We start from the raw sequence: 72,089 nt of genomic DNA on the forward strand, positions 1-72,089 counted from the left end.
ACCCCCAAATCAAAATAATAACCGGGTAGTCCCATTCTTTACGTAGTTGGGTCAAATTAACGTAAGAAGTATTTAGGTCAGGACAGAAATACTTATTAGGTTGTTTGCAAAAACAATACACAAAAATCCCTTCACAATATCACACTGTGCCCCCTTCAAAAATAATAATAATCAGTTTTCCTTGTATTAAACCGCCCCGTTTATCCTCCGTTAATTTTCATACCATTTATTTGCCCTTCTTTCCTCTGGCTCCTGACTGCGCCTCTCTTCGCCGAAAATGAGTGGCGTGATGACGCCATGCCCGACATTCAGTGCGAACAGAGCAGGTAGGAGTGCGTCATAGATGTAAGCTGTATTTTTGGGCCGGCTGGCGGACAAATGGGGGGAGAGTGGGGTTGTAGTTAGAGGGGAGGTGAGCTCAGGGAGTACAGAAACCTCACGTGGAGCAGGCTGTGGAATGCAAGCACCCAGTGGGCCACTTTTGGTAAGCAGAGCTGCCTTGCTTACTCTGCTCACCGCTCCCCCTGGCCGCGGCACCCCTGGGAGCCATGGCCAGTTTGGGAACTGCTACTTTAGTGAATCTAGCCCTTAGGGTGCGTACACAGAAATATCCCAATCTTACAACAGAAAAGAGTTCTACCAGTCAAGGCGATAGGAGGCCGCTGTGAATTTGACGCTTCATGTCACTGAAGGTAACTGTTGCCTGATGAGACAGATTTGCACTATTATGTATTTACATTAACTGTGTGTTAAAAGATTAGGGGGTAAATTTATCAAAAAGTGAAGGTGTAGTAGGGAATTCACTATGGGGAGCAGCACAGGAGAAGTCTTGTAGACTGGAGTGACAGGTGGTCATAGGAGAAGAGACCCTCAGACTTTTGCGAGGGTAGGCTCAGTGGAATAATGGAGGTGGAAACCAGATTATAGAGTAGAGATGGGAGTGAGAGGAGAGAAATTAAATTAGGTGGTTGAATACAAGCTGCTCAAGTACTTTGGAGGCAAAGGGGAGGATATGATAGGTGGTAATCCCAGAGAGAAAGAATGAAACTGGGACAAGAATTTAGAATGTTAGGATTGGTGGCTTGAGCACGTCTTTAAAGGACAATGGAATGTTGCAGTGAAGAGATGGGTTGACAAGGTGAGCTAGGGCCAGGCCTGCAGGTGGGGAGTGGGAGCAGAGATACATAGGGTATAGGAATAAGACAATGAGATGAGTGTTGCCTTCATCCTTGGTTATGGGGAAAGTAGAAATTAAGGATGGATTGGGTAGAGCAGGAGGTGGATGGGGCATGCAGGCCTGGCAGTAAGATATGCTATTGAATACAATCTGAAGTCAATTGCAAAGCCATGGGCTGTGAGGGAGGTGGAGGTGGGCAGAGAAGTGAGTTGCAGGTGGCAATGAGACTTCAGAAGACTGGGTGGATATTATTGAAGTAAAGCAGGTTTGCCAAGAGAAAGGGAGAGCTGTAATATAAAGGATGAATTTATAGTAATGGAAGTCAGCACTGGAGCGAGATGTCATCCAATGGTGCTCAGCTGCCAGCAGTGTCTGGAGCTGCCTCGTCTAGGGCTGATGGGGAAAGAGGCAGCCAGGTCAGGACAGAATAGTAGCTATAGGAGCGAGGTGTAGTCCTAGTGAAGGGGATCAGGTCTATAGCACTAATGTGTCACTGTGTGTGTGTGTGTGTGGATTAGGGTGCGGGGGGGGGGGGGTAATGGGTTGAAGGAGAGAACAGTAATGCCATGTCGGACAAGCTAGAGATGGAACAGAAGCCGGAGAAGGTGAGATCAAGGGAGAGTCCATCACAGTAATGGGTGGGAGATGAACGCTGTATTAATGAAGTGTTAGCCAGTCATGCTTTTTTGTAATATAAATCCGAAAAGAGAAGACAGCATTCAAGAGGAAACCACATGCTGCCTGATTATATCGCAAGTAGTTCAGATACCTGCAGAGAATACTCTGCAAACATGCAGCATGTACCTGAGTCCATCCAGTTTACATAAGGATGCACCCAATCAACTTAATAGGAGCCACTGACATCACAGAGGTCTATTATCATTCGGTTATTTGGCCAACAGCTAAATCACCTGTTCACTACAACCTGAGGGGATAGATTGACCACATAGAGGAAACAACCGGACCACAACCACGGCTTGTGTTAACAATGTATGTTTGGTGGCACTCCTACATATAGCATTGCAAAGGAGACAGTATAATATACATTGCAATACTGTGATTCAAGAGATAAAGTTAATATAATAATGATATTTATAACGCTATAAAGACCACGGAGTAAATGTATCATCCTCCGATTTTTTTCAACTCGCCGGAAATCGGCGACTTTGCAGGTAAAATTTAAAGAGGCGATGATACATCGGAGGATGATACATTTACCCCCACATGTATACAAGATATACTAACAAATTACTATATAATATAAATTGAATGGCTGGGAAGTCCCGTGTAAGGTCATTTACCCACTGGTGCCAAAATACTTGTTTTTAATGCTACGAAAGCATATCAATGTGTGGTTAGCACTTCTGCCTCACAGCACTGGGGTCATGAGTTCCATTCCTGACCGAGACCTTACCTGTGTGGAATTTGTATGTTCTCCCCATGTTTGCATGGGTTTCCTCTGCTTTTCTCCCACGCTCCTAAAACATACTAGTAGGTTAATTGGCTGCTATTAAATTGACCCTAGTCTGTGTCTGTTTGTGTGTTAGGGAATTTAGACTGTAAGCTCCAATGGGGCAGGGACTGATGTGAGTGAGTTTTCTGTACAGCGCTGCAGAATTAGTGGTGCTATATAAATAGATGATAATAGAACCCATTTGGTTCTACTTGAGATCAGCAGTCTACACTGTGGCACCTAGACCCCATTTGCTCCATTTACGTTCGCTCAGCACCAGTTAATGCATTGAAGTGTCCTCCACTGAACACCCCACCAGACTGCAAGGGCATGCGCTATCATGCATTATGGGTTACATTATACCATATCATATTCATTAAATAAATAAAAAAATATTTAAGTAGATTATATGTGCAAAATTATATCAAATGGAAACGAAACGAAAGTGCTTAAATCTTAGACAGTCACAGTCACCTGTATATCATGTAAACATGTTTAAGGTAATATGACAACACACAGCATGATTCAGTAAAGATGTGTGATGCATCTTAACCAACTGCACTGCAACCATGAAGCTTGGTTAGATTTAAGTTAGATGATAGCATTGTAGCAACCAAATGGCAAGGTGCATGTTAGCCAATATTGATTGAGGAATGAGAACAATATCCTACGTCTCTGTGTATAGGATAATGAATCCTCCAGTCTTCTTTGTACCGATTAACTGGGACTGAACTTTTAAATACTGCAAGTACATCTGCTATGGGTGTCAGACGAGATAAGACTATGGTCTTTACAGTCTGTCCCCCCCCCCCCTCCTCGTGGCTTCAGTCATTCTGCAGAAGTTGCTGGTATAACAGGATTGCGTGTGACAGTAACACTTCACAGATCGCCAAGTTCCATCTCCTCTGGAGCCTATGAGCAGAACTTGTCCCTTCCATCTACTGGTTTATTAATGAAGTACAGGCTCTTAAGCAGATGCATATTCATTAGCTTGCCAGCTGTTCTCTAGATCCCAGATGCCAACGAGAGATATGCTAACGCAAACTATTTCTTTTCTCCTGACACAGAAGTAATTGTGGTCAAATTACAAAAAAAAAGAAAAAAGTTAATTGCACACCTGACACCTTCACCAGTAATGGCTTCTTTACCAAACAAAAGAAATATTAACTCAGAGAGAACTTTCAGCAAGTGTTTCCTACAATAGATAGGTTAGGGTAATGGTGAATTTAAGTACAAAAATAACTAAAAGTACTCATAATAGGTGCATAGGAATATTAAACTGTTCCTTAAACAATGAGGGCAGATCTATATATTAATAAGCTCAATCTATCCATCTGCTAGGAGTCTATAACCTCACTGAGGCACATTATGAAACGTGACTCAGTAGTCGAGGGTTCCAAGTGATTTAATGTTGTAATCTTATTATTATTGGTTCACCAAATCACTGTGATGGGATTAGTGCTATTGGATTGCAAGTAAAATATGGCATTAGAAACATCTCACAAATCTGTAAATCTGTGTACACTGTCTTACAAACTTGTTAGTAAATGTTTGAACGTATTTCATAAGACAATCTTTCTTGCTAAGGTTCATAAGTCTGCAATACCAAAACCTGTCATAAGGTGTTGCTGTTGCCCCAGTACAGATAAAAGTGCCTCAGCGTATTGTGCATTCAGAAAATTAAATGCAAATTTACATTATGGTGCATCATCCAAGTGTGTTATTTCTGAATACGGCTAGCTGCACGTAACGAGAGCTGTGCAGTTACCTAAACTACTACTGGAGCTAAATACTTAACGGAGAGATTGTAGAGAAAGGCTAAGGCTGGGTACACACTACAGGGTTTTCAGAAGATGATTGGGCCAATCACACAATAAACGACTGTTTGGCCCAATATCACATTAGTGGGTACGCTCCAACGATGAACGATTATCGTTCCAAAGCACCTTGTATCATTTCATTTGATTTTTAAACTGAACTAGATATCTCGCTTAATTATGGACTGTTGTCGTTCCAATTCTGCAGTGTGCACACACTCGGGACCAGCAGTGTCCCTAGATCTCTATGGAGTGTGCAGAGTCACAACCTTTTCAGCTGCTGGATAGGGCAGATGAAGAGCACAGATCTGAAGGTAAATCTTGTAAAACGTGTATAGTGTGTACACATGGATCAGCATGATGATCGGGACTTTGTTTTTGTTTTTTGCTGTTGGTAAAATTGTTAATAATATCGCATCAGGTACATTTTCTGTAGTGTGAACCCAGCCTAGATTACAAGAATATGGATCATCATGCTTCTTCCTGCTTTGTCTGTTAAGTCTCACTATAGGATAAACTTATGAACAGAGCAGCTATTCCCCTATTGTAGCAATTTCAAACAAACAGCAACCACAAAGTTTTCATATTTTGCCCTCTGACCTCTCGGTCTGTACTACCCAGTATTGTTTTATTACTGTGTTTCTTCCCTATTGTAAAGCGCTACATAATTTGCTGGTGCTATATAAATAAATGCCAATGATGATGATTTTGAATATTATGTTTCAAATGAGGCTGGTTGCATTTAGCCAAATCATAAATTTGAATTTAACACATTTATCCAATCGGTGGATGTTGGTTGAAATATGCAACTCTTATATCTAAAGTATAAATGTAGACATTCACAGAAAACAGCAAATATAGGTCCCTTGTACCTCCCACCTCATACAAAGTTCATCGGGTTCAGTTGTTAACAGATTACCCCGACCATACTGCAAGTTAGAAGCCGATAACCTGCCCTTGACATATGAAGGTGCGTTTGATTCAAGTTCTTTTTTCTTGTTGCTATTTATTTACATTAGTGATGTGGTCCCTCCGAGCAGTCATCTTCAGCCCCCAGCTCCTTCCTGCTTTACGCTCATGTTTGTTTGTTACAGCTTGTAACACTTGTTTATAATACCTGCTGATGTGTTATTACAGTTAGGTGTCTCTTTCTTTGATTAAATGTGTTGTTTTAACGCATGACTGAGATTGCAGGCAATGAGCGGCCCTTTTGAGATCTGTTCATGTGGCCTCTGAAGTGTATGTGATCCATCGCTGGTTTACAGAAGGATCTATTGATGGGTGGGGTACGAAATTCCGAAGTTGAAAATTCCAGTAACAGTTAAATCGACAAAATGGTGAACGTGTTTATAGTGACATATACAAAACAGACTTACGTCAAAAGTGCCAGCTATGATTTCAGACATCCCTGGGATAAATAGCGACAGCAGAGAATGCAGGAAGTAGGACTTGCGACTCTTAAAACAGCGAGTTACTTACTAAAATATATGGGGGGGTGGGGGACACCACGTGGTAGACCCCACTATAAACACTATTAACCGTAGCACTGCCAAGATTAAGTGTTTATATCAAGCACACCCATACCTTTTTCTAATTTTTTCTAGTAAGGCTTGTAGATTAGACAGCCGCTGGGTCCTCTCATTGTCCCCTTAATGCCGCCAATGTAACTACTGCGGTTTTGAGTGTCGCGAGTCATACTGTCTGCATTTTCTACTGGCGCCATTTATCCCATAGATGTCGTAAATCATAGCTGTCACTTTTTATGCAAGTCTGTATTTTGTACATGTCGCTATAAACGCGTTCGCCATTTCATTGTCGATGTAACTGTTGTCGGAATGATGAGCATCGTAAATTTGACTACCACCGTTATTGGTTTTATATGAAACACAGCACTGGCAAAGGGGGTAGAAGTGCATTATACAAACTTCAGGGAAAGGAACGGGTCAGCAAAGCTTTAATCTGGGGGTTATCCATATAACCATTATTAAGTATTTAAACTAAAGCGTTAAGATCCTTTCCATAAAATCCACGGATAAGTTAAAAGTGCACAGAATGGATGGAGCCATTTGGAAAAAGCATCACTAGGAACTAAGACATTCTCAAAAAGATCTGCCTGCACGAGCAATGGATGCTTAAAATCATTTTATAATCTCTGCCCATGCCAGCTCCACCCACTAGGGGGCGAGGTGGCACACACAGGCTATTATTGAATCAACTGAGCGAAGCATCTTAATTGTTGTGCACATGGGATGATATAAAAGCGAGGAAGAAAAGACTATTAGGTGTGCAGAGAGCACCAGTTATATTAACATTATATTAATATTTCAATATAGAAAAGCACAGAACTTTAAATTATTTGGCCCACAACTTTTTTTTGTTAAACGTTATTAAACAAACAAAAAAAAAGTTTAAAACAGGTGTTTGATTGTTTTCATTTTAATCAGCAAATAAAATACATTTGAGTGAGCCTGCGAGGTGATCAGACTAAGTCATTAAACATCTTGTTTGTCATTTGGTTTTTCAGAAAATCTTCATCCACAGTCTTCACAATATGGACATCTCAGAATTCAGAGTTTACCAGCAAAATGGTTTTAGTGTGTTAAATGTGGTAAGAACATTGATTTAAAACTGAGGTGATGGCGCCTCTAAAGCCGTTTGATGTCCTTTTATTTGTCTATTAATGTTTTAAGGCTGAGGACATTAACCCCCACATTCCCAGCGAGGACCGCGCGGCACAAAGTCATACACCATGTTAAAGGTAAGTGGAGAAGCTGTTGATGTAACCATACATGAAAGGTCCTATTCTTTGAAGCCAATTTAAATACGGTGAATTGTTGAAAGATTAAAAACCACAGCCTGCTAATTACCCTCGGATCTCATCTCTTATTCAGGTCGTGAATCATGTTCCATCACCATTAAGCTGCAGCCCATGAATTTTGGTCTAATTAGAAGGGTTGGAGATGAAGCGTAGGTTGGCTGTGGCACCCTGCGCCCATCAGCACGAGTAGATGTCATTAAACAATCTTAAATTATTTATGAAAATTACTTTGCCCAAACTGTAATTATTTCCTCTCTGTGTGAATGCTGGTGTGAGACGGCGGAAGGAATGAGGCAGGCGGGAGGGAGCCTGGGTCAGAAGGTTTAATGGTGGAGAACATCTGGACTACTATGGTGACAGGTAAGTGATACAAGGGGAACACGGAGAAAAGGTACAGACTGATCAACGCGGATGCCGTCACTCTCCCTAACCTTACCATACACCTTTACCGTATGGTAGACCTGAAACCAGAGGAGGGTTGCACACTTGTGCCATCTCATGGAAAATAAAAACCAGGAACAATTTCTAACATGAAAATAAAACATAAAAAAATAAAAATCATGTTTAATGTGGTTTTTTTTTACATATTTTATTTATGTCAAGCCAATAAATTTCAAGGCAGCTACAGCTCACCTCAAGTAATAATATAGATCTGTATTTATTTCATAACTGATTCCCAACACCGGCTGCTGCCTTATTTACAAGGGAAGAAGTGGGGGAGGGGTGGGCAGATTAGGAAATGTTATATAAAATCTAAAATCAGTCTTCGGAGAGGAGCACAGCGGCTGAGAGAGGGGCCCATTCTCCACCTTTAGCAGATTGCTACATCTCCCAGAATGTTGGAATCAGGGATTCTGGGAGTTGTAGTTTAACAACTAAGGCTTGCCAATATGCCTGCTTTACACCAATGTGGTGCAAGTACTGCTTCTAACAAGAGACACTTCTAATGTCGGGGAGCAAGCAGCGTGATTGATGTACAACAGAACCTTGCAGCCAATAGATTAACAGGGATTGATGCAGAAAGCAAAAAAGCTAGAATGTTTTTGGGGCCAGAAATGTCATCAGATTGAATCCATTAACTTAGATGACAACGCACTGCAGATGACCATGCCTGATAGAGAGTAACAGCCAGGTAAATAGTTGCTTCGCTAGCACTGATAATTTAAAAGGGAGAGAGAGAGAAATAAAAAACACATTCCTTGCCGCACTGGGGGAGACATGACAAAATATTGCTGTGGTATTAGGCTCACCAAGAGTACACACTGATCTGCACACTGAAGTGATGGGGCCATTTAGAGCAGCAGTTTTACAAACCTATTCAGTGCTAAACATGTCTGACTTCAGTGCAAAGCACTGTGCCCTGAGCTGTTTACTGGTGCAGGAGGAAGCCTGGCTGTCAATCCACCCGTGCAGGAGGAAGCCTGGCTGTCAATCCACCCGTGCAGGAGGAAGCCTGGCTGTCAATCCACCCGTGCAGGAGGAAGCCTGGCTGTCAATCCACCCGTGCAGGAGGAAGCCTGGCTGTCAATCCACCCGTGCAGGAGGAAGCCTGGCTGTCAATCCACCCGTGCAGGAGGAAGCCTGGCTGTCAATCCACCCGTGCAGGAGGAAGCCTGGCTGTCAATCCACCCGTGCAGGAGGAAGCCTGGCTGTCAATCCACCCGTGCAGGAGGAAGCCTGGCTGTCAATCCACCCGTGCAGGAGGAAGCCTGGCTGTCAATCCACCCGTGCAGGAGGAAGCCTGGCTGTCAATCCACCCGTGCAGGAGGAAGCCTAGCTCTGTTAAACCACCGGTGCAGGAGGAAGCCTAGCTGTGAAATTACCGGTACAGGCACCAACTTGCCTCTCAAACAGTGACAAAGTGACTGCCTACCTGTCAAACAGTACAGACAGCAGACCAGGGTTAAACTGTAGAACATAAGTTGAAGCAGTAACATCTGAACAGCCAGTTACTTTGGAGAAAAATAGATACTTTCTTATACAATACATTAAAAAAAAAAACCTCTCTCTGTTGAGTGGAGGTGTGGAAGCTCACCGGTCATGAGGGCAGGAATGTGTCAAGTTAAATGCAGTTTGTGTGTATCTATTAAACCACAGCCAGATATCTCAAACCCAGAATTTTTTTATATAAAAAGGCGCCCTGTCACATATCCCGCTGGCAGACCATGTGTGTACCCCGCTTACACCTGCCTGGTACATAGAGGCAATAATGCTCACTATAGAGCAGTGTCTCTTCGGACTGTAGACCCATCTCCCCTCTATAAACCGCTCTCCTGTAAGTTCATTTTAATTCATTTATAAAAGATATTTTAATGGAGGATCAGGCACTGCTTTCCAGTCCTCCACGTAACCCCCCTCTCATTTGCCAACATGTGCGCAGCTGGAGATCCTTCATAAACCAGCACTGCGTGGGATGTGTTGCATAAAGATTCTATTTGCTGAAGTTGGCAAAGTTTGCGAAGGCATCCTGTTTGGGTGGCATGACTCCTGGGGCTAACCCCATAGGCATTCCCATGGTGTTAGGCATTGCCATCATGCCCTGGTTCATCATTGGAGGGATTCCTACTGCAGACATGCCCATAGTGCCAGTCATCATGTTGGGCATGCCCATGGCTCCTGGCATGGGTCCAGGTATAATAGGGTTAGCTTGAGGTCGGATAGGCATCATGCCCGGGCTTCCAGCGATGTTCATACTTGCAAAGCTCTGTGGCAATATCACCATGGGCTGCTGTATATCTATAGAACAAGAGGAGACATGTGTGAGGCCTGAGAAAGGTGCTCGACAGTCACACACCATGGAAATAGATGAGCCATAAAGTGTACTGGCCACCTACACACAGGAGATGGCCGTTCAGTGGGCTCAATCAATAGTCATCTCATCCATTCACTAGATATCAGTGTCACCAAGTCCTAGTGCATTGATGGGCTGCATTGTCATGAATATTGACTCCGCCCACAAAATGGCTGCCTCCACTGTATAGGCAATAGGTCCACGGCAAGTCTTATTTTTATCAACATGGTGCAACTCTCAAAACACATGGTGTAACCCACAGCACCCAATGAGATTACCCCTCATCACACTTCGTTGTCTCAAGACTAGTAAGAGCAGAAATCCAATCGGGTGCTGTGTCTTACGGCAACAAGTCTTTGTGTTACAGGGTAGGAACATATTTATTTGGTGTGAGGACAAGGAGTTCAGACATATAATTATAATAAAAAAAAATGTTAAATTGCTTATTTATACCCATTAATGGGACTACAATCCTATTTTTTATTTCCCCTTTGTGAGGTGGTGCAAGTGTACAGAGCTCACTATTTAGTACAGTTCCATTGATTGTCTTCTCTTCTCAACAAGCCCTTATCTCTGCCCAGAGCGCATGTTAAACGGAAGTGAGATTATCCTCGCACTAAACAATCGCTGGGACGTAGCTTAATAACATGGGGTAAGGGTGACATCACAGGGGTAGATGGGTGGAAGGCAAAACACTGAGTTTGTAGCCTGCACAGAGGAATAATATAAACTATATTTAGCATATAGAGCCCCCCTCTGATAGGCACAGTTAAGCACAGAACAGTTTTAAGGTTAGATACCCCTTTAAAAGAATCTCAAAAAACAGGAAACATCTGAATATATAATAAAAAGTATCAAAATTTACAAATGTGTTTCCACACCACACAGAACTGTATAATGGATTAGAATGCAGCAAATCAATTCACACTACAAGACCTCCCACCTCAGTGATGTCACTAGCTCCAAGCGAATGAGAGGCTGCATGATAATCAGCACTGTGTATGGGTGACAGGTACACTTAGGTACGTTTGGCACTAACGGGGGAATTCAATTGGCCAAATTACAGCCGAAAGTAACGCAGCCTGCGCACTATTACCGGTAATACTGCGCATTATTACAATTAGTACTGTAATGTTACCGCTGATTTTTCCTGGTTAAAGTTACTGTATTGATGGCAACACAATTAGCGCCACGTTATTCCTACACTAACGTGGCCGTACTGAATCGGCCCCTATATATAATTTGGTAGGCCAGCAAGTAATTGTTCATTGGCTGTTTTTATTTTAGACATGGATACGTTTCCTGCTGCCCCTCTTTAGACTTAGACAGGTAATCTAGAAAGTCTATAGGAAGATGTGCGACACCCCCCCAAAAAGCCTCATCGTAGCCACCCCAAATATCTCTAACAAGTTCTAGAAATGGTATGTATACTTGTGAATGCTAACATTGAGATGTTCTATGTAAGGTCAGTGGCATTTGAGGTTTTGTGGCCCTTTTAATTGAACTAAAGGGAAACGACGATTAGGACATACAGCAAACAGTAATAAAGCAGGTTATCTGTACAATTGATTACACCCCAGAAACCCGCCAATGACCACTGTCTGCACGTTACACTCACTCTGTTGTTGCATCATGGCATTTAGGGAGGGTTGAGAAGGTTTACAGGTCTGCATTCCTGGTATGAGACTGTCCAGTGAGATGTTGACACTTGGGTCAGACCAGGTCGATGGGAGAGATTTTCCTTGAACCTTGAGGTCTGCTCCGTGTGCAGGAAGCGTGTTTTGCTTCTGGAGGCCCATGTTCTGTAGGGGCTAAACAACAATGTATTAAACGGTAAACACATACTGAAAGCCAGGGCTGGACAAATCTCAAGAGCTACAAAGTCAATGGTCCTAGAAAATGTCAAACTTTTTTGGAGTCATTTCTAATGTTGTAGTATATGGCTGCTTATCTTCTCTAGCTCCTGAAAAGTTCCTGCTGGAATCTGGATTTCATTAACTGGCTCCTGAATTCTGTCTCTGCTGAAATGTCGTTCGTGCTACAGCATTCAGAAATTACTCCCACAAGTCACATGACTTCTAGATTCTACATATCACAATTAGACAACTGTCATTCATTGGTTTGTACAAGTCCTCATGCAGCCTCATCCAAGGACAGCAAGTATATTCGTTCATCTTTGTGTCTTCTTCTGAGAAACATTCAGGACAAACCCTAACTACTAATTAACCCTTAGTGAAACGAAGGCCCAGAGGATGGCCTGCTAGTGACCTACCTGAGATCTGGACATGGGAAGCGTCACTCCCATGGTGCTGGAGCTCATCATGGACAGGTTCATGCTCTGGGACGTGCTCATGGTGGAGTGCGTCTGTCCCATTATGTCAAAGAGGTCTGTTGTGTTAGATGCAGCAGGGGTGGGCTGAGGGGCAGCAAACACGTCTGTGGTAGGCTGGGGGGCCACAAACAGATCCGGTAAGGGTGCAGAGGTTTCTGGTGCTGGTTGGTTGAAGGCGCCCCAATCTCCAAATTCTCCATTGCCGGTTGGTGTTGAACCTGGGAAAACATGAAAGAAAAATAAACCACACCCACTACTAAACACCAAGTAACTAGCGGTCCGTAGAATATAGAAGTGCAAGTACCTCCGTCTTAAAGCACTTAGGATTGGGTTAGTAAAATGACTTGATCTAATCTCCGTGGCGTAGGGTGCCACGGTTACACAAGTGCAGGATATCACAGCCAAAGGAAAGATCATATAATGCATGGGTGATACATGTATACACTACAAATGACCTGTACAAACTCAGTTTCTGACGTCACCACATTAGGAAATAGTCTGCATTATAAGGTATAACAGACCCTACTGTAAAATATTAGAGGTAAAATTTCTGTGATGAGTGTAAAACAACTCAGTCTCCAGCCTTTATATAGTCAGATAACTTCTAGGTGACTTTAAAGATCACTATAACTTACAGTCGGTAGTACATTCTCTCATGTATAAGTTGTCACAGTGATCTTAATTGTCCTGGCTGCACTGCAAATGATTTTATGCACCTTGTTTTCACCAATGTCTAGTTTGTTTTTTGGTCAGACCCCATGTCTCAGGTGCTGCAAATATAGAGGGCTCAGGAAAGGTTTAATTTGTAACACCCTGAATATACAATGTCTCACAGGCCAGGGACTCACATACAGGAGACTCCTTGACGTTGGCAGGTGAGCTTATCCCAATATAGCTACATTGTGCACAAAGTTCTCCTAGTTATAGATATGCTGATTACATGTTATTTGTTTTAGAGGAGATTTATCTTTTGTTTTATATAACCAAACATTGTTTGTGCTAAATAAAGTCTAAACATTCTAATGTTAGAAACAGGCTAAGACCTAACAAATCACATAAACATAAAACAAACAACAACTGTCTGATACATATTAGCTGTACGCAGGACATGAGACACCCTCTTACAAGGGTAAGGGCTGTATGTATATTGCACGTCAATTCAACAGATGGGCTATCTCTATTCTTTACCTTGTGTTGCTGAAAAGATGGAAGACTGTGCAGCGTTTGATTTAAAATCTGCAAAATCACCAAATGGATCTGATGTGGTACCTATATACAAAATACAAGGGCAGAGATGAATAAATGGGGCACTACAGAAACGTAGCGGGTAGACCCAACAGCTGCTCACTGGAAAAGCACCCTGGCTATATTGGACTAGAAGGCACTATGTAAACCCACAGAACAACCTCTTTAGCAGCGTTAAACTGGTTTAATACATTTACATTTTAAACAGAAAGCATCAGAGCATCCTCGTGTTATTTAGTAATCAGGAACTTGGCTACACCGCTGAGTGTTTCTTGTGAATGCTGGAGATAACCTTGTTATTCAATAGGAGTAAATGACCCCTCCATGTAGATGAGCCAGTCAGCGTCCGTGGAATCGGGAGTTAGAAGAAAGCCAGGCTCCCTGCTCTGCTGATAACTGTGTACTGCTTTGTGCTGACTGATTATATGAATGTGTTCTATGCTCTTACAAGTCACATTTGTCCCCAGTCACAATTTCAAACAAGCGCATATAAAAGGGGAATGGACAGAGAATGCACCCTCTATGTACCGAATAAACAGAGCTGTCAAACTATCGGCCATATTAGACTGTATTTATGCTTCCATTTTCTTTAACTCCTTCATGAGCAAGACAATTCTCAATTTTGGATGCATTTTTTTGTCTGCTAAAATGCGACAGAGCGCGCTTTCATTTGATAATATATATTGTAACACACATCTTATTTTAAGCCTATTATAGAGGAAACAGACACATTAGGTAAAAATACAGTTTTGCAAAGTTCAGCTTTTTGTAATTTTTACACAAAAGGAGCCAATTAAATTTAACTAATGGTGTTAAACCAGGTAGGTACTACCCATTATGTGCTATTTATATTGCATTTGAAGATGGGGCTGCAGATTATGTGTACATACATTTTGTTTCCTTATCTCTCTTCTTTTTTAATTAGTTTTTATTATTATTATTAACTTGGGGAGACCCTGGTTTATTTGATGGGTGTCCCTTTTTGCCAGCATTAAAGGGGGGCAGCACAGTGGCTAAGTGGTTAGCACTTCTGCCTTACATCGCTGGGGTCATGAGCTCAATTCCCGCCCATGGCCTTATCTGTGAGGAGTTTGTATGTTCTCCCCGTGTTTGCGTGGGTTTCCTCCGGGTGCTCCGGTTTCCTCCCACACTCCAAAAACATACTGGTAGGTTAATTGGCCATCAAAATTGACGTCTGTCTGTCTGTCTGTCTGTGTTGGGGAATTTAGACTAAGCTCCAATGGGGCAGGGACTGATGTGAATGAGTTCTCTGTACAGCGCTGCGGAATTAGTGGCGCTATATAAATAAATGGTGATGATGATTCAGTGACTCTATTAGAGCTGCTTCTATTAGGTCCTGTCTGCATGGATCCAATGATACTAGTATGCAGCAGAGGTCTGACAAAGGTCTCTCCCATGCTGCCCTCTGGAGTCCTGGCGAGATCGCTGCACTGACATCACACGATTTCCTTTTCATCATCATTTATTTGATAACAGACAATTAACCTACAAGTATGTTTTTGGGGTATGGGAGAAAACAAGAGCACCTGGAGGAAACCCACGCAAAACACGGGGAGAACATACAAACTCCTCACAGATAAGGCCATGGTCTGGAATCAAACTCATGACCTCAGTGCAGTGAGGTAGGAGTGCTAACCACTAAGCCACCGTGCCGTCCTTTTAAACGAGTAAGCGGCACATAGCAATCACTTTGAGTGACATCTGCCGCGATCAGGGTTCCAGGAACCGTATCTCCCACATACTTTGTGACTTGTACTAGCAGATATCTAATTAGATGACTCTTCTCTTAAATATCTGCTGAGAGAAACCACTTTGTTGTTATAGCAACAGCCTTGCTCTCACCGTACCGATGCCCGGACTTTGCCATACACCCTCATGGCAGCTCACACAACACCCATGAGTGTGTACCTGGGTCATCTCTTTTCAAGGATTGAATACGTTTCCAATCACTATTTCTAATATATAGCAACTTGTTTATCTTCACTTTAAATAAGAAGCATTAGGTGAACTAAGTGAACGACACACGATCACCATAAGGAAACACACTAACATGTAAAACTTTCCCCTTCACATAAGACACAATAAGGGGAGCGGGGGTGCTCAGGTACTGACAAAGATGTCTACTCCGTGACCGTCCTCTCAGCACAGCTGGCAAGGCAGGTGGCGCCATAACATCTGCCCGGCACTCAAATCTCCCCAAAGACCACTTTTGACGCCTGGCATCATGCCCAGGCTGCCACAACTCTACAAGAAATTATAACCATCTGGCAGTGCCAACAGGACAGGACATAAAACTGTTCTGCTCGGGAGATCACTGGGGGCCAAATACCAAAGTACAAAAAAATTGAGATGCACACAAATAAGCTTTATGATCTCTGTAACACACATGAACAATGAGGACTGACAAGAGAATACGCTGCGTACTAAGCAGGAGCCTATTAACATCACTCCATTCTACAGCCGCATGTTACACATTTCACTCCTTATATCTGCATGTGGAATACCTGATTTCTGTCCTGAATTAAATAGTAGATCAACCAGGTCATTAGACGCCTTCTTATTTCCTTCACCACTAAGAGTCTGGAAGAAAAATGATAAAAGCCAAATGACATTACCAATCTTATAATTATAATTTACAACTAATTATTTGGTTATTTTTTTTTTTTTGCATACAATTTCAGGACACGGTTACTGTGCACAACTGGGTTTACTGTGGTGCTTGGGAGACAGGGAGATTAACCATGTTCACAATGTTGACAGACAATGCATTTAAGCACCAACCACTGGGCTGGTTGCACTGAAGGGGGAATTAACAGTACCATAAACAGGGGGCTGACCTTGGCTGTGGCAGGCTAACTAGCAGTTGAGATGAGCTCTGGACTGGTTGAACTGAGAAAGGGAGGGGGGTGATGTAGTACCATAAACAGGGGGCTGACCTTGGCTGTGGCAGGCCAACTAGAAGTTGAGGTGAAGCTCTGGGCTAGTTCCATTGAAGAAGGGAGGGGGGGCACAGTACCATAAACAGGGGGCTGACCTTGGCTGTGGCAGGCCAACTAGAAGTTGAGGTGAAGCTCTGGGCTAGTTCCATTGAGGAAGGGAGGGGGGGCACAGTACCATAAACAGGGGGCTGACCTTGGCTGTGGCAGGCCAACTAGAAGTTGAGGTGAAGCTCTGGGCTGGTTCCATTGAGGAAGGGGGGGACACAGTACCATAAACAGGGGGCTGACCTTGGCTGTGGCAGGCTAACTAGCAGCTGAGGTGAGCTCTGGACTGAGGAAGGGAGGGGGGTGATGTAGTACCATAAACAGGGGGCTGACCTTGGCTGTGGCAGGCTAACTAGCAGCTGAGGTGAGTTCTGGACTGAGGAAGGGAGGGGGGTGATGTAGTACCATAAACAGGGGGCTGACCTTGGCTGTGGCAGGCTAACTAGCAGCTGAGGTGAGTTCTGGACTGAGGAAGGGAGGGGGGTGATGTAGTACCATAAACAGGCTTACCTTGGCTGTGGCAGGGTGACTAGCAGCTGAGGTGAGCTCTGGGCTGGCCTGGTCTCCAGTGTAGTGTGCCGCTGCTCCAAGGTCGAGGGTTTTGGACTGGTTCGCTGTACGTTTTAGGCGGGTAGTCGTGGTCTGTGTCTCCTCTGTGATTTTGATATGCTTGGTGTTGACCGTCTCCTGCTCGTCTTTGAACTCTCCCGTTTGTTTTACTCTGTTGGCTCTCTTTTCTTCTTCACTGTCACTAGAAAGAGGTTGTCAAACCCATGAATCTATTAGAATGTGGCCTCTTAGCAGTGGACTTACTCTATAAAGAATGACCAGATGAGTCTCCCGACCACCACCCCTAATAATAATCTAAATACAATTTCTAACTATGGAGAATAATGAAGTTTGAAAATGAAAAAAGTTTAGGTTATTATAGTTATGGTTGTATTATGGTGTTGTCCACTTTCAGATGATTTTAAATTTATTGTCTGTACACGCCCTCTTGTAACTTTGATTAAATACATTGTTCTATCATTCGGACTCCATCCAGAACTTAGTATCCAACAATTATAACATCTTTTCTCTCCCGGGACATGAAAACTGCTGTGCTGTTAGCACTAGATATAACTATCACAGAGAGCAGCACATCTGCCAGATTACATAGATACTTGGCTAAAAAGCAAGGTATTTAGTAAATGGTGCGGGAGGGCACATAAAGTCAATACAGTCGTCTGAAGGTGGAAACCCACTTTAAGATCTGACATTTCTAGGCCACAGTTTCCTCTAATGTGACCATTACTATACTACTACCGGATGCAAAGTAAGATATCGCTATACATGCTACCAGTTATTGTTCTCATCCAGTTTATCGTGTGCTTTTTGGATTTACCCATTTGCTCACTTTTCACTTACATCCATTTAAATGAAAAATTAGACTATGTTGATGTAGTGTGGACTCAACATTATTTCTCAGTCAGTTCAGTAAATAATGCAAATAAAAAACATGTTAAAATAATAGTTGTCATGTTACGGTCACATTTTTTTGTAAGACATATTAAATTTTCCAGAAGTCCCAATGTTGTCCTGCCTCCAGTCTAACATACACAACACATGGACAGAGAACCTCTGCTGGCTGCTCTAACTGGAGGCGACATGACAGGAGATGAAGTGCCTTTGATGAGCAGTAACAATCCACTGAACAAGTTCTTCATCTCAAGGTGGCGGCCATTTTATGGCTTGATCCCCTATTCAGCCTATCATTTCACTAAAACAAGTGATATCACTGAGGGGTGAAGTGCCTCCATCCAATCAGTGTTATTACATCCAAACACACTGATCAGCTGCACCTTCGTGAACATTAGTATGGCTGACAAAATGGCTGCCGATACGGTGTGCAGGTGATAGAGGTCACTCACCTGCCTCTCTCAGGAGAGTCCTCTCTGTCTTTCCTCCTGAACTTGTTGATCGTGTCGTCTATGGTGCTGCCGATCTTGTCACTCAGCTCCCCGAGCTTGTCGCTGAATGGGAAGCCGGTCTTACTTTTATCCCACTCCTCATCCCATTTGGATCTAGGTTCTGTGTCATATCGCTCATCTGTAGGACATCCAGCACAGACAGGTTAACAGACGCATTACATTACAGTCCCTCAGGAGTCCTGTGACCATATAAAAGCACACTGTAAATGGTTTTATACAGGACACAGGAATCTGAGGTGATTATTCTTCATGACGCACAATGGGGAACAATATGAAAACTGTACAGGTAACCGTTACAAATGATAACCACATATTTCCTTTCATTTTCTAAATCAGATTGGTTGCTGTGAATTACAGCGTCTTTTGTGCACAGGTAACTGCACCAGTTTTCATAAATGTGCCCAAATGAATTCTGAAAGGACAAAACCATTAAGCACACGAGAGAAAGACCATCGCTGAGTAAATCACTGGGAAGAGAGAGCGCAAAGTCATTGATTCCAGGATTACAATGGATTCTTATTCAGCCAGAGGAAGGAAGCGGAATAGTGAGGAACAGATGCAGGGACCCATGTCTGTGCCGCGCAGACAGCGGGTCCAGTATGGACACAGCGAACTGAAATAGCGGAAGCTGGAGAGGCATACTGCAAGGAGAGACCAATACAGGCTTATAACACTAACTAACCCAGTAACTAAGGTTTTATTTACATTATAGTTGTAAAAGAAAAAAAAAAAAAAGTTACATATTTTTATTAAAGGAGATTATTTAAACTAAAGGAGATTAATCATAGCAGGCGGCTGCCATGGCAGACTGCATTCAGTTCTCTTAATGCTGGGTCTGTTACTGCCTATGGAAATAAATAATGCAGACGTCTACATATACGTTCCACTCTCTCTGATGTTATCACTCCAGAATTCAGGAGGAAAACTTGTGTATCCAAAGGAATGACGTACCCACTACTGCAAGCCTGGAGTACAGATAGCTGCCCAGGTGTGTGAAACTACAAGCTCCAGCATGCTTTGCCAGCAGAGAGCCAGCCGATAGCTGGCAGGGTACGCTGGGACTTGTAGTTTCACAATAGCTAGACAGCCATTGGTTGGCCAGGCCTGCACTACTGTAAACCATCATATATATTACATGTCACCATACATTTTATGTGGTCATCAAACTCCTCAATTATTTCTAATGCCCTATTATCCTGTATATAGGATATTATTTACATGCAGGTTTATTACATCTTATTATATTTTTGTGGAGGTTCCCAATTGCCAGGACATATGTCAGAGTTTGTGGCTAAACTATGATGAGCTCCCCAAACCTTATTAACAGCAGACCCTTAATAATCCAAAGTATGTTCCCAGGTATGCTAGGATGACCGAAGCTTCTGATAATAATGTTGTCATTGTCCATACAGAGTAATTACGTTAAACGCTTAACACTGTACAAACTTTCCTACCTATAGGAGTTCCTTACGCACTTGCAATAAAGAGTCATCTATAGTTAGTTACATAATGCTACAGGTAGAATAAATTGTTACGCTATATACCGATAACATCCTTAAATAGCGGAGCCCTGAGAGGTGATTGGCAGCAGCACAAAGGAAATTTGTTTCATTCAGCTGAAATAGTACAATACATTATCCTATTGGATACATTTTTTATTCTTATTTAGTTTTTTTTATAGCTAAATCATCTTTCTGGGATAAAGCACCAACCATGGTCACTTCTTTATGAGGTTTACAGAGTAAAGGGAAGGTCGTTGGTCTGTCATTGCAGTATGCCCATACAATTGCCAAGCCAGAAATCACTGGTTCCCACTGCCTATGGCCATTTGTGCAGCACAAGCACAGTACTCACTGTATCTGAACCCCCCAGCACTGTCAGACGACACCCCAATATATTTGTCCTTGTTCTTCTTGGCTTTCTTTCTCTCCTCTCGGAGGCGGTCGTCATCCTGGACAAACTCCACCATTTCCTTCACCTTCTGTCGGATGTTGATGCCTTGGTCTTTGCCGTTTTCATCTGGAAAATTGAATAGTTATTGAAAAACAACCAAATCCTGAAGAGTATCTATGTCATTCCAATATATCCGTTTCCCGCGTTTTACTAGTGTGCATCAGTAGCAATTGTATGCGACGCATGCTGGACAGCCACCTATATACAGTCATGCGATACTCGTCGGTTATCTGAGGCGCCACTGATTCCTCAGCGACTTAGTCAGTAATAAACAAAGGGAAGTGGCTGCAGCTAATGAGGCCCAATCTGCCACCAGTTTGTCACTGTATCACATAGGAATGCTGCTCTCTCTGTATCTTGCTGTGTAGAAATACACTGCATGGCTTAATATACAGGGGAAGGATCAGTGATGTCACAGTAGCTCAAATGACTGCAGTCTTAACTTGTCTAGATCAGATAACACTGTTCTGCCACAAGATGTGGGAGAAGCTTCAGCTGAAGAGGTCTGTAATGCCACATATGAAATGTGAAGTGGGAACTAGTCCTTGAAAGTTGTTAAAGGAGATTCTCTCATTGCAATAAGCAGTATAAGTGAATATTATGCACCACACATTGTACAATGAATGATTGGTCACATGCCCCACACTAAATAATAAAACAAAATGGATTTAAACCAGCAGGATGGAAAGTCAAGTTGGGTGTTGACCAGCGTGCGCGTGTAAACCTATTGCCCAGGTGCTACAGACAGCTGTTTGTACTTGTCACTCAGTTCTTGGAGCCCAACAGAGTCCTATTATAATAGAATAAACCATTGTTTCTCCTACTAGAACAGGCACTATGTGAGCACTACAGCCAGCAGTGTGTGTTAGACCACTGACCACCAGTCTGACCAGTCCTGGCAGGTGTGGGCAATAACCTCCAACATTTTTCAATATTATTGCAAAGTGTGTGTGTGTGTGTGTGTGTGTGTGTGTGTGTGTGTGTGTGTGTGTGTGTGTATAAATGTGTTGCATTGCATGCTAACCATTTTGGGGCATTTTAATCTGCATGGGCATGTACAGTCTGGCGCCCCATGTGTGTAGCCAGACTGCCCCAACTGAACCACAATGAGCCAAGTCTGCCCTGATCCTTTTCAGAACAGATCCAAGTGGTCCTATGAACCAATATGACCACTAAAGTATCGCTGTCACCTACACACAGAGCAGGCAGCCATTTTGTGGGCTGAACCAGTCAGCAGCCTATTATAGGTGCCAGAAACATCACTGGCCAACATGATATTGGCCAATTTATATTCATGAGGTTTTAGTTCCTAGAGAAGCGACGGCTGCCTTCTCATTACTAGTACAGCCCACAAGATGGCTACCTGCACGTCATGCACCTCACAGGTCAGCTTTAAAAAATACATTTCAAAAGATGTTTCTAGCTAACAGAACAATCCCATTAGTTTGAAAAACATTATTTCATTATTATTATAAAAGGGCAACAGCGAATCTGTAGCTAGAGAGCTGCGCCAAAAGGAGAACACTGGCTTCTAACAACATTTATACCACTTCAAAGCTCAGTGTATAAGTGTTTACATACAAGACGGAGAAAGCTGCAGAAACTACTTCACATAGGTACAAATCTCGTTTTAGAAGTTTAGTTCATTGAAATGCCTGAAAGTGAAGAATACAATAACTGTCTGTGAAAGAGTTAAATGTGCTGCGTGAATAAAACTATATCTATATTTCACAGCTCCCCCCCCCCCCCGTGCCTCCTCCTCATTAATACAACTTCACTCCTGTCCCCATTAAGGACTATGTGAAAGCGCGCACAAAGAGCCAATTTCAAGCAAATTAACACGTTTTACTGGACAGACTACACACAGTGCGCCTCAGCCTCTAATTGCAGATAACCTGGCTGTGAAAGACTCTTCTCTGGACTTGAATAACATTCAGTCTGCCGCCTCCGCTCTTCCCAACAAGCCTTTTTTTAATTTTAATGCATTCAAAACACACCCCGGCTTTCCTTTGCACTGTAAATATTACTTGGCGTAGGCTAGAGGGATAGTGAGGTAAAATAAACCCAGCTTCAAACAGCCGTTCTTGTGTGTTGGAGGGCCGACCTTTTTCCCGGTGTATAATTAAAGCGCTCCCTTTTCTTCCTGCCGCCACAGGGGACCTGCCGCTGGTGCATATATTAATATAAACCTAGGCCGCTTGTGTTGTGCTGCTTGTGTTGTTATTGGGCTTCTCCTCTCGGCAAAAGTTCTTCTCCTCGCTAATTAATACTCTAGGGCCCCGTGTCTTGGAATCTGTTCTTCACACAGCCTGCAGCGGCTCGGGCCCAATTAGGGCCTCTGCAGCCTGTGAAGACGTTCGGGTGACTGACAAGTCCAACAACTGCTTTAATTTGCTCCCTCCCAACGTTTTTTTTTTTCCCTGCTAATACTCACCTACAAAGTGGTAATTTTCCATGGATCGTAAGTCATAAATGTGCTCCCTGGCGCTTGTGACGACTCGCTCCGATCCGTTCCGTATGAGGTACGCCAGCAGCAGCATGGACTGGAGGAAGGGGAGAGAACGGAGAGGTGGAAATTAGTAATGTCACTCTGCAGAAGGAGCCGTCGTGATATAATGGTGATCTGTAACCCTTCGTCTGCCAGGACAAGGATAATGTCACATGAGGTTAGAACTGATAACGTCCATCACAATTACTTTGTTAAGTGGATCAAGAGTGACAACGTGCCTTATGGTATTTTGCTTTATTTCGCAAAATGTAACATGGTCAGTTATCTGGTAAGATCAAATAAGAAACCAAATTTGTTTCCCATATCCACAGGATCAAGCATCTCTATAGCCTGCGCCAGAAAGTTCCTTATACAATGTCGTCTGTCCTTCTAGATATGTTGATTAGTTCATCTTACAGTCTGCTGATGTCATGGCTACTATTGCCGTACACAGAAAGAAAACAGGAGGTGTCGCCCATAACCAGTCAGATTCATGCCATCATTAAATAGAATATACAAGATAAATGCTACAATCTGATTGGTTGCTGTTTACGTCTCCTTTACAGTAAATCTACCCGCTAAACAGGCCTGGCTAATCAGGTGCTGTGAAACTACGAACACCAGCATGCTTTGCCAGTAGATAGCCCGCCAATAGCTGGCAGAGCATGCTGGGACTTGTAGTTTCACAACAGATGGTGAGTCCTGGGTTGGCCAGGACTGTCCTAGACTTTCAGGGCAGCTGGCTCAGTCACCAACATACATTGTACAAGTTTATATAAATTTGATAAATCTGCCACTTTGATGCCTTCCGTATCCTCAAGATTATGTTGGTTCTTAGCTGCTTTGTAAATGACACAAAGGTCCAACGCTAAACCAGTCCTGTTATAAATGGCAGAATATGTTTTAAATGTAGACAGTACTACATTGGCTCTAGATAGGAATCCCACAAATAAATGGAGGCCATTCACACTTATCATGGAGTTTCTTAGCCGCTTTTGATGCTAGTGTGCATTATATAAACCATCTCCACCGTGTTCATCTGGATGCCTAGCCTTCAGAGGAGGGACATTTATATGGAAAATAATCTATTACATAATAAAGTGCCTCTAAAGCAAATGCCAACCACACATCCTGCAATATCGGGTAACTGGCCTGATATATATGTATATTTGGGCCAAAACAAGTGCGATACCAAACAGCGATCAGACAGGAAGTCTGGCGTGCGTAGATAATAGTGTGCTCTCTGGCGGGGAGAATTCTTATCTCAAATATCAATTCTGAAAAACTTATTTTGTGAATGTTATCACTCGTTCTCCGATACAAAGCAACTTGTGATTTTGGTTTAGTGAAGCATTAAAATGCACTGTTCCTCTACACACATTGGAAGCAGACATTTTTGAAGCTGAACCAAAACCGTGAGATTCTATACATTAGGAACAAATGATATTGAGACAACTACTATTGAAATATTCATGAGGTAAAAGTTCCCAGTGAACGGATAAGCTGCCCTCTCATGAATAGGGGTGACCGCACAAAATGTCTGCATAGATTGTGTGAGGTGACAGATGCAACTTAAAATATCTCTGCCTCCAAATGGACATGGTTATGGTGAGTGTGGCCGTGTTCTGTCTCAGTACACGTTCCAGTGGAGTCCTCATAGCTAGCTTCCATCATCTCCCTATCTTACACAGCGGAAAGCTATATTAGCGCTCTGTCAGTATAGAACACTAATAACACACCATTGCTTTTTAGATCTCATTTCGCTCGTCCAAAAACATTACAGTAATTGCACATTCTGCGGGATTCACCGGCGTTAAGCATATGGGGCAAAGACACAGAAGCTATTAAATGTGAATTATGGAGCAGGTCATGCTTCCAATTGACTCCTCTACGGGATGAAACTGCACATGACTGGAGACAAGTGTGTGGGATGTAAGTCAGAGCATGTGCTCAGATGTGCTTAATAATCAGGGTACAGATGGAATGGAAAATGGCTGAATTTTCACAGATGGCAAACTGTATTTAAGTATGCTCATAGTGCGGGAGAGGTCAAAGCAGCAACATCTACAGAGAGGTCTAAAACAAGGAGTGTCACCAATATAAGGAATCATTTATTATTCTTTTTTTTTTTTTTTAATATAAATAATTTCAGCACATGTTACCAATTTAACAAGCGTCTCTCCTAAGCTGTAAGGGATACTCTGCTATGATGAAGTGCACGGCTTTATAAGGTACACGATATTTCTTTATAAATGCAGTTGGCTGTGATGTTTCCCAGCTGGCCACACAGAATGTAAAGATAAATGTGATGGTTTCTTCACAGGCTCATAACTTACATTCAAATGTATATATGACAGATATGGGCAATGAAATGTATCCACTTCCTCTTCACAATGGGAGGCAACCAATCAAAATAGTGGGGACTAATGACATCAATGTGGTATGAGGCGTAGATAGGTTGTCACTACATGCACATTCCCACAAAATGGCTGCCTTCACCCTCTTCCAATGTTGCCTCCACAAAGCTCAGGCAGCCATTTTGTGGGCTGAACTAACAAGGTACCGACCAATCCTATAGGAACAAGTAACATCACTTAGTTCATTACTTCAGTTTACAGACCATCTGCCATGCCTCTGCTAGATTCACAGTGCTTACATATCAAACGTACTATGAGGTCTATATACATCTAGATAGAACCTTACAGAGTTTAGTGGAACCTGGATTATAAAAGGAAATTTAACCCAAAAAGTGATCATGAATTAAATATGATCTGAATGCTTACATATAGGAAAATATATTATTAAATAAGTGGGGGAAACAATTAAACACAAGTTTCCCAACTTAAAACAAGTTTGCTCTGTGTGTTAAGAAAGAGGAGCTGATGCAGATTGAATGCGGCAGAATGCAGAAGGCGAGTAAAGTTACCAGCATTCAAAGTCAGTTACTGTCAGCTCTCCTCCCCCTGTTTCTGAATGTTGGTAATAAAAGCAGAAAGCCTGGACGAGCCCGCCAGCTAATCCTCAGAAGAGAGGCTGGATGTATAACTAGTGTGTGTGGAAGCATTAAATATTAACGGGTACGGCTCTCCGGGGAGCGCAGGGAGAGATGCACTATGCACCCTGCAGGCTGCCATACTGAACCTCCTGCTTCCCGTCACCCTGCTGTGTAACATACATCACGTGTGTGTAAAACATACATGAACACACAAGTAGTGTAGAACGGTTTTATCTCCCTAGGTATAGAGAGAAAGGCCAATATTCTACATTATGTCCATTATACCGCTCTCACAATACAAGGATCCATCACCCAGCGAGACTGACATGATGCTTGTGGTTTAATACTGTAACTAGGGAGTATAAGGCGAAGAGTGAAGCCATCAGCTGGATCAATACAGCTTGTGGTATTAAAGTGCAATAAAAGGGCCAATAAACCTACACACTGGTCTATGTAAGAGCTACCAAGGACATGCTGAAGAATTTATGTAAAACATACAGGAGCCAATCAAAATGTTTCAGATAAAGTTTTGATTATGGGGGAAGATACACAACAGAATGATACTAATTCCACTGAAGGATGCTACTCACATTACATAATAATCGCTCGCACTGACCTGTACAACAAATGTTTCATTGTACATAAATAAAGCTTTGCCAACGGTATGGAACAATATTCATTTGTAAATGCTATTAGCGGTGTTTTAACATAAGGCAACTTGCATTTTAGGCTAGGCCTTGTGCATAAAGTTGAAAGCAAAAAAAATAAAGGTTTCCATTAATACATCTAACGTACCCAAGAGAGCATTTTATCCAGCGTGCTATGGTCACTCCCTGGCGCGCTTTCCCCCATCCTGGGAGCGAGCATAGTACAGGCTTCTAAACTAGAGTGCTAGCTCTCAGGCCAGGTTCTACTAAATATCACCATTCTACCACTGTGCAGGCTGGAGAAAGCCTCTACCTGCATATTGAGCTGGATAAAACTCTCATTGGTGAACCTTGGTCTTTGGTTTACTAGCTAGAGCACAAGGTACTGTGTAGTAAAGAAACAATAACGTAGGAGGACATGGTGACGGATGTCAGCACATGCACACGCTGACTGTAATTACTAGAAGTCCCTGGGGAGTTCTGTGACCTTATTAACACATGTGGCTGCACTTTGAGTGTTATTATACAAGGCACAGACCTCCAACCTCTCACTATCCTTATAATAAGCAACAGAGGATACATAAGTCGTCCTAATCAGTATTTTCGTGATGACAGCTCTAAGCACCTTTTATTCAACTATAATTAAAATGCTCTCAAACCTGTTGTATAAATGCAACTATCAATGACAAATCAGGCAGAAAATGCTGCTGAATGTTACCAACTGTTACAGACTTTTATATGATTAGCAGAAAAATAAAATGCACTTTAATCCACAGAGACAGAGGACACATGATGTTTTATTGTCATTAGTAAATAACTAGCCACATCTCTCATATAGATTTACAGACATTAGCTGGTCACTGTCTATTAGATCAATACCAGGTATACAGTCTGCTGGTATCACAGTGACAAATCACCTATTATCCATTACCTTGTAAACTCTGCGCCAGTTCTTCTTGTTGTCTTTCAGCATTCTGGTCCACAACATGTTCATTAGCTCTGGGAACTGCTCATACATGAATGTTGCCCTGAAACATACAATGGGCAGATAATGAAGGACATTATTCTTTTACCTGCCATTACTACTATGAACACTAGATGGCAGAAAAGATCTGAAGTATCCTCAGAAAACTTGGAAACATGGTTATGTGTTAAACAAATGATATGTCTTATTTTGTTTCAAAGGGATACATTTGTGATACATAGTCAGCTCAGCCCATGTAATTAAGAACCATGGACTGTAAATGTGTATATATATACAGCTCTTGCAAACATGCACCAGGAACATTGCCGAGAACTCCACAGAATATCTCTCTAAGCTTCCAACGCAGCCTCTTGTTTCCTGTTTCCTCCAGATTGGTGACACTATCAACATTACAGTTTTGTAAAACATATACCATACATATCTAATGCCAAGACCCAAAGTTGAGTCATTCCATTCTAACATTCAAAGATGTGAGCTGTAGAAAATATATCTGGTGTACAGGGAAAGTTTTATCCATGTATTCCTGACTTCCTGTACTGAACAGGAAACCTTGTGACAAGTGTATTGATGGAACCAGCAAGAAGCAACTAAAAGGACCTATTTAATAACCGGTTGTGGTGTGTACGTACTACATAAGCCTTGTAGCCCAAAGACACCATTTGGAAACATTACTGTAAGGGGCGTATTCAATTGTCAGCGTTAACGCTGCAAAACGAGCGCTCGAAAAATATTACCGTTTTTTTGAGCGCTCGTTTTGCAGCGTTAACGCTGACAATTGAATACGCCCCTAAAAGTCTGGTTGCTATGGGGGTCATAATATATATATATATATATATATATATATATATATATATATATATATATATACACTTTTCTTACTACTGTAGTGTTCTCTTGTGCAGTTCTCACAAGGCTACTGGTCATGTGTTGGGAACATAGATTGTACACAGGGGGCAGCACAATGCAGAACGCTAAACATTTTTCATGAAATCCCAACGAGCAGCCACAATGACAGTGTAGAGTACAATAGGAAGTAGAGGAAAGAAAAGCAAAAACTAAACTAAAATAAAGATGTAGTTACATATAGACTTTATGATATTATATTGTTGCTGTTGACCATTATATCTACTGTAATGTTAGTTACGACAAATGTTCCCAATTACCATCAGCTAACACACTAGAACCTATTAAGAAAACATTGGTGCATTTTCAGAGATCACTGAGCTGAAGTGATATTGTACCAAGGGGCAGTCCACTCATCGCCCAATCACACTCACTGTAATGGAGGACATTGTGTCCTCTTACTAGACAGGATGCCTGCAGGCTTTCAGGTATATGAAGCAATACTCAAAATAAGTGCGATAATAATGCAGTTATTTGCTGTATTACTATATCATAACCACAAAGCTTGAGCAATGCTGACCACACACTGGCCAATCCCACTGCGAGGCACGAGCTCCAAATAACAGGATCAGTGTCCACTTTGGCCCAACATGTAGGTGAGAGGATTAACCCATAGTAACCAGATTACAGGTTACTTTAAAAATGTAAGCGAGTGATTGGTTGCTGGGTCTAACAATACTTGTGTCTCCGTTCTCATTGGTGGCCTCAACCTATGTCAGCTAAAGTCACAGGGGTAAATAGTCTTAAATGAACGATTTAAATACGTGAATGCCAACTCTACAGCACACCAGAGGAAACGTTTTGCTTCTGGCTCAATCATGAAGTACTGTATTTTTAATATTTTGGACTGCTTTCAATGAATTTTATGCCATTAAAAGGACCGGCCATTTTTCACCTCCCTTGATTTGCTGGTCTGTACTGCACTGTATAAGACAGGACGCTAGGTGTGCAGAGGAATATTAGCGCCCCCTACTGCTGAAAAACGCTACATGTAGCGTCACATAAGTTTAAATTCTGCCTTTAGTCAGCTATAAATATTCACTAGAGGTTTATAGAGGTCATGTAATAGGTCAGACAATTAAACAGATACATCACTAAGAGCCACAGTTGTGAGCCCGAATTGTAACGATTCACAATGTTCTAGTTTTATACAGGTTATTGTAAAGAAATATTGATAGCGTTTAGTGCCATCCAATGAGGAGCTGTCTGACATCGTCACCTGTGCGGCACAACTAGAGTGAGCACACAAAGTGCACTGGCGGCCAGTAGGTCTAAAACTGACCCAATCACATCACTGCAGTGGTTTGGGGCATCTTAGCATTAAGCAAAACCCGCTGCAAAAGCAGACATGTGATTGGCTGACATGAGTTACACTAAATTAATGACATTTCCCTGGTGTTGTCACAAAACAAAGAGTTCAACTACAAGAGTGAATGCGGCAGGTATCTACATATTCATTGGTCAAAATAAATAGTAGAACACAAGACATGTATTTCTATTCTATGCACAGGAGGAATAAAGTTTCCTGCCCCTGCTCTCCAAACCTTCACAAGAACTTATAACTGGGAAAGAACTGTCTCTCTCCTCCCGGGAGAACCAGCCATTACTTACTTGGCTATCTCTCCCATGAGCTGCCCGGAAGGTCCCCAGGGGTCATCGTTGGTCGCCTCTCGAACCTTAGACTCTATCTCTGAATAATTCATCACCACATTGGTGCTGCAAAAAGAGAGAAAACATAGGTGATTAGCATTAGTCCTGAGCCGCACATAGAGACTTAATAATAACACCGCTGGGCTCCTTAATGAGCTGCCTCTACAGCACGGGGATGGACGGGGACTAAGGCTGCGGATACCCTGAGGACACCTTACAATGCATTTTACTTATCTGCGAGGACGGAGGTTGTATTCCATTAGGATCTGGAATACAAATGAGACCAGGGATCACATCACCCTTGGAATTAATCCAGCATAAATGGCTTGTGGTCAAAATAAAACGATCATACTGAGAGCGTAGAGATTTAGGGTGGCAAGATGCCCGCAGGGGAGCGATGCCTGCCTCTTACTAGCAAGGAAGGCTACACGGTAATGAACTGCTTACAACATATCTGCATTATGATTAGATAACAACCTGCCCAGTAATGTCACAGGGATACGTCTGATTAGGACCCACAGGGTTAAAATGAACTGCAGTTTATTAAGCACATTGTAAGATCGCTCAGCAGACGTTGAGTTAAGGAAACCAAACTATATGTGGCTTCAATCCAAAGCAATTAAATACAAAACACATCTTGGAAGGAGGGGACCCCAGGCCTTCTCTTCCTTTCCCATGTAAAGATCAGACCTCGTTCTGTGCCATACCCAGGGTCCCGGTGACCTCAGTGCAGAGAAGGAATTCACATCCAGATGTGGAGAACTTGTTGGGAGGAGGCAGGAGGACCTTGTTAGCATAAAACCTTCTGTGATTGATATGGATGTGATATTGGAGGATACACGGGTAAGTTGAAGGGAGGTGCTGTCCGTGTGGGTTAGTTAGGGCCTCTTGGAAGGGGGGTTATAAGGGAGCAGGCTGCGATGGCAGTTCCTTGGCACCTCTACAGCTCCAAGTCTCCAGGAATTAGGTCTGTATGACAGGATATAAATCAAGTTGCATACTAGAAAACCGGGCTCCTGAGCATATGGATTCTGACCCCGTTCTGGGAGAACAGTAAACCCTCCAACACCGTGGGAGACCCACAAAACTGTGGAGGTTTTCAGTGTGTAAGCACATTTCAGTGTATGAACCAAAGGAGGAGAATACCTTGCGGGAAACCTCTGACTGGAAGGATGATAAATTATTAGCAATACACCAGGCTTCATTACACTGGGCCATATCCGTTCAATATATTACAGTTTATCCCAACCAGAACAGAGACCTCCACAGCAACGTCTTTCCTAAGACACTGCCCTACATTACTAGATAATGCTACATGGGAAACACAAACTGTACATTCATAGCCGACACACATTGGCTGAAGCCGTATTAATTAACCAATATTCATGAGACTGAAGTCTATTATTTCATTATCATCATCAGGTACTTATATAGCGCTACTAATGCCGAAGCGCTGTACAGAGAACTCACTCACATCAGTCCCTGCCCCATTGGAGCTTACTACAAAGTAGTGATAACCGCATCACTAGGTAGCGCCTTTCTGTACCATTTTATATTTACTTTTATATTTCTCATTAAGTCTGATACTTAGTAATCAGTACCCAAAATTCTAAATCCCCCAAAATACTGACTGATCAGCTTTTATCATTGTTAAGCAAGAGGCAAAAATATTAATTAATGTAACGCTGCCTCTGCCCAGCAACTACCACAGAACATCAAATGTGCAAAATGCGTTCAACACCGAAGTAACTGTACTGACTTCTGACTGTGGACACCACTAAGGTTTATTAAAGCAAATCACTCAGCTACCTCTTATTGTGCTCTCAGTGCCTGAGGGCAGGGAGTTTATAGAATATTCTGATATCATGTTTCTGAATCATTTATACAATTGTTTTGTGATAACAGCACAATACAAAGCGCAGGAGACGTTGCTGCCACCAATCGATGGTCCCCATCTCTGGCACTTATGACTGACTAGGATTTCCTGGAGGGCTGAGGAGAGGAACCAGTTGCATCACTCTTTAAAGTGCCCTTAATGGCTTCCTATAAACATCATTCATTTATAATGCCCTGGTCCGAGCAGAGCAGCGGTATGTAAGCACAGTAATATAAATAGTTTAAGATCCATTTACACACAATAGAGCGTAGGTCTTCACTCCTGAAGCTGAGACATGGAACCGGCTTCATTCTTGATTAAAGTATGGAATATACTGAATGGGGAATGTTAAAGGAACATTCTAGATGAAAACCATAAGCTGATGCGACCTGCTACCATGCTTTGTAGCTATTATGTACGTGAAAAGTTCCACATGTGTACATGTAATTCTCCCCTCAGGAGAACCTGACCGTGTTGTCAGTGTCAATTTATTATCTATTCCTGGTATGGTAATCTCCATGTCACCCACTTACACGTCTCCAGAAGACTCATATCAATAAAGCGATGATGAGGATATCCATACATCCAGCTTACCCTACTGAATATGATACTCTTATATGTGCACAGCATTTAAAGTAAAGCACCATTCACCTCACTGTTCCCTCTGCAGAATAAGATGTATATCATAACATCCCATACCACAGTGCAGGCAGCCATTTTGTGACCTGAACCAAGATTCAGCAGAATGCAGTTTATGAAATCACTAGGACATCCCAGAAACAGAGGGCACAACGTGTTACCACGTGTCCTTAGAGTGCCTCGTGACATTCACATCAGTCCCTGCCCCAATGGAGGGTGGGAGAAAACTCACACAAACACAGAGAGACCACGCCAGCTCCACACAGATAAGGCTGTGACCGAATCAAAATCATAACCCCAGCACTGTGAGGCAGCAATGCTAACAACTGTGCCACAGTGCTGCCCCGCATATGCTTATAGCTGGTAAATGCATTGTGGAAGCCTACAGTCACCTCCAAATGCTGTTAAATCTCTAGTAACAAAAGCACATCAAACATAGCTCATATGCGTTTTCAGTAACATTTTTACTAGTGTTTTAAGACAAAAAGCCGCCAGTGGTTAGATGGCCCTAGTGAGGGAGATACAAGGGCTTATTAACCAACACTGCACAAAAGTGCTGTAACTAACAGAAACACATTAAAGTCTGTTTTCTAGAACAGTTTACATAGTGAAAGCAATCATCTGACTGCTAATGATATAGATATGTGCATATAGCACCTTATTAATGGAGATCAGCAAGCTGAAAAGCATGAAGCACACAGCACATTCAGCCACAGTATGTATATGAATGAGAAAGACCAGACTGGACTGTTCTCCTTACCAGGTATATGATGTTAATGCAACGAGACTCTCCTACCTGTTCGTGATCTATGAGGTCTTTCTTGTATGCCATCACTACACATAACAATTTAAAGACCCAATCTTTAGGCTTAGTATTTCTTTCCTCAGAAACATTTATATATAAATATATAAGTAGCTTTAGACGTTATTACAAAACGAAGTCCTCTTATTTTATTAATGTGCTTTATGTTAAAATGTTAAACATGAAGACATTCAATAGAGGTTTGTGTAATTACATAAGCATACACAAGAGGGCGCCACTAAGCACAATCCAATGATGTAAAGTAGTATAAATGTTCACATAATAGAAATGAATTATATTCTCAGGGGACAAAACAAAAACTGTGTTGAAGACTCCACTGTTAAAATAAGGTAACATGCTGTTTTGAGTTTGTCTGTGCCAGATTAGAGAACACATTAAATTTGGAGGGATTCAAAATGACAGTATTTGACACACTAGGGACAATTGTTGAGAGCAGCCAATTAACCTACCAGTATGTTTTTTTGGAATATGGGAGGAAACCCACGCAGACACAATAGGGGGGCGGCATACAAACACCACACAGATGAGGGCATGGATGGGAATTGAACTCATGACCCCAGCCCTGTGAGGCAGAAGTGCTAACCACTAAGCCACCATGCTAAAATACTTAATTGTCAGATTACAGGGTGTTAAACAGGTGTTCTAGAACACGTAAAGTCACAATGACGCTGATAACTAACTAAGGCTATGTATTACCGAGTTGAGTGATGTACTTGAAATAACTAGATTATTTACACTTGACTAAATATGACCATTATGCTCTCTTTTGTTCCACAATGCCACATTTGGAGGGATGGCTTTCTCTAACAAAGCAAACAGAGTGACTGACACCTTGGCAGATCTGCTTAGCAGAAATGCAGTGTGTAGATTGGTAGATGCACAGTCAGCAATCTTACAGCAACTGAGAGCAATTTCAGCTTTTTGACCTGCATCAAGTCACTGTCCTTTAGATATGTGAGGAGTTTCACCTGACTAATGGAGGGGGAGGTAATACTTTAATACTTAACAGAAAGCTGCAGTCCCGATTTCAGGGATCTGTCCCAGTATCCCGACCGTCGCAATATAGGGAGGTATGCCCCGTGCACCATGGCTCTGCAGAACAGCAGTGGACGTACCTGCCACTGGTGTGTGCAATATTGCATGTTAGATTTTAGGAGAGGAGAGATTAGGTTTAGGTGCAGCCTAGCACCTTCAGAAGCACTTGCCATGCCCCAAGGGTTTGGCCACACCCCTCCTGAGATGTGACCACGCCCCCATTCACACATTACACTCAGACTATTTGTAAATCTGGGAGGTGTGCAGCTGAATCAGTGCATTCAAATGTTACTACAATGCAAGACTTCATTCCTGTTCTATAACAGAGAGGGCCAGCTATGTCCCAGTGGGAAATTCCTCTCAAGGCCAAGCCTGAACGGGAGATTGGGATAATCTGAAAATTGGAACTTGACAAATAGTAATTATAGACTGCAATAATTTATGGGCTTTATGTGTTTTTATAATTATGAACGTTTACTTTTCAACTCACAAATCTTGAAAAACTTTTAAAATAATAATAAAAAAAAACACATTACATTTCTATTTCTTCAGCTGCAATAGGAAAATGCGTTTGCGTATATACACGGAGCACATTAAAAGTTTCGTCTGGTCTGCCAAATCTTTAATTACAACTCTAATTGCATAATAATTGCAGATCATTACTGCGCAGTCTGTGGTGTCAAACACCCGCATACTCCGGGCAATACGAAGCAATGATCAAACTGGTTACATATCGACTGTTCCCAAGTCCTTCCTTTGACCCGAATCTCTGTAATTTGGCTCACTGCAATATAAATAAATGGTGCACACTGCACAGACGTCTATCAAAGACAAAAGTAAACATTTACCTCTATTGCATTCAATATTCTGCTTAAATCCTTCCCATGGTAACTTCAGACCTAACAAGAGAAAGTCTATTGACCGACAGAGAATGGAAAGTGATAATTCCATAAAGAATATAATCCATCTAATCTTACATAAAACAAAAGCCCCAAGGCTTATTAGTCATGTATTAAAGTGTACCTTTTGCCTTCACACTGAGGAGGCGGCCATTTTGTGAGCTTGATACGTGAGAATGTAGGAAATAGTCACATCATGGAGGCATGAGGTACAAAGTCACACACAATGCCTCATACCTCTGTGATGTCACTAGTTTCTAGAGAACGGATAGACCGAATATTTTTTTTAGCCTGTCAAATGTGTGTGTGTAGGAAATGGGTATACTAAATGAGAGCCACAAACATCACTCGGACCTTCAGATGCCCACCTCCACTTTAGGTGCCAGTCGAGTTATTATTTAGTACCATCTTGGAGAAAAAATATTAACTATATAAAATCTTTCACAGTGCTTAAATAAATGAGGTGAAAACAGTGTGTTCCAGGTCAATGTTCACAGCAGGCACACCCTAGAGAGGAAACCATACAGGCAGAGTGCTCACACCCAGACCTCCTACGTACACATTTCAACCAATTCAAAACTCACACGGTTGTTTCGCCTGCAGAAAGTGCTGGAAGTTTCTCTCACAGAACAAGAAAGTGGATATTACGCAATCCTGTGAGAAATTTACTTTTTATTTACTCATCTCCTGCAAAACACTGCCTGCTGTCTGTCCTGCCAATGACATCAATCTCAGCAAACAACACAAAATGGCTTCTTATGAAGGACACCTGGGCAGCGATATAACTAAAGAGGTACAATATCTTTGACCACAAAACAAGTGCAATGTTTGAGAATAATATAAAATTAATTGGATCATTTGCGGACATGGCCATAAATCTGATAATTGTCTGTGTCTGCAGTAACCTGCTAACCACACTAAATTGCCCACATGTGATCCGCTTCTTGCCAGAGTGTGAGACGGCTTAATCCGGCTCCTGTGACTAGTCTGACTGGAAACAGATCCGAGTTAGATGGTCAGCTTTACCCTGCGGGTTGTAATGCAAACATGTGCTGAATAACAACGTAATCAATAATATCTTAATATTTTAAAAGTCTCACTTCCTAAGAGTTACAGGACATCACTTGGAGAGCTGCATACAACTAAATAACAAGCTAACTATATGAAATATCAAACATGTCACGGCGTGTATTAAAATGTGATGATCCATATTTTCATATTGGATGAACTTGTATTTTAAGCTTTAACAAAAAAAATCCAAATAAAAATGGTTCATGCAAATACTATTTCTTTACCAGAATCAGATTTCTCCCGGAAGCAGCAGGTGGTGTTGGCTTTACAAATATGACAATTCATCTCGATCAGATGTCACAGCAAGTTCTAGTAAGCCATGAAACATTGAAAACAATATTGTACTAGGATGGAGAGTGTCCAGTGTATGACAAAGAACACTTAACCCTGAAACGACAAAAGCAGCCTCGTGACACAGGCACAATGCTGAAATTATTATATGCTTACAGCCATGAGGTTCTGGAAGGGTCTTGTCACCCAAAGACTGGACACATTCCTCAAGAGCGGACTCTGGTGTAACATCTCCTATGTTATGTCATACATGTATTCATATGGTGGACTTCTACAAAGGTATATAAGACACAATGGGGGGGAATGTAATTAGCCGCAGGGTCCCCTGGGAACGGCCGTGAACGCACTCAGCAGCGATGTAACATTGCAGATTCCTTCCCATAGAAGCAGCCGCAATGTCTGACAGCACATTGTGCGCAACTCAATACCCTCCAATGACAGCACACAAATCCTAGCAGCAATGGTACCTAACTTCACAACAGGTCTCAATTATTATGGATGCTAAAAAGGAGCCAGTCTAACTGATGGATTTATCCAATTGAGCTGAAAATACTGCATCATTTGTCCAGTCCTAGAGGGAAACAGAGCAGTTGTACTTTGGCCAATTTCCAATATCACATTGTATGGAACCAACAAATGAGCTCTATGCCGATATTAATAAAGATCTCTTTACCAGTCATGAGAGCCTTAAGTGGCCAAGTGACAGGATCGGCAGGTGTACGTCTGGTATTAGTTTCTATAAACTATCCTGAGAAGCTTGGCTTTTAGTTACGTTAGTTGTACATAGCTGTGTAACAACTACAGCGAGCAGGTCTGGAAAATCCTGGTCACAAGGGTGACTAAAATACACTAACTGGAAAATCTGACGGATGAGCCGATCTCTCAGCCCCTTTTTATGAAAGATGGTAAATAACTCTGCAAGTCACCTGCCAGGAACCATGAGATTAGTGCTCTCAAGCACAACGTTATAGTATAATACACTGTTAGAGCCGCCATAGACACGTTTCGTTATTTGCCAGAAACCTCCGACACCATGACCAACACTCCACTATAGAAGTGCTTGTTGCTCTGGGCCCTGGAATACGTGTTATAAAGATGTGACTGAAAGCTCCAATCATCCCAAACCAGTTGTAAGGGTTCCAGAAAATACACTGCAGAGGGGGAGGTGGTAGAATCTATATTGAACGCAACTTGCTTGCTCCTAATTTTGGACCTCACCTCCTAACTTTTGGATATATTGGCATAATAACTAGAGAAACCAGGCGGTAACAGCCTTCCCATTAAACTGAAATGTAATGACTAAATTACTTTATTAACAGAATTCAATAACCGTTTTATACACTACATTACATGTAGAAATTTTAATGGAGTAAAATGAATAAATATATTATCAATCACTATATAAAAGGAATTAAAGAATTTATTTATACACTAACAATATATGTATAACTTCTTTCATCGAAGTTACATTGCTGGGCATGGTCCCTGCAAGATATATGTGGCTGCAAATAATGGTCACAGTTTCCAGACCACCCAGCAAGTCACATGTTCCAGGTCACCCAGCAGGTGCACAGGGATTGTCACAGTTGCACTGTCACAGTTTTCAGAGCAGCCAGCAGGGGCATAAGTATTGCCAACGGTCACATTTTCTAGAGGACAGTGGTAATGTATTGTTATAACTGAAGTTTTGCAAAATAACTCAGAACAACCAGATTACAACGCCAATAGTTTTCTGCAAATCTACAGACCTTTAATTTGGTATGCCCTGCTTAGACAATGGAATCGTAGAAATAAGTCACTTATAAAAGTCGTACTATTAATATATAGATAATATTATGAACTGTACACAAAGACAGTAGAGAAAATGCGCTTTTTTTTTTAGCAGTCATTAAGCTCATGACATCACTTTCATGACGTCACCGAGGCCTTCGGCACATGCCGTGTCATAGCTCGGTCACTGTGCCACGCAAACTCCTCAGCAGGAAGAGCAGTTTACTCTAGTTGACAAAAGTTCACTGTCTCACAAGATAGGACGTGAAGAACCGGTTAGTTGACTACATACCTTTCTGTAATGTAGATCAAGTTTCTGATGATGCAGTACAATTACTGGAAGGGAAGTGACAATCTCTGCATGCAATCATTAAATAGCTGGCTGCATTTTAAAACAAGATCTGAATTCCGTAGTCGTTTGTGGAGTCTGCGCTTTACCAGTGATGAACTGGTACCATTAATGATGAACCTCAATCCTGGTATTTGCGGAGAACTGTAGTTCACCAATAGCAGAAAAGAACTGTCTGCATGGGTGGACTGCTAAGAGCAAGGGGTCCTAGGAGCCCAAGACCCCCACAATTCTTCTATATTGGGTCAGGGGAATTGTACACATTTAAAAAGAATAAATGTAAGTGAAAGTTCCCCCTTTAACAGCTTAAATGACATGTGTCTGAAAAGAAGCGCTAGATGGCAACATTATGATCGCTGGCGAAGGAGCAGTCTGCAATTAAACAGTGGAGACCACAGATTCCTATAAAGTGTGTCTGTAAGACCTTTCAGTATATGTCAGGTCACTGTGACCCAAACAAGGCCTCACGTCCTCCTGACTCCGGGAATAATATCCTTTATTTAACTTACTTTTCCTTCTGGGACTCTTCAGCATTTTGGCAAATCTTCCATTACAAGCTTCCTAACTAAAACCAAGTAATAATGATCAGCTACAGCAGCATATACACGTTGCCTGCGGAAGCATAAGCGGTTTTCTTTGACATAGGAAAAACAAGTTTCGGAAATATTATCACTTGCTCCCACCCTCTAAATGTCTTGGCCGGTTATAAGGGCAGCGTTGTTTAAAGCAGGCCTTGTGTTCTGCAGCAGAATAAGCCTTTAATCAGACTATGCGACCTGCCTCTTAACTCCTGAGCTCAGTGTCACCTTAGCAGCATGCTGTCTGCACTGGAAGTATGCAGGACACTTACAGCTTATGTGATCAGGAAACATGTGACAGTATTATCAGAAAAGCTAATTGTGGTGCAAGCAAACAGCAACATAAAACAAATAAATTGCCATAACAAAACAGCAAAGCCCTCGTCTTCCCCCAAATCACAACTTGTGTATTCAAGTCTGATTTGTTTTGTTGGTTATTAAAGCTACTTAGTCTATTCTGCCTCAGATCCATTTCTGTATGTTTCCTACCGGATCATCTTATTCTTTCTGATGATATCAAATTTAAGAATACTAGATATTGTCTATATTATCTGTTTTACTGCGGAATTAGTGTCACTATATAAATAAATGATGATGATGATATGGTCTTGTCTCACCCATGTGCCAATTTACACTAGAATGGTCAACGTGAAATAGTTCCTATTGTAAATAAGCAGTACAGAAGAATGTTATTACTGCATAATTCAAAAGTGATGTTTATATGTGTATTTCAACATTCATTAGGAAGACTTGTATATAATATCCCATACTGTAAAGTAATACAGACATTAAGTCACCTTGGATTTAGGGGCCTGTGTAAAAGCACAATGCCTATAGCTTCATCCCTGTATAAGGTATTAGAACTCCCCTTAATATAGAATATACCAATAACATATCGCAGGAAGTGTGTCACCGCATACATAAAACATCATGTGCCAGCTTACAGTCTTCAAATGGCCACACACAGCAACATTGGCAAATTGACATTACCTAAAAATGATCTGTCCGATCATTTCCACATATTTCTGTCATTGTGTCTGCCAGAAGGAGACCATCTACCATTGTGCGGACATCTGTGCGTTGCCCAAGGGGATACAGGTCCTGCTGTTCAACGCTCAGGCTTAGTGACCGGATCAGTCCTTGTGTAGCCTGCACTATTCACACTAATACTACGGACGTAGTAGATAGTAACATGTGCCAAGGTATCTCACTGGGATCAATGACAGGCGTCCACCTCCTTTCCCAATGCAGATCATTGCCAGATGCACTAACCCATTCTCTTACACCCGGAACACCCACCAAAATGATATCAACTCATACAATAGTAATATCTGGTTCATGGACAAGATGCCATACAGTCATCCTTTTATGCGGACATACATATTTTGATTATGTCTACTGCACTATGTGTCCTCCCAGTCATATCTTGTACTTGTTGTGTACAAGCTGGCCACACATCACGTCCAGCGGGGGCACGAGCCTATTAGTGTGGACAGACGACTTCACTTGCAGGTCTATCTAGATCTGTCATCCTTTCCGTGCATTCTTCTTGTGCATCTGGTAAATGCACAACTAGGAACCAGACAGGTCCCCTTGCCATGGCAACTGGAACAAGCTCCCGGTGACTAGAACATGCGGCTCAGGGTGCAGCCCACCACCATCCATTAGTGTCAGCCTGCTCTTCCAGGCCACGAAGCATCAGAGCTGGCTCCCAACACGTAGAGTATTATATTACTGTACACAGAGCTGTTTCCACGAAACTTTACTGGGGTACAAGGCTGTTCTAATGTCTTTGTCAAATATAACTTGCCAAAAATAAATGAAGTAATTCTCAAAAGCTAAATCCACTATTATACTTTTGAGGGGTAAAATGTACTAAACAGACCCAAAGGGGCTACTGTGCAATTAAATCCTCTATACTATATATGATCATTTTATAAATGCGCTTTCTAAGAGTGTATCTAGCCCTTGCCTGTACTTCTCCATCTTTAACCATTTCATGCTACGCTGTTCCGTGAGACACCAGAGGAGTGGACTTATCACTCACATAGATTAATGTACTCTGCTAATGGGCATAGCCCACCACTAAATACTTTCTATACATTGGGTTAGAAATCTGCATTTTCCTAACATTCGGCCTTTGCTCCTAAATTTGGGAGAAATCTGACTATGCCTGGATTAAGCCATCAAATAAGGAATATTTTCCTTTCAGTGCACGAACCTATTCCACTACAAGAGCCTACTAAATCATAACATAAATACCGCAAAAATCAATACACCATGGAGAGAGACTGGCGGCCAATCCAAGTGACTAAATTAGCCTGAAGTTTACACTGGCATGGACTGTAGCATTGTGCTGCCAATAATGAATACCACAGTGACGAAATAAAGCGGGACAAAGATCAAGAGCTTGGCAAAACCTGGTCTGAAGAATGAGGCTCAGCTTTGTATGGCTGGATCACCTTGGCAGCAAAATATTTGTTTTCATAGATTGGCACCGCTAAATGTTCATGAGCTGAAAAACAATCGCTAAGGTTACCGGAAGACTTGTATGTAGTGATTTCTGCCAACATGTTTGGAAGCCACAAGAGAGGAAGTGGGGGTTCCCCCATCATCCTTTCACATAACCAATGGAAAAATCACAGCAGCACAAACACCGCTTACTTGATTGGGACAGAACCTCGGTAAATGTACGTTAAGCTGCTTTGCATTAAATAACCAAAGAGAAGGACACCATATAATGGACTGGGACATACTAGCCAAACTACTTGAGTCTGGATAAAGTGTTTTTCTGTAATTTGGAGCACTGTGACAAAATTCTAATAAATCATTTAAAATTACCCCAGTGTTACCCATGCTGCCTCTGACTTTCCTCTCTTCATAGAAGTGCTCCTCACAGTTCCCAGTGCAGCAGGAGCTTAGTGATCATTACCTTGTGTAGCAGCGCTAGTGTAGGAGGTATTCAGTAACCACGCCTGTGTGACATCCCACCCGATAATTCAGTGCTCTTCACAGTGACTGTCATATTTATATGTACGATAGTCTCCTCCTAATTAGCTTATGTAAAAGTGCTCCTCACAGTGACTGTAGAAAAATATTCCATACCCATATAGAAACTCTGACATCTACTAAATTAGAAGTAACTAGTTTTGAGCAATAAAAAAAAAAAAAAAAAAAGAGGAATTAAGACAAAATTGCAAGTGATAAAAACATTTGTTACAATATCAACTATTTCATCTTTTTATTACTCGCAATCATATTCTTATCTCTCAGTTTCTGAGAATTACCCCATTGCACTGACTCAAAAGGCCGGGATAAACATCACACACCATGATACGTTGTAACGCACGAGTTGTCCTAGAACACTGCTTACACGTATGTTCTACAACCAGCAAATCATCCATCTGCAGCTACTGATAAACCTGCGGGTGCTCATATTCATTTTGTGACAGCTTTTTCCCCTGGTTCTCACGCTATTTAGAAGATCATTAATAAACACTGGAAAATCGCTGCTTTGTGAACCTAGATTGTAAACTTGGACGCCCTATTTTCTAATTATGTCATAAATGTAACAAGTCTCTCAGGAATTATATGATACATACAGATACCTCCAACCTCATCACTTCGGATAATTAGCCATCTAAACCCCCCCAACTGTAACTAAACAATATGCACCCTGTTTGAATACCACGAATACCAAATATATTTTACATAAACATTTCTGAAACCATTCAATGAATCACAGGAGTTATTTACCTCTCTGTAGCTTGCAATATTCTCCAACTGAAGATTTCAATAGGTGAACATAAAATTAGGAGGCAATATACAGGTCACACAACAAGAAAAGTATAATCCTATGGCAATGCATTATATTGAGACTAGCCACCATAAACCCAGTCTATTAAGATTTACTGCACTTGAAAAGGTCAATCACCCACTAAGAGGAAGTAACTTTAACAAACTATTACTTCAACAATAAAATTACTGGATAAACACATTCGGTGCCTTGGCGAAATTATGGTATTAGCCTTGAATGTAAATGGAAAGCCTTCATATAAAACTTGTATTCAATATGAAATTAATTAGTATATGAGTAACACAATAAATAGAACAGTCACGTGATGCTAAGAACATGTGGTCCTTTGAAAACATCCTGATTGGCTGAAGCCGGTCAGCAGAGTTCAGTGTTTGTCTGGTCACTTTTTTTGAGCCATTTAAATGCGTATCATAAATGCTGAGTGTTATGTACAGCACTATATGGGATTAACTTTATGGGCACAAGCATGATACGCGGGTACTAATACCCTGATATAAACAGAAGTGGAGCTTGTGCATAGTTTTTCCACATAGTTTTTACTAAATGCATGACAGATCATGGACAATGGGGTGCCAATGGCCCGCTCTCAGTTAGTTATGACCCATTTGACAGCCTTCCATCGAAGCTTTGTTATCCAAGCTTTCAAATGACCGATCACAATGAAGCTTAGACAGTGCATACAATGTAAGTGTGTCCTGGCCCAAAAAAGCAAATACATTAAAATACCGTTCAGTCTATGAACTAGGACTGTTCGGCCTTCTCCAATATATAAAGGACTGCAAAACATGGGCAGCACAGTGGTTAGCACTTCTGCCTCACAGAACTTGGGTTAAGAGTTTGATTCCCAACTATGGCCTTATCTGTGTGGAGTTTGTATGTTCTCTCCATGTTTGCGTGGGTTTCCTCAGCGTGCTCCGGTTTCCTCCGGGTGCTCCAAAAACATACCAGTGGGTTAATTGGCTGCTATTAAATAGACCCTAGTCTTTGTGTATGTTAGGAAATTTAGACTGTAAGCTCCAATGGGGCAGGGACTGATGTGAGTGAGTTCTCTGTACAACGCTGCGGAATTAGTGGCGCTATATAAATAACTGATGATGAATATATAAATCTACATTATAGCATAGTTAACCTTTAAACCTTAAAATGATTTGACACTCTCCGTTCTATAAACGCAGATCCACAACTAATAAATACTAAATGCCCCCTTTCCTCTTTATGAAATTTTGTTGGTGCTGCCTGTCAATAGCAAGGATCAGAGTTTCCTACTTAAGGAGTTACAGACAGATTAGTCAATATGGGAAATGACTATTTCCCATATTTCCAAATCCTTCAAGTTTAAACACATAATATGCTTGTATTAAAACCCCATTTATTCAGGACTTGGAAAATAGATGATCACAGATTTACATTGGTTACAATTTATCTTTGGTGACAGAGCTGCAATGAAGATTTCTCTCACAATCGGACATATTAAAGTGCTATTTACGGATATTTAATGGAAATATACAATATGGGAAATGCTTTGCTGTAACTGCCTGTATAATATAGGTCCAGGGCTGTTGTGACATACATTTCTGCAGAAAGGACAGTTTATTGGTCAGTCAGTGACCTGACATGTGGGATTCTCACACCACAAAGGCTAGGGGATATTGATGCATGACCACAATGTTGATAAATGGAGTATTGCTATTTGTGTGCAGTTGTTTTTCAAACACACGAACACATATAGTCAAATTGGACAGTGACCCAATTACACGACCTTTGGGCTCAGTGGCAGGACTGTGGCTGCGTTGGCAGTTAAAAAAATATGGTCAACATCATCATCACCATTTATTTATATAGCACCCTGCCCCAGTCCCTGCCCCATTGGGGCTTACAGTCTAAATTCCCTAACACACACACACAGACACACAAACACACAGAATAGGGTCAATTTATTAGCAGCCAATTAACAGCCAATTAACCTACCAGTATGTTTTTGGAGTGTGGGAGGAAGCCGGAGCACCCGGAGGAAACCACGCAAACACGGGGAGAACATACAAACTCCTCACAGATAAGGCCATGGTCGGGAATTGAACTCATGACCACAGTGCTGAAAGGCAGAAGTGCTAACCACTGAGCCACTGTGCTGCCCCCATGATAATACACAGTAATCAGTTTGTAATCTATTTTCTGGGTACTTTACTGACATCCATGGAAAGATAAACGTGCAGACAAACCTCCTACACAACATGTTTTCTTTAGATTTTCTGGTCCACTTCAATATGACCTTTACTGGATTCTTGCCGAGAGGGTTGAGAAACTAGCTCTAGGGAGCCTGACAAATCTCAAGATTAGCAACAATGTCTTATTATTCTCCATGCATTTGCAATAAACACAGGTTGTGGCCTTGTACTACTAGTAACGTGGCAATGTGGACGTTTAATGGGAGAAATGGCTCAGCCAGTGACTCAGAAGCTTCCTACATAAGGGGCGGGACCAGTTATGTCACAGAAGCTCCAATCAATACAGTCTCAGATTTATGCCCTAAAGATGTGGGAGGAGCTTGAGAGTCTGTAACGTAGTATTGAGGTAATACTTTAAAAGTGCTGCAGGGGAACATCATGTTATCACTGAACAACACATTACTTTCTTGTCCGAACATTTCAATTCTGGGGCTTTAGGTGTCCTTTAACACATTATGTACAGTGTGGGACAGATGGTAGTCTTACCATTCCTGAGAACTGAACACTGCAAGGTGACGTGAGGTTATACACATACACTGCTCATTAACATTCCACGATAACAGAGGGAAAAAACTAAATCAGACATCAATTGTTATGGCAGCCACTCAGAAGAGTGACAGAAATCCATCTATGCCACAAATACAACTTCCATCACACCCGGGAAACTGGAAACGTATCCTACAAAACTGCTTCATTCAAGCCCCAAACATCACCAGTCATACACACACACACACACAATTAAATAGTAATGTCAAAAATACAAGTAGTGAATTAAAAAATGGAAACCAAACAAATTGAGGGACACCAAGCATACTGGAAGCAAGGGCTTATTCATTAATTATGCAAACAACATCCCAGCATGGTCACAATGATGTAGGAAAATGCTGGCCTGCCATGGTTGCCTATAATCCAGGCTAGCATGGCTGCGAGAGAACACTGCAGTCACTTTGAAGGAGGGTGATGGGTACATTGGACTAAGTGGCCAAGATTCAAGCAGTGAGAGCTCCACAGAACAGTACCTCACAGGTTGCATTGTATAAACTGCTCATCACACCTGGCATTGCACATTTGGGAGTTCAATGGTGCAGGGAGACTAAGAAGTAGTAGAGAAAAGAGATCAGGTGAATCATCCTTCTCCATGTGTACACGTGGTACCAGCCTAAAGAACTCTACAGCCCTGAGTGCTTGTTTCCAACAGTAATGGGTTCTGCAATGATTTGGGGGCTTCTCTTGGCATGGTTTGGGTACAGTCATTCCTTTGGCAAGGTCAATGCTAACTGTTACTTAATGGTACAGAGTGATCACTTCATCCCATGCGGCAGCATTTCTCCCCTGACAGGTGGGGTGAGTTCCTGTGTGGTCGCCATCCATACGTCACAGCATTCTCAGTCACTAATCCGGCATTTGTGGGACACTCGAGAACAATGTCTGGGACCACAGTTCAGTGAGGTGCTGCACCCCTCCAGACGTCATGGAACATACAGGCAGCACTGGGAGCACGTGGTGGCCTAGCACACTATTACGTGACTTTATATTGCTGCTTGTATTTGTCCACTACAGGTATATGGTAGGTGATGACTGACAATAGTCACTGATATGGTGATCACATGGACAATCTAAGCTAATCATTTACACTAAAAGAAAAATTGCTCATTAAACCTTTCAACGACGACATAGATAAGGAAATAAAGGCAAAAAGGCTGTGTCAGGCCTGTTAATGTTTTGCAGCAATGAAACCACCAGAATGCTGGGACACAATCATAGGCTGGACTATGTAGGGAAGGCTATGGTGGCAGAATTACTATTTATCTTAGTATGAATACAGCATATCTTCCCTGTTGTGCTGCAGCTCTCCCCCATCACTGTACTGCAGGGTAGACACCAGCCTCCTATAGAGGCAGACTGAGGAGGTGTCACTAATGCACTAACCAAAATGTTTTACTTGGTCCCCAGCTATTGTGATGGTGCATCAGAAACAGTAGGAAGCCAGCCCTCAAATCATACGCACAAAGTACAAGTGTAGGATATCTTATTCAGTGTTCAGACTAGACAAATAATCATTTCTGCTGCTTGGTGATTATATCATACACCAAAGGACTCTTCCTGCAGTGACTACATGGAGGATGCATGGGTGACCATGGGCAATTTGTAAACATATTTTAGGCATACAGCTCTAAATTTTAGGGAAAGTAAATCAATTCCTTCAAATTCCAGATAAAGAGATCCCATACCTCTATATTGTACATGGTTCAGAAAAGAGCAAAGGCCCATCATCTCAATGCATGCACTTCTCCTTTTGGAATACCTCCAAAGTGGAATTTACCTCATTATAAATCCTCCCATATAAGTGGGTGTGTCCCCTACTGTCCAATCACCTCTTGAGCCACCATTCTGTGAGCTGCTGGAGAGGAGAAGACATTGGGTAATGACACAAAAAGCGTCGCCTGAAGTGTGTCCTGAAACAAGGCTCCTGATTGGATAACTATTTTGCATGTTTACCCAGTAGCTCCTCCTCTACAGCATCAGAGAGCAGCTCCAGCCACCGTACAACGCTAGAGGATGTCCTGTGGACTGAACCTGGGATGCAGAATTCCAAATGGAGGGAGGAGACAGGGAAGTGGAGTCATGCAAACTTCAACTGTGGGAGGGAAAAACAGAAAGATACTTAATTTATTTTATTTATTTGTGTTAAACGATGGAGCCACACAGTTTTACAACATCTAAATAGCCAGATAAATACCACACTATACAAGACATAATGAGCAGCACAGGGAAAATAAGTATTTCTGAACTATAAAGCAAACTGTGCCATGAAATATGAGAGATGGCTGGAACTACACAGAAATGGCTTCTTGAGGTATAAATAGCTGATATTAATTTCTACAAACACATTCAAGAATTCTTAAAATATATGATGCCTCGTAAAAAGGACAAAGCGAGGCAGGCACTTAAAAAGCAAATTTATTCCCGCAAGATGAAAGTTGTGATCTCAATATGCAACATATTATGAATACCCTGAAATCTAGATAAACAGAGAAAACACACTGTGCTTCTTATTTGCTATCCATAAAAACTGGGCTTCACCGTTTAGAATAAAGCGCCCAGTGTGTCAGAGCCAAGCTGTGCCCCAGAGCTCACAGAGACATACGTAACATGGATTCATCATGTGGACCTGTGAGGGCAGCCATTTTGTGTGCTGGATAAATAGTCAGTTTATACATTTACTGAGGCAGTCTGTGGTGGGGCAGCGAACAAAATGGTTCCAGTGAATGGAGAAGACGGCTCCACTTTAAGGGAATACTCTGAATCTGATAAAGGGCATTTTTTTCTCTTCATTAAGGATTTTTCCATTGCAATATCCAAGTTTTGGTCCTGCAACCTAACCTTAAATGATACAATGTATATTTCACAATGCTAAAAAGGCTTAAAGGCTCAAGAGAGAAAATACTGCGATAATCAAGGCTAAGCCAAATAGCAGCAAACTGTTGATTTAACCACATTTTCTATAGCTACATAGAACAAACTACAAACAGTCTGGTAGATATCCATCTATGTAGGCCAGACTTGTCTACCTCATAAACACAAACAACAAAATAATATGAAGATTCAATTTTACCACAAATGTAGCCTGCGACCTACAGATAAACAAGTTTATCGAGACTGAGATAGAACATGATACATCTCTAGTAAGAACTACTGAATATGTGCATTAACAGTGGTGCCTGCTTCCGTTATTAGTGCATAATGGGTGCTGACCATTACATAACAAAAAGCCAGAAAATGCAATTCTTATGGACCAGGACTGTATAATATATACACAAATACAGGGTTGTACAGTAAGGTAAAAGATTGGACAACACTGACTAACAGTCATCAGAAGGCCCAATAAAAGATATCTATAAGTTTCAAATACAAATATCAAGCACTTGCAGTGAAAATTACCGGATTTCTGAGGTCTACCCCAATTCAGCCGCTGCATCATCGTCCTCATTTATTTATATAGGGTCACCAACTCTGCAGCGCTGTACAGAGAATATTTGTCAATCACATGAGTCCCTGCCCCATTACAGCTTTCAGTCTACATTCCCTGACACACAGACAGACTAGGTTTAATTGTGTCAGCAGCCAATTAACCTAGTTGCATGTTTTTGGAGTGTGGGAGGAAACCAGAGCACCCGGAAGAAATCTACGCAAACGCCACACACATAAGGCCATGATCAGGAATCGAACTCATGACTCCAGCGCTGTGAGGCTGAAGTGTCTGTGCCACCATGATGCCCAGTATCGGAGTAAGAACACAAAAGCACGTACATTAAAACAATAAAGAAACAAGCTCCTCGATACATTAATTAGAACAATGCAGAAAGCAGCAGAGTGCTGGATGCCATGGATCTCTGGCACTTGAGATCAAACCCATTACAAGCTACGACCAAAAGGTGTATTTTCTGCAAAGTCTGTCCCCGCGTTTGCGTGGGTTTCTCCAGGTGCTCCGGTTTCCTCCCACTCTCCAAAAACATACTGGTAGGTTAATTGGCTGCTAACAAATTGACCCTAGTCTGTGCATGTATGTTAGGGAATTTAGACTGTAAGCCCCAATGTTGCAGGGACTGATGTGAGTGAGTTCTCTGTACAGCACTGCGGAATTAGTGGCGTTATATAAATAAATGGTGATGATGATGAAAGTCAATGGCAACCATTAGGCATCAGTCTAGGAGTACCGCTGCCCTGCAGCAATAGTCCCAAGACATGATCTCATGGAGGCTGCAGGGTTTCTGTGGCACAAATAGATCAACGCAGCACAATGACAAAGTGCCATGGGATACTGTGTAACTAGATACAAGGAGGAAAGAGAAAAAGGGGACGCTGATAACCTAGTAATCCTGCTGTGCGCACTATGCTGCATAATCAGAGACGCACAATGGCAGCATTGTGACAGCCAACTCCTAAATGCAGAGGTCCCCAAGAATAGACCCAATACAAGACCTTGTTCACAACAGAACATAGAAAAATATTTTATCCAAACAGCTTTATTGCCAGGAACAAGTGACTTTTAGTGTTCTTTGCTTCCAACTATAAAGCAGTGTCCTATAACTATTGTTATAAAAATAAAATGTCAGGTTAATGTTTCTCTTTAGAGCCTTACACACCAGTCAGATTTTATTTGGAGATCTCTTGCTCTACCCACTGAAAGCGTCCCCTCAAGACTCAGAGCTATACAAAATACTACTATCTAGCAGGAACACATGTAACTATGGTTATGCAGTAGCGTGAGGGCAAAAACCGGTAGCAGCAGCTCCAGCATGAAGGGACATCTCAATTATGTTTATTGTTTGTTAAACTCTTTAATGTACTTGCTGTTTCCTTGTAAAATAAACAGCTGTCTGATTAATGGACTAAAACACAGCTCAAAGTATCTATAGAAAACAAGAAAAAGGAAAAACAATAAGAAAAGAAGTCACCTGATATTTTGTATATTATGCTGATCGAGCCATTTGAGCCTCCGGCACACACAATAACAAGCTACTTTCCCACCAAGGCCACTGTGTCAAGGAGGACACAATGCAGAGGAAGTATTGTCCTTTACACCAAACCTTCCGACAGCAGCCAAACAATATTTCAGCACTTTCTCATAAGTGATGCAACAGGCAGCAAACCATTACAGCAGTGACGGTATAAGTTACACAACGGACTTACAGGAGCAGCTTATTGCAGTAAATGTCTGTTGTACGGTCTTAGGGAAAAAAAATTGCTAATCTAAGTGGGAGAAGAGTGAGCCCCTTCATCCAAGGCCTTCTAATTAACAGCGGTAACATAGGACGCAAAAGGTGGAATGACAAGGACGGTACTGGCAAAACTGTACAACCCTCTACTGCAGAACTACCACACAGATTCAGCTGGGGTCTCTTCTTTATTACCCAACGTGGAAGTTTGTAAAACTAATTTGTACCGGCTCCTATTCACTGAGGAGGCAGCCATTTTGTGTGCTGAACCAATAGTCAGTATTTAGTAGGAAATGGTGACACCATTGAGGCATAAAGCACATTAATCAGAGCACTAAAAGTGCAGAGCCTTTTAAAGCAGAGCGCTCAGCAGTGGCTAAAGTGCATAAGAAGCACGGTTGTCTTAAGTGGATGCATTTTCTCCCCACAATCAGCCATTCCCACCCTGCATGACGTCACCCCATCAGCTTTCCAGAGCCTAAGTGCTGGAAACCATAGCCGAGTACGCTGTAAGGGCAGGATTTTGAATACTCAGTTCTGAGAAAGACAGCAAGTTCGGGTCACTCGCAGGGGTGCAGGTTTTGAAGAGAACGGCTCAAGCAGTTCTGTGTTCCGTTAGCAAGAGTGGAAAGGAGCACAAGACCATAATGCAAGAGGAAGCAAGACTAGATTCTCTAAGTGAGCTTGTCCGCATAAGCTTTAACACTAAGCAGATTTTGACAATTATGAAGGTGTGGTACAAGGGCGAATTCAATTATTTCTTCCTTCATATATTAGGCACCTATAGTAATAATACAGTTGGCCAATTTGGTCATTATCAAAGTAAAATTCAGGAAATGAAAGCTGCCTAGCTTTATTGAAATCATAGCACATGAACGACATACAATGTCACTGGATATGGGCAAACTTATTTGCATCCTAAGTGTAAAAAAACCCCAGTGCAGATGTAAATTGGACAATCACATTGCCGCTGATTGTTGCAGCTCGGTCATTCAAATAAAAGTGATTTCATTAATTATGCTTTAACATTTAAGACAATAAACATCAATTTATCAGATATGTTACATACGATCAGAGATGGAGAGTGCGGAGTACAATGTGCACCACATGCTCTCCTTCACTCCGGACTAAAATATTATAGGTGAGGGGCGCGGAGGGAGGCCCCGAGCGGCCAGGCGAGGGGCGCGCAGGGGGGCTCCCGAGCGGCCAGGCGAGGGGCGCGGAGGGGGGCCCCCGGGGGGCCAGGTGGTAGAATTTTGGAGCAAGTTAAGAGCATTTGAGGGCATTTCAGGATGAGTGATGTGAGGATCAGAGGTCATTTGAGGACCGAAATTTAATTCTGGAAAGAGCAATGTGTGGCACTTTTGAAGTATGTAGATTGCCCATCAATGTGTTAAAAAGAGTGAGGAAATTAATTCTCTGCTGAATAGTTTACTAAGTTTAATTTCCTGTCTAGGCTTGTCTCCTGATTGGCTTTACATACCTGATTTTATTCAGAAGTGTCTCACTTGTTACATTTCAGAAATAGTAACAGATATGCACGTCAAACTATAAACAAACATTTTGGAAATCAATGGATATTACACCCACATATGACGCGATACATCCAAAAAGTTTTCTTCACCCTTTAATGTGTGCACCCTTATTTTACTAAAGCTGGGTACACACTACAGAATTTTCCACCAACTTTTTATCCCGATTGATTTTACATCCTATCTATGGTCCGATCGCTCGGTCCATGGACTGCATACACACTAGCCTTGTTTTAGACGATAAAGGGAAGAGCGGCCGTCCCGTCAACTTTTTACAGTCATGTTGTCGTCAGCAATCATTTTAATTTCGTACACACTGAAACAACATCAGTTGGATCGGTCGGAAGTTTATACACACTACACAACTGAAAGGAGATTGGAATGAAAACATTGAACCAACCAAATGAGGCGACAATCGTCCATTTGGGCAGACTTTCGACCATCGTGTCACAACACACAATGACCCGACTTCCGAACGAGCGGTCGTATGTCGGCTGGTTGAGCCGATTATTGGACAAAAACCCTGTAGTGTGTACCCAGCTTAAGTCTAGAGCTGCACAATTTATGGATACAGTTCTTAAAATACCGGGTTCTCCCCAGAAAGTTTTGCCGGCCGGGTGGTATTAAGAATTAGCCGGGTGGGGGCAGCGTAATAGCTTGCAATAATAATAATAAAGAAAAAATATAGAGTTTAATGCCAACACTTATTTTATAAAGACTCCGGAGGTTATTGCCCACTTGCTGGCTGCAGTGCTCACATAGTGCTGATTATATTTGGATTAATAATGGTTTGTCCTATTATAACAGAACTCCTTTGGACTCCAGGAGCCAGGTGACAAGTATAAACAGCATAGGTCCTGGGGAGAACACTGAAATAGATGTGTGTTCAATACTACGTACCGTTAAAAATGGTTAGAGATTTGAAAGACGAGGGTAACGTATCAATGTCACTAGTCATTTCAGGAATATGGCAAAATGTAAGCAAGCAACATCCAACAAAATGCAGCATAAGGGCATAGTGACAACTGCCCAAATACTGGGGCGTACTCATGCCACAAGAAGATATTTCATTTTTTTTTTTTCCAGATTTAATTTTAATTAAAAACACATTCTCCCAGAAAGGATTAGTGTAGCACTGAGCAAATAGTGACAAGGTCTTGCTGCAGGTGGCATACTGTCACCTGTATACTGTCAACTGCAACCTGCGGTCGGACAAGATGTTATCATAATGTTTATTTCCTACATGGATTTCTGTCACAGGTGGCCAGACAGGGCGCCTCTCAGATACACAGGAAAAAGAGAAGGCAAATGTACAGTAATATATGCAGACACCGCATATTATGCAAAGTAAGACTCACACATTCATTGGAATACACAACCCAATATCCTTACACATCAAACATGAAAGATATGAGCAATACGGTGCGAGAGTTCCTACCACAAGAACCAACTCTTCAGGATAGGCTTCTAAATATCATTCAAAAACAAATGATAACCACTCAACTGCAATGTCCAAATATTAAAGGGAGTCTGTGCTGAAAAAAAGCTGAACAAGAAAACAATCTCCCATATTCTAGTCAAGACTTAATGGGCCACTAAAAGTTTAATTGCAAGCTGATACTATAAAACAGTATCTCGTTACATTGATAAAGACAGATAAGATATTATACCACAACAGATCATCACATGACATCTGACTGTTACTAGTAAGATTTGTAGATTGAGCTTGCGGTAGGTGTGAATCACATATCACACATGACATTTCATAGGCCTATTACCCAAGACACAGAGCTTCTCCCAGGCAAAAGGTGCAGGAGGATTTTTTTTTTCCCTACGGCCATTAGTTAACTGGTAGATAACAAGAGGCCCTGTCACGGAGGCAATAAAACCTCTTTAAAACAAAATATTTTAATTGTTCTTTAAATGGCACTCACAAATATATATGCAAAACGTTTACGTCCCATAACAGGAGTATTAACACACACATACGCTAAAACCGGTCTATTCCAATATGTGAAAAACACTACGGGCGCAATATTTCCTGCCAGATGATGATCACATAGACAGGTCAATATGGTTATTGGTTGGGCAGAATTTACCACACAGCCCGATCAATATACGACCCAGCTGAGCAATCATTTTAGTCGCATGTACGTGTCAATTCCCAAAATCACCAAATTGCCCATCAAAATTGTAGTGTATGTGGAGCAGTAAGATGTCTGACACGGTATGTAACCTTGTTATATGGCTCAAGTCAAGCCATTGTCATCTTATCAGACATACAATGCAGGATAATTAGACTACATGTGCGCAGGGCTAACAAGCTCAGATTGTTGGGAAGCCAGGATGAATGATTGGCTTACACTGGAAACTGGATATCCAAGCTCTCCTTCCATTTTCGAATCAAGACATCACAAGACACAATGATGGGAGTCCTCAGCCAAATGCTATTCCATTTAGTCAGAGCCGCACACTCTACAAGGGTCAGGCAGTTTAGTCAATTACAATAAAATGGTCCAACCAAGTCTACTGCCAGCAGTAGACACCAAAAGGTCCCCTGAAGTTCCTTATGCCTGGTTTACTGATAGGTACCGTATATACTCGAGTATAAGTCAAGTTTTTCAGCACATTTTTTGTGCTGAAAAAGCCCCCCCTCGGCTTATACTCGAGTGATGCCCCAGGACCACACTTTTTTTACTCTACATCCCCGAGTTTCACATACCGCGCATGCGTGGCCAGCAGCGCTCATCGGAAGCCGTCAGCAGGGAGGTCACACTACGCCCGGCGTCCAACCACGCAGCCTGACCAGAACACCAGCGCCCGCCTGACCCCATCATCGGCAGTCATCCACGGGCAGACTGGTTCACACCGCACACAGCGTCTACGGGACCCTACACAGCATCCAAGGCATCCCGCATGATGGTAGCTTTAACGCATTTACCACCATCTAAAGGTAATTGCACAATATCGCCACATCTGCAAGTCTGGAAGTCACTACCTTTTGAACATTATTCCACTGTGCACCTATAACGCCTACCTTGCAGACACAAGTACTGCAGATCCATCTGTTTATCGGCACATCCAATTACTATTTCAGAAGCAGTATTACTTTTTTGTTTTCACATACTGTTTGCTTGCTTTCACATACTGTTTTACTGTATACCACTGCATTTATCCAGTGTATTATCCATTTCCTTGCCCATCACCTTAACCCCCAATCCCGCTGCTTCTAATGAATGTGCTTCCACTGTAGTGGAAGCATGGGGTCTCAGCTGAATGTATAAAAGTAAAGTAAAAAAATGTACCAGTAGCTGCTGCATTTCCCACCCTAGGCTTATACTCGAGTCAATAAGTTTTCCCAGTTTTTTGTGGTAAAATTAGGTGCCTCGGCTTATATTCTGGTTGATTTATACGGTAATCTGAAGTGCATAGGTGGGGGAAAAAACTTTTTGGGAGCAAAACTTTATCTAAAATACCTTACGGATATGCCCCTGATCACATTCACAAATATGAAGACTATTTGTAGATCTTTTGCATGCATCCATTTGCATTTTGAGTGCAGCAGTCCTTTTAACAAATTGTTATTGGACAAAAAAAAAGTTTAACATCTGGGTAAATAAGGGAAACGAACATATTGAAATCAAGGGCTTCACCATGGTCAGGGTTATGTATAAAAATACTGGACTGCCCTGGTTGCCTCTAATTATGGGAGGCACAGCTAAAAGAGGATGCTTGTTTGGGTACGTGTGGCATGTGCTTCTGTGATCACAACAGCTCAACTTGATACTGCTTCACACGCAATGACTTGAAAGATATGTCAGCATGGAAGTACAAGATAGAATCTTCATCAAAGGACGGAAGTATATACTCCAGTATCATCATTATACCTGTGCATTAACTCTGAGTGCAAGGCAAAACAGACAAGCAATAGCAGATTGAAAATTGCAGTCATGTGACATGTACATCATGATTTGTTAGCAAAACCTCCACCTGTTGGCCATCACACCTGGCAATGTGCATTTTCAAGTTTGGTGGGTCAGAGAGCACAGGCAATGGACTATCAAGTAGTAGAGAGGGGCGATATGGTCACATGAATCATCCTTCACAAACTGATAAGTGAACGCGTGGTGCCAACATAAAGAACTGTACAGGCCGGAGTGCTTGTTTCCAACAGGGCACTGATGTCATCCATGTCATGATCTTCTCCGTCATCAGCTCTAAACCCACTCAAACATTTATGAGATACTCTGGAATAAGGACAAGACAACGACCATCATCATCAAACGGGCATCGGTTGAGCAACTTTCTTGTACAAATATGGTGTGCCATCTCTTCTGCAGGATTCCATCCACTGGTAGACAATACCACAGTCCATACAGGTATTATGCCCCTTACATAACTTGTTTACTTTTCTTTTTTTTGTCCACTACCTATATCTGAATTATTTAGAATCCGTAATTGAAATTTGTGGTCTCATGTAATCAGGTATAAGAAGAAAAGTTTAGTGAACAAACAAAGTCCCAAATTCAAGCTAGACAAAATATTCACATATATGTTTGTGGTTGTTACCAATAGACCCATAAAAAGCCATTTCTAAATGTTATCATAAATATATGTTTGTTTCACTATATATTTTTATGTACAGTCAGAGTTGTGTGTTTAGGTAAATGATCAAACTACTTTCTGGAGGGACTTCTGTGATATTTGCAAAAAATGTGATTCAAATGATAAGCCCTTTATATGCAGCCATCAATTTGATAACAAATACTTTTTACTATCTTATTTTCTAATCTGGTTTTCAAATAGCAAATTGTTTTCTAGACTTCAAAAACCAGCAGGCAATACCTCCACACACAAAAACAAACATTTAGTATTCAACACTTCCAATTCACCAACCTAAACAAACAGGTTCTGCCATAGGAGCCCACCTATGATTGAAAACAATTAGCTAAAACTTTATTTTCTAACCCTGACCAGTTTATAGGCGAACCGTTGAAATGCAAAATGACTTTTCTCATCAGCTATAGACCACTGTGGGAAGGGGGACATTGTTTATGGAAACAAAGAAATTAAAAGATAAAAATGAGTTTGTTAGTGCTAGACTTATAAGGTATATTTATTCTGAAACAAAAAGTGATTTAAATAAGGGAATTATAAAAATATCCTATACATTCAGCCAATAAAGGCATTATATTTAAACACTTGTTTTCTTATTTCAAAAGCGCACTTTACCTACTCTGGGATTAAGGAATCACATTCCAAGGTGATTAAGCATAGTTGCACGGGTAAAGGGGAATAAGTGACTAATTCCAGAAGCGCACAGAACTTGTGACATAGGAAGATGTGTAGAGGAACAAATTAACCATACCTATAATTTAAATCGGTCACGGGATGACACCATGACTGGAGAGATTGGTCGATATAGAGAACTACATACTAAAGCTGGGTACACACTTCCCAGTTTACATCCAATAATCTGCTAAATCAGCCAACATACGATCGCTCGTTCAAAAGTCGGGTCAGTGTGTGCAGTGACACGATGGTCGAAAGTCTGCCCAAATGGAAGATTGTCGCCTCATTTGGTTGGTCGTACCGTTTAATATTTTCGTTACAATCTCGTTTCCGCTGTGTAGTGTGTATAAACTTCCCACCAATCCACAACAATAAGTACGAAATTACAGTCATTGCTCACGACAACATGGCTGTAAAAAGTGGCTAAAGGGACGTCGCTCTTCCCTTTATGGTCCTAAACAAGGCCAGTGTGTATGCAGTCCACGGACCGAGCGATCGCATGTAAAATCGCTCGGCATAAAAAGTTGGTGGAAATTTCTGTAGTGTGTACCCAGCTTAAGCAGTTAAAATATTAGACACAAAGAAAATGACTATCATTATAGTCGGAGGTGCCATTGATAATACATACTATATTTATAAATGCCCCGAAGATTCCCCCCCCCCCCCCATCCCCTGTTTATACCTATCTCTGGACCACCTATTCCTTTATTGTATGTATAGAGGGTAAAAAGCAAGCATGAAAAACAATTAAAATGTATTTAGTATATAAAATAAAGTATTTTTAAGTAATAATAATAAAACCATTTCTGTGCTGACCATGAGCACTAATTTCCCTAAGCATATCCATAGCTGACCTATATAATGAACATACAGTCTGATAAGAGGTACATAATAGAGACGAGCCCTGTGTGTCTTTGAATGACACCTGACAGGCCCAGCTTGGAGCCGGAGCTCTGCAGTGGCCACCAGTCCCCAGGAGCTCCCTCTGCTCTCACTATAACTTACGCTTTGTCCACCAACTCCCGGACTTTCCACATGTTGAGCATCTTCGCTCCCCGATCCGTTCCTCCGGCCCTGAGGACTCGCACTCCTCTGCCTCAAGCTCACTCACCGGAGACCAGCCGATGTCACTCTGCGCAACCGCTACACCGCTCTACCTCGCAACCACCGATCACGTCACGTCGCGCATGCGCCTTGACAACCACCCTCGTCATCTGCCAACCACTTGACACATGCGCAGTGACACAATGCGGTGATTGCCAACCACAGCGCGCCTGCGCTCTTAAGGGATAGAGCCAACGGCCGGCCGCCTACCGCTTTCTCAGTCGGAGGAAACTCCCAGAGCGCATGCGCTTTGAGGTCGTTCAACCTGTGCCAGTCCGATATTCCACGCATGCAAGCCAGCTCCACCTTGGAAATGACGTCACGGGCAGGTAACTAGTGAGGCGCTTCATGGTAACAGAATAATAACTGCGTGCGTCACACGAAGTGGGCGTGTCCCATAAGCTGTAACAGTGGCTGAGAGCCATGATGGACACACACACACATATATATATATATATATATATATATATATATATATATATATATATATATATATATATGCTGATTCATGACACTTCCAAACGTTTCCTGCTTTGTATTTAGAATAAGGATGTGTTTACTTTCAGACCAGCTATCCTAACTTTATTACAGTGTGAACACATTGTGTAACTGGTATTTTACAACTAAAATAAAACCTGTATTGAAACAATAAATGAAGTAAATGGGTTTTTTGGTATTTTTTTAACATCAGTGAGTGAACCAGTTTGACTCTGTTTTTCCTGTCGGAAAATAAATGGGAAAAGCAGAAGAGATTTTAGGGCACAGTGGTAAGTCAGAGTGAGTTAGGTCCCACGGTGAGCTTCAATTTATGTAAGTCATACTTGCCAACTCTCCTGGAATGTCCGGGAGACTCCCGAAATTCGAGTAGATCTCCCGGACTCCCAGGAGAGCAGGCAAATATCCCGCAAACGGCTTCTTGCCGTCAAAATGACGTGATTCGCGGTGAATCGCGTCATTTTTGGCCCCGCCCCCGCTACAAAAACTGCATTTTGTTGCCCCTACCTGCCTGGGATCTCCCGGAAAGACCTCTTAAAAGGTTGGCAAGTACGATGTAAGTACGTCAACCAAAGCACATAGGTTTGACTCCTCTGGGTGCCCGTGAGCTGGGTGGTACACGCTCCAATGTTAGAGATCAGTCAGTACATAGATGGAGCTGAAAATCTGACGCGTTTTGACCCTCCTTGGGTCTTTATCAAGGCATCTTGAAAAATGTGGTGTTTTATTTAATATGTAAAGTTCAGTTTCTATTTTTCTAAAAAAAATAAAAATCAGAGTGTTTCTCTCACCAACCTTAATGTGTTGTCCGTGTAGAACTTGTATGATGGCCTCACAGGCATCAGGTATGATCAGACCCAAAGCTTGGGGTGATATAGATGTGCTGTACTTGAGATTAGTCAGTGTCCTTCCAGTGGCCAAAAATCGGAGGGTAGCAACCAGTCTATGTTCTGCAGATATAGGTCTCCTTAGATGGGTGTCCTCCTTATGTATGAGGGGGTGACAAGCTGAAGCAGCTCCTTGAATACAGAATCATTCATCTTGAAGTAATCAGGATTCTTGTCCTGTGTCTCCTGTAGCAGTGACATATGTGAAAAGGAATCTCTCCTCAGCATCCACTGCTTGGTCCAACAAGTCAGATTCTTTCCCTGTGGATAACTGTTTGCAGTGTTGTCGCAATGGCGACATTTAACAAGCCCGAGATTTTCAATGATTTGATAAATTCATTATACAACAAAAAATTGTTTCCTTTTGCACAGTTGTGATGTAATTTAACTGAAACAACATATACACAAAGCAAAACAAAGCAATGAACGGTGATGATGCTATATTCTGAGTGAATACAAGTCTTACTGCATCAAGAAATAAATATATATAATCAACATACATTATGATTCCTTGTTGTAATTTTAACCATGGCCTGGATATAACTGGTGATAATCATATTTCCTATACAAATAATACCGACACAAAGAATAATGACTCTAAAATGCCGACACTTAAAATACTGACAAGTAGGAAATAATAAACGCTGTAAACACAGACAGGCAATAAATACCGACAACCTATATACCTGCATGAAAGAAATCCTGACGCATATAAAATACAGACAGTGTGATTGCTGATAGTGAAACGGCTGACAATCACAATGCCGACATTAGGACGGCAATGCGAGCGGGTCCGGCGGCTGTATACGATTAAAAATAGAACAATTTAGGAAAAAAAAAGGTGTGGCCCCCACACTGTCGGTATTTTATATGTGTCGGGATTTATTACATACAGGTATTTAGGCTGTTGGGATTGCTTCCATGTCAGTGTTTACAACGTTAGATATTTCCTACTTGTCAGTATTTTAAGTGGCAACATTTTAGTGTCAGTGTTCTTTGTGTCTGTATTATTTGCATAAGAAATTTGTACCCAACCCAATATAACATCTTGTCCCCTCTTGGTAATCAGCCCAATCATACAACTTCACTCTGTCTCCTAAATTAATCATGTCAAACAAAAGAATGTCTGGGAAAGGGGGAGGCTCTTTGTTAGTATTAACAGAGCATGTTGGTCTATACCCAAGTAGATAATGTCAACAGTGTCTTATATGAAACAAAGTGCAAATTACATAATTGAATTAAGCCTATTGTGCCTGCATTGTCCTACCAAATACAGAATTCTTTTGTTATAACTACATTAATTTAGGCTGGGTACACACTACAACAAAATTCAAAGGATGCAATGGAAAAAAAAGCACGATCACCATGCCGATTCATGTGTACACACTATACCCGATTACCTTTAGATCTGTGCTCTTTATCTATCATACCCATTAGCTGAACAGTAGGAAATACTTCAGAGGTCAGATTTAACCCTTCATTGCTCACCTTCTTTGCGCAGGTCTCTGTGCTGATGCTGAGGGCCGGAGCCTATCTTGTGTGCATTCTGACAGCTACTCTCATACTCTGTAGCAATAATATGATCATAAAAAAGGTAGTTACAGCAAGGTTAGGGGGGATAAGAAATTGTGAATATCTGGGATGATCTTAGGTCAAAGCCATATTTGTAGAAATAAGTCAGTTGTTGTCTGGATGAATTTATGGGTGTATTAAAAGATAGGGAGTTCCAGAGCTAAGGCCAGGGCAGTGTTTCTGTATATTTGCCATCAATACAGTCCCACCATGCCACCTGTGGGTTTTGACCATGGCACGCAGTCACTTGGAGAGTGGAGCTCATCATAAAGGAATGTCACTATCAGGATAACTAATAGTGAGTGCCCAGCACTGTGATTGGGCGGAAGGCAGTGCTATTAAGCATTGACAGCATTGAGTGCTTCCTGTTTGTTGCCATGACAACACCCGGAGGTAGCAATGATGTAGTAGCAGTGGTGGGTTAAAGAAGAATTTCCCAAATAACCCTCAAAGCCCTACCGTAAGTAGAGTGCAGCCATTGGGTGGTTGTCTCTACAGAAGGCATCAATACGTGTAAAAAGTTCCTAAACCATACAGGTCCGTTTGCTGTTTGGCAGGCTAATTCCACTTGTAGATGGATTATTATTTACATGCTATCAGTAGGCAAATACATGTAATACCCCAGCTCACTTTCAGTTGCACCCATCACATGTAAATCGGCTACAATGCTTAATTTGTCGACTTGTCCCCAAATAAGCTTATTTACGAAGGGAGATGAAACATTTCTTTTGGAAAAGCGAATCCCCAAATTATAATCTGAACCAACTGACATGGCAGCCTGGATGGGCCTGTTCACCTGCAAGGAAAAATAGGTCTTCGATGAAGAAAGATCTCGTAGATCTTAGATCTTACCAGGCTGAAGTGAAGGTGTGATGAGAGAGTCATACCAGGCATAAGAAATAAAGTTAAAGCCTGCCTGTATCCCCCACCCTTCAGTGGCACTTATGCTGCGTTTTTTAAATTAAGCCTTCTGAAATTATTGTAATCTTTATCTTGATTGAACTTGTTACATGTATCCTAAAAGAGCCTTCCCCACCCTGGGTTATTCATCCCCTTAGTTATCAGTGGTATTCTCCACCTCCACACCCCCCTACCAACATATCAGGACTTCACACCACAAACACTCTGCACATTCTCAGAAACTGACCTTACACCATTTAATGCAATTTCAAGCAAACACAAACAACATTAATTACTGCCTACAACTTGAAGGGCGGAACAGGGGTGGGAAGGGGTAGACAAAGGTAGGCCATTTTCAGTAAGGGCGTGCCGACGCAGATGTGGCCAATTCAAGATTTGTTTTTTTTTAAGTATAATTGTTTCAGCCGTATCATTTGCACCAGTTACAGAGCAGGTGTAAGTGCCGACTGATAGTGATGACTGGTACAGCATCGTTTTTGTTTGGACAAGTATACATAGGCATGCTGCTAGCTAAAGCTGGGTACACAATACACAGTTTTCATCCAATAATCGGCTAAATCAGCCGACATACGACCGCTCGTTCAAAAGTCAGGTCAGTGTGTGTAGTGACACGATGGTCGAAAGTCTGCCCAAATGGACGATTGCCGCCTCATTTGGTTGGTCGTACCGTTTAATATTTTCTTTCCAATCTCGTTTCCGTTGTGTAGTGTGTATAAACTTCCCACCGATCCACAACAGTGAGTACGAAATTACAGTCATTGCTCACGACAACATGGCTGTAAAAAGTCGCTAAAGGGACATCTGCTCTTCCCTTTATCGTCCTAAACAAGCTAGTGTGTATGCAGTCCATGGACCGAGCGATCGGACCATCGATCGCATGTAAAATCGCTCGGCATAAAAAGTTGGTGGAAATTTCTGTAGTGTGTACCCAGCTTAACACAGAACCTGTGTATGTGAGATACAAAATCTCTCAGGTTGTTGAAATGAGGAGAGAGGGGGGCAGGTCACGGTAATTAGAGACACATCACTAAATATAAGCTATGTTCTAGCATGGAGTGGGGAACAAGAGTAACATAGATTATACAAGTGTATGAGAGCAGCCTAATGCATTAGGGCAAGAGGATGTGAGGATTGTGGTGTGTCGTGGAGTCTATACGAGAGCTGTAGGTGTCAGTGTCTTTAAACAGTATCCAGCGTAGCCGAGTAGCTGTAAATATGTCCTGGGATAAGGAAATCAGGTCCTCCATATCCATATAAAAGTCAGTTCAACTGAACCACTCAGATATGGAGGGAGGTCTTCCAATGAACAGGATTTACAGCCATGTTCGCATTATTTAAATGCTTCAATAACGAAACCTTATGACAAGGAACAGACTTAACCTTGATGCTAATTTTTGTTGTCAACTTGTTCTCCTTATTGGATCCTATCTCAGCACTTACCCCAGACTTGTTTCCCTAATCTTGAAAGATGGTTATTCAGTGTTTATGTTGTCAACAGATTACTTAAAGACAGATTTGTTCTCTTAATTGCAGACAATGGGTTTTCAGTGTATCTAGTGATAACAATATTGTTTCTGTACTCATTTGTATGACTCATACTATGTCCTAGACAAACCATGAAGTCATTTATAGCAAAGTATGCTTTTGTCATTTAATATTAAATCAAAGTATGGAATCCCACCTCGTTACTATCTCTTGCTTCAGTTGGGGGCATGGCGGGACATTTTTGATCTACATGCGGTCTCTGATTGCCGAAAAAGGCCAGAAATGTTCCGGGCCACAGAGAACTCCTGCACTGACCTCTCATTGGTAAAATCACTATGAAACATAGTGGCAGACCACTGAGTGATAGCATGGTTATTTTTGAAAAGAAAATAGATGGGTGGGCCTGGCCTAGAGGTGAAAGGGTGGGAGAAAGACCAGGGACACAATATTTTCAACTCTAGACAGCATGTGTTATGGAAAGTAAAGAGGCAGTAATTAGAGCTCATTAGATGGACAGCAGCATCATTACACATTTAGGCAAGTAGATAGACGAAGGTGGGCCTGACCCAGAAATGAAGTGGTGGGAGAAAGACCACAGACACAATATTTTCAATGTTAGACAACATGTGTCACCGAAAGTAAAGAGGCAGTAATCAGAGCTTATTAGATGGAGAGCAGCAACATCAGTAGACATTTTACACAATATTATAAACCAAGACTATAATGTAAAATAGTGCAAGATGGAATTATCCTTAGTCCCTGCCGAGACCCAGGTGTGATACATGTGTTTGACAGTTACATGATCAACATTTATTTGGTCAATATTATAATATAGACAGGGTTGGAAAGTTGACATTAATTACATCAACAGTATTATTAGGCCAATAATTTAAATGTAGGCAACATTATTAGGTCGACAATTCAAATGTAGACAGTATTATTAAGTCAATAATAATATCCCTAACACTAACCATATAATACTGTCAACATTTGAACTGTCGACCTAATAATACTTTCAATATTTGAATAGTTGACCGACTGAATGTCGACCAAATGAATGTCTAGCCGTTGACGCTTACCATACGACTCACCCACCCATATGTTAACAAGGATATGCATAGTTTAAAAAACAAAGCACTTCAGTGACAGGGACTGCCACCTTTGTGGCTGAAGTGCTTGATTTGTTTGGGCCCCAACAAAAGAGAACATTTTGGTTGGTGAACTGGAGAATAGATAGGGATTTTAACAACTTACTAATGGGCATATGGCTAACAGGGGTCATCTTCCTCTTTACTAGTTCATTCCCACTGGAATCTATTGTTACTGATTCTGTTTTCAATTGGTGGCAACCAGAGCCGCTGAGAGGGGGGGGGGGGGGGGGGAGCGGGTACTAATTACTTTTTTTTTTTGTAACTTTTATTTTTTTCAAATGTGTTTCTCCCCCCCCCCGCAGCCGGCTCACATGATCGCGCGCCGGCGTCCCTCTTCCCCTCTCTGTTTGCAATAAATGTCGGGCGTGACGTGATGACGTCACGCCCGATATTCAGTGAAGAGCTAAGCACAGAAGAAGACAGAAGACAGAAGAGAGAAGCAAAGAAGCAAAGAAAATAAAGATAAAAGAAAGCATATACAGAGGTAAGTGAAAGAGGAGAAACGCAGAGAGGCACAGGAGGTTAAAGAAAGGAGGGTCAAAAGCAGCATGGCACAGGGGGTTAAAGAAAGGAGGGACAAAAGTAGCATGGCACATGGGGATAAAGAAAAGAGGGACAAAGGCAGCATGGCACAGGGGGTTAAGGAAAGGAGGGACAAAAGCAGCATGGCACAGGGGGTTAAAGAAAGGAGGGACAAAAGCAGCATGGCACAGGGGGTTAAAGAAAGGAGGGACAAAAGCAGCATAGCACAGGGGGATAAAGAAAAGAGGGACAAAGGCAGCATGGCGCAGGGGGATAAAGAAAAGAGGGACAAAGGCAGCATGGCACAGGGGGATAAAGAAAAGAGGGACAAAGGCAGCATGGCACAGGGGGATAAAGAAAAGAGGGACAAAGGCAGCATGGCACAGGGGGAGGATGAAAGGAGGGGGCAAAGGCAGCATGGCACAGGGGGATGAAGAAAGGGGGGGACAAAGACAGCATGGCACAGGAGGTTGAAGAAAGGGGGGGTAAAGGCAGCATGGCACAGGGGGATGAAGAAAGTGGCAAAGGCAGCATGGAGGGCGCAGTATGATCATAAGGGGGCATAGCGTGGTGATGATGAAGGTGCACAGTAATGTGTGTATGAGGGCACAGGGAGCTTTTGGCAATGTAGTGTGTGTGAGGTAGATGGTGGCTAATTAATGGTTGCTATTTTGTTTGCGTGGTAATGGGAATACTATTTTAATGTTGGGGCTGGAGGAAGGCCTAATTATTAATCATGGGTACTATTGATTTAACGGTGGGGCTGGTTGTAATTTTCTAAATGAAGCCATTTTTTTCCAAATAGGGCCCCCAACATTCCAGGACCCAGACAAGCCGCAACTAAAGAAACCTGCGGTCACATGGGGTGAAAGTGAGAAGAACAGGTAGGAGAGAGCAGGAGTGTGTGTGAAATGTTGTGATTCTAGTGGGACAATGTCAATTTTTGGTGAGTGTTCTGCCCAATGTAAGGTAGAGGCCAAAACTGTGAACTCTCTGTGTACACACTGCATTCTTTCTGTACTACACTGTTGTGCTAGATGTCTTGAAAGTCAGGAGTGTTTGGACATATGTCACGCTCTGGTGAATTCAGGGCCTAGCGCTTTTCTCCCACCAGCCATGCACCAATGATGCATAGCCATGCCCCCAATTGTATGACCACACCCACCCATAACTTTGGGCAAAATTTTTCAACATGCGCACCTATAAGGGGGCCCCATGAAGTTGTTGTATCGGGGCCCTGAATTCCTCTTGGCAGCCCTGGTGGCAACAACGGTATTGCTCATACAATTTGTACTTCATTTTGATGGACATTGGTTTTTCTAAATTTTTGGGAAGTAGTTTTCTCCAACGATCACTCACAATGTTCCCGGCTCACTCTTTCAGAGTACACACTGGAGGGTGGCAGCTGAAGTACAACATAGTTTGTACACAGGGTTCCAAATTGCTTTCTTTTCCTTCCGGGATTCAAAGGGATTGTCTGAGATGCTAATTTGTAAATTATCATTAAAGTAATCCTCCACACTTCTAGTAATACAAGGTGTATCAGATTGAGACGTGGTAGAGGTGTCAATATATTTGCTCATTTCTTTTAAGCCTGACCAGATGTCATAATAATCTTTCACTTTGCTGTGCTGTGTTGACGGATCATTAGTGTGACTCTTAAAAAAAGTAAGTTTTTTTGAACATAAAATACATTTTTACTGTTGCTCATGATTTCAAACACATGTTATAGCATGCATTCAACACTGTCATCACTACTGATCAGGACTTAGACTAGCTCTTTAGCTGGAGCAATATATACGGCAGAAAAACAAGGAACTTTGAGACGCTCAGAGCTGGATTCAGACGTGGCTGCATACGCTTGAGTTTGGCGGAAGAGGAAGAAGATCATAGAAAGATAAGTAAAAACAGAGGGGACAGTGCAGTAATGAAGGGGGTAAAAGATTGCAGTAATGAAGGGGCAGAGTGAGTGCAGTAATAACAGGGGTGAAAGAGTGCAGTAATGAAGGGGATAAAAGAGTGCAGTAATGAAGGGGGTAAAAAAGTGCAGTAATGAAGGGGATGAGAGAGTGCAGTAATAAAGGGGGTGAAAGAGTGCAGTAATGAAGGGGGTGAAAGAGTGCAGTAATGAATGGGATGAGAGAGTGCAGTAATAAAGGGGGTGAAAGAGTGCAGTAATGAAGGGGATGAAAGAGTGCAGTAATGAAGGGGATGATAGAGTGCAGTAATGAAGAGTGTGAGAGAGTGCAATAATGAAGGGGGTGAGAGAGTGTGATAATGACGGGGGTGAAAGAGTGCAGTAATGAAGAGGGTGAGAGAGTGTAATAATGAAGGGGTTGAGAGAGTGCGATAATGAAGGCAGTTAGAGAGTGCGATAATGAAGAGGGTGAGAGAGTGTGATAATGAATGGGGTGAGAGAGTGTGATAATGACGGGGGTGAGAGTGCGATAATGAAGAGGGTGAGAGAGTGTGATAATGAATGGGGGTGAGAGAGTGTGATAATGAATGGGGTGAGAGAGTGTGATAATGAAGGGGGTGAGAGAGTGTGCTAATGAATGGGGTGAGAGAGTGTGATAATGACGGGGGTGAGAGAGTGTGATAACGACGGGGGTGAGAGAGTGCGATAACGAAGGCGGTGAGAGAGTGTGATAATGAAGAGGGTGAGAGAGTGTGATAATGAATAGTGTGAGAGAGTGTGATAATGAATGGGGTGAGAGAGTGTGATAATGACGGGGGTGAGAGTGCGATAACGAAGGCGTTGAGAGTGTGATAATGAAGAGGGTGAGAGAGTGCGATAATGAATGGGGTGAGAGTGTGATAATGAATGGGGTGAGAGAGTGTGATAATGACGGGGGTGAGAGAGTGTGATAATGAAGGCTGTGAGAGAGTGTGATAATGAAGAGGGTGAGAGAGTGCAATAATGAAGGGGGTGAGAGAGTGCGATAATGAATGGGGTGAGAGAGTGCGATAATGAAGGCGGTGAGAGAGTGCGATAATGAAGGGGTGAGAGAGTGTGATAATGAAGGGGGTGAGAGAGTGCGATAATGAAGGGGGTGAGAGAGTGTGATAATGACGGGGGTGAAAGAGTGCAGTAATGAAGAGGGTGAGAGAGTGTGATAATGAAGGGGGTGAGAGAGTGTGATAATGAAGGGGTTGAGAGAGTGCGATAATGAAGGCAGTTAGAGAGTGCGATAATGAAGAGGGTGAGAGAGTGTGATAATGAATGGGGTGAGAGAGTGTGATAATGACGGGGGTGAGAGTGCGATAATGAAGAGGGTGAGAGAGTGTGATAATGAATGGGGGTGAGAGAGTGTGATAATGAATGGGGTGAGAGAGTGCGATAATGAAGGGGGTGAGAGAGTGTGCTAATGAATGGGGTGAGAGAGTGTGATAATGACGGGGGTGAGAGAGTGTGATAACGACGGGGGTGAGAGAGTGCGATAACGAAGGCGGTGAGAGAGTGTGATAATGAAGAGGGTGAGAGAGTGTGATAATGAATAGTGTGAGAGAGTGTGATAATGAATGGGGTGAGAGAGTGTGATAATGACGGGGGTGAGAGTGCGATAACGAAGGCGTTGAGAGTGTGATAATGAAGAGGGTGAGAGAGTGCAATAATGAATGGGGTGAGAGAGTGTGATAATGAATGGGGTGAGAGAGTGTGATAATGAATGGGGTGAGAGAGTGTGATAATGACGGGGGTGAGAGAGTGTGATAACGACGGGGGTGAGAGAGTGCGATAACAAAGGCGGTGAGAGAGTGTGATAATGAAGAGGGTGAGAGAGTGTGATAATGAATAGTGTGAGAGAGTGTGATAATGAATGGGGTGAGAGAGTGTGATAATGACGGGGGTGAGAGTGCGATAACGAAGGCGTTGAGAGTGTGATAATGAAGAGGGTGAGAGAGTGCGATAATGAATGGGGTGAGAGAGTGTGATAATGAATGGGGTGAGAGAGTGTGATAATGACGGGGGTGAGAGAGTGTGATAATGAAGGCTGTGAGAGAGTGTGATAATGAAGAGGGTGAGAGAGTGCAATAATGAAGGGGGTGAGAGAGTGCGATAATGAATGGGGTGAGAGAGTGCGATAATGAAGGCGGTGAGAGAGTGCGATAATGAAGGGGGTGAGAGAGTGTGATAATGAAGGGGGTGAGAGAGTGTGATAATGAAGGGGGTGAGAGAGTGCGATAATGAAGGGGGTGAGAGCAGGCTGCTAAGAGGAATTTAGGGCCCGGTACAGAAACTTCATGGGGCCCCCCTTATAGTTGAGCAAAGCAATAAATTTTGCGCCATCCTCTGCGCGGTGGAACACCGTGGGAGTGGGTGTGGTCATACAATTATGGGCATGGCTGTGCATCATTGGGGCGTGTCTAGCAGGTGAAATGCGCTACCACCCTCATTGTTGTGAACACCATTGGCAGAAGTGCGCAGTGTCCGCTTGCCGTAGTGTGACATATGTCCCAGCAGTCCTGACTTTCAGGACAGCAGGACAGTGACTTCATAGTGCCTCTTAGTTGTGCCCTCATAGTAGAGGCCCAGTTAATACTATGGTAAATTGTCATGCCCACAATTCATAAAATACCACAGTAATGCCCCCAATTAATTTTATGCCACATATGAGTGATCCCAATTCACATTCTGATATACATAAGTGCAGTGTTGGACTGGGGCATGAAGGACCCACAGGGGGAATACAATGGTAGAGGCCCACCAGAGGGGGTGTGGCCAGCCACTAGAGAGGTGTAACCAAACCACCAGAGGGGGTGTGGTAAGCCCACGATGGACAGCTAGCACCATAGTGTAGGGCGGTGGTTCCCAAACTTTTGCAGTTCGCGGCACCCTTAGAGTCTCTATAATTTTTTCAAGGCACCCCTCCAAAATAATTATCGAGCAGTCCTGTTTTAGAAGTAGTTGGGTCAAAAAAACGTAATAAGTATTTAGGTCAGGACAGAAATACTTATTTAGTTGTATGCAAAAATAATACACATAAATCCAAGGAAAAAATAATATTTTTATATATTTTTTTCAATTATATTTCTGTCAAAGAATAATTGACAACTAACTCACACTGTGACCTCCTTCATCTCCACACACTCTGCCCCCTCAGCATCCAGTCACACTGCCCTCTCTCACGCTGCCCCCTCTGACGCTGCCCCTCTGCCCCCTCTCACGCTGCCCCATCTGCCCTCTCACTCTGCCCTCTCTCATGCTGCCCCTCTGCCCTCTCTCACGCTGCCCCTCTGCCCTCTCTCAGCTGCCACTCTGCCCTCTCTCACGCTGCCTCCTCTCACTCTGCCCTCTCTCACGCTGCCTTCTCTCATGCTGCCTTCTCTCACTCTGCCCCTCTGCCCTCTCTCACGCTGCCTCCTCTAACTCTGCCCTCTCTCACGCTGCCCCTCTGCCCCCTCTCACACTGCCCCATCTGCCCTCTCACTCTGCCCTCTGCCCTCTCTCATGCTGCCCCTCTGCCCTCTCTCATGCTGCCCCTCTGCTGTCTCTCACGCTGCCCCTCTGCTCTCTCTCATGCTGCCACTCTGCCCTCTCTAACGCTGCCTCCTCTCACTCTGCCCTCTCTCACACTGCCTCCTCTCATGCTGCCCTCTCTCACGCTGCCTCCTCTCACTCTGCCCCTCTGCCCTCTCTCACACTGTCTCCTCTCACGCTGCCCTCTCTCACGCTGCCTCCTGTCACTCTGCCCTCTCACGCTGTCTCCTCTGCCCCCTCTCACGCTGTCCCCACTGCCCCCCTCTCACTCTGCCCTCCCCTCTCACTTTGCCACTCTCTCTGCCCCTCTCACTCTGCCACTCTCTC

The 72,089-nt window shown here is 42.3% G+C and overlaps 1 protein-coding gene across 3 annotated transcripts; it reads right to left on the minus strand.

The window, feature by feature from the left end:
- Positions 1–6,867: 6,867 nt before the first annotated feature.
- Positions 6,868–59,325, minus strand: CLINT1 (clathrin interactor 1). Of its 3 annotated transcripts, none has more exons than XM_075210154.1 (12): positions 59,152–59,325; positions 30,191–30,295; positions 27,623–27,719; positions 22,996–23,104; positions 20,463–20,627; positions 18,549–18,726; positions 17,149–17,389; positions 16,159–16,234; positions 13,577–13,657; positions 12,329–12,606; positions 11,675–11,858; positions 6,868–10,001 (listed from the first exon to the last, which is right to left on the minus strand). In XM_075210154.1, the coding sequence occupies exons 1-12, from the start codon at positions 59,190–59,192 to the stop codon at positions 9,697–9,699; spliced, it is 1,860 nt and encodes a 619-aa protein (XP_075066255.1). In that variant the 5' UTR covers positions 59,193–59,325; the 3' UTR covers positions 6,868–9,696. The 3 variants fall into 3 exon arrangements, with proteins under 3 accessions (XP_075066255.1, XP_075066254.1, XP_075066256.1); XM_075210153.1 differs by having other exon boundaries at positions 11,675–11,867; XM_075210155.1 differs by lacking the exon at positions 13,577–13,657 and having other exon boundaries at positions 11,675–11,867.
- Positions 59,326–72,089: the final 12,764 nt, after the last annotated feature.

Source organism: Mixophyes fleayi, chromosome 4, assembly GCF_038048845.1.
Source record: "Mixophyes fleayi isolate aMixFle1 chromosome 4, aMixFle1.hap1, whole genome shotgun sequence".
NCBI lineage: Eukaryota > Metazoa > Chordata > Amphibia > Anura > Limnodynastidae > Mixophyes > Mixophyes fleayi.

What these genes read in the sequence shown, in the direction of transcription:
- CLINT1 (XM_075210153.1), bottom strand. Translation starts at nt 59,192, where the DNA reads ATGCTCAACATGTGGAAAGTCCGGGAGTTGGTGGACAAAGC. An exon ending in CGGGAGTTGGTGGACAAAGC is followed by an intron (nt 30,296 to 59,151) that starts GTAAGTTATAGT and finishes CTCTTTTTGCAG; the next exon opens with CACCAATGTGGTGATGAATT. An exon ending in GACTCTCCTGAGAGAGGCAG is followed by an intron (nt 17,390 to 18,548) that starts GTGAGTGACCTC and finishes ACCTCTTTCTAG; the next exon opens with TGACAGTGAAGAAGAAAAGA.